The sequence below is a fragment of the Pogoniulus pusillus genome, chromosome Z, assembly GCF_015220805.1.
Source record: "Pogoniulus pusillus isolate bPogPus1 chromosome Z, bPogPus1.pri, whole genome shotgun sequence".
Classification (NCBI taxonomy): Eukaryota; Metazoa; Chordata; class Aves; order Piciformes; family Lybiidae; genus Pogoniulus; species Pogoniulus pusillus.
In genome coordinates this window covers 109,992,181-110,063,023 of record NC_087309.1, presented here as the reverse complement: position 1 = coordinate 110,063,023, position 70,843 = coordinate 109,992,181, and the positions used below count along the sequence as shown (strand labels likewise).

General features: G+C 47.7%; 2 protein-coding genes across 2 annotated transcripts; one reads left to right on the top strand and one right to left on the bottom strand.

Annotated features, from left to right (window-relative positions):
- Positions 1–20,553: 20,553 nt before the first annotated feature.
- CHRNA6 (cholinergic receptor nicotinic alpha 6 subunit) lies at positions 20,554–37,513 on the top strand. The gene is given in 7 exon segments (XM_064176475.1): positions 20,554–20,747; positions 20,749–20,855; positions 26,121–26,260; positions 29,588–29,632; positions 31,369–31,478; positions 32,305–33,292; positions 37,391–37,513. Coding segments are annotated over 7 exon segments (1,707 nt in total).
- Positions 37,514–40,761: 3,248 nt separating this feature from the next.
- Positions 40,762–70,550, bottom strand: CHRNB3 (cholinergic receptor nicotinic beta 3 subunit). The gene is made up of 6 exons (XM_064140253.1): positions 70,401–70,550; positions 63,890–64,041; positions 60,449–60,493; positions 48,478–48,587; positions 47,419–48,301; positions 40,762–42,434 (listed from the first exon to the last, which is right to left on the bottom strand). Exons 1-6 carry the CDS (start codon positions 70,477–70,479, stop codon positions 42,300–42,302), a joined length of 1,404 nt encoding a protein of 467 aa, XP_063996323.1. The 5' UTR covers positions 70,480–70,550; the 3' UTR covers positions 40,762–42,299.
- Positions 70,551–70,843: the final 293 nt, after the last annotated feature.

Sequence of the window (70,843 nt, the reverse complement as noted above, 5' to 3'; positions counted from 1 at the left end):
CAACCAACAAACAAAAATACCCCACTAATTCATCTGGAAAGATCAGAAGGGTTATACTTTGAGTCTTTGAAAAGCTTTTGTTGTCTCATTTTGTTTAAACAAGTCAATCCAACTGTATTTGATTAAAGCTGTGTCTCTGTTACAAAGTTATTTGCCACTTAGACACTAACTACAGCTTTGATTTCCATGATAGACCTCCTGTGGCCACAATATGAGTTTATGAGGCAACTTACTAGAAGCTCTTCTAGTTAGGAACTGTGTCAGAAACAGAGAACATTACCATGCTGGAGAAGCTGGTGGCTCAGGGCTTAGACAGGTATAGTCTTTTTAATGAGTTAAAAGCTGTCTGGATGGCTGAGCCCAGAGAATTGTAGTAAGCAGAATTAATTCCAGTTAGCAGCTGGTCACAAGTGGTATTCCCTAGGGCTCAGTTCTGAGTGCAGTCAGTAATTTAGGTGAGAGGATTGGGTGTACCCTCATTAAGTCTGCAGATGGCATGACAGAATCACACAGAATTGAATAGGTTGGAAAAGACCTTTTTGATCATCAAGTCCAACCTATCACCTAACCCTTCTAATCCACTAAACCATGGCACTTAAGTGCCTTATCCAGTCTCCTTTGAAACACCTCCAGAGATGGGGACTCTACCACATCCCCGGGCTGCCCATTCCAATGCCAATCAATATTGCTCTGAAGAATTTCCTTCTAACATCCAGTCTGAACTTGGCCTGGCACAGCTTGAGGCAGTGTCCTCTTGTTCTGTCCCTGCTTGCCTGGCAGAAGAGACCAACCCCACCTGGGTACAACCTCCCTTCAGTTAGATAAAGAGAGCAATGAGGTCTGCCCTGAGCCTCCTCTTCTCCAGGCTGCACAACCCCAGCTCCCTCAGCCTCTCCTCACAGGGCTGTACTCCAGCCCCCTCACCAGCCTTGGTGCCCTTCTCTGGACATGTTCAAGCACCTCAACATCATTCTTAAACTGCAGGGCCCAGAGCTGGACACAGGACTCAAGGTGTGGCCTAACCAGCACTGAGTGTTACATAGGGGTGTTGATCTGCTTAAGGGTAAGAAGGCTCTATAGACTGATCTGGATAGGTTAAATCAGTAGACCGCCCTCAGTTGCATGAGATTTAATAAGGACAAGTTCCAGGTCCTGAACTTCAGCCACAACAACCCCATGAAGTGCTACAGGCTTAGGGACAAGTGGCTGGAAAGCTGCATGGCAGAAAAAGATCTGAGAGTATTAGTTAACAGCCATCTGAACACGAGCCAGCAATGTACCCAGGTGGCTGGGAAGGTCAACACCATCCTGGTCTGCATTGGAAACGTCATGTCCAGCAGCAGTAAGGATATGATCATGCCCCTGTACTCTGCACTGGTGAGACTGCTCCTCAAGTACTGTATTCTGGTTTTGGGCACCACAGTGTAAGAAAGCCACTGAAGTGCTGGAGCAGATACAGAGAAGGGCAACAAAGCTGATGAGGGGTTTGGAGAGTGTGTCTTATGAGAGGCTGAGGCAGCTGGGATAGTTTAGGCTGAGGAAGCTGGGATAGTTTAGCCTGAGGAAGAGGAGACTGAGAGAAGACCTCATTGCTGTCTACAGCTACCAGAAAGGAGATTGCAATGAAGCTGGTATTGGCCTCTTTTACCAAGTAACAAATGACAGGAGAAGGTGTAATTGCCTCACACTGCATCAGGCAAAGTTTAGACTGGATATTAGGAAGAATTTCTTCACTGAAAGAGTGCTGAGGCATTGGAACAGACTACCCAGGGAAGTGGTGGTGTCGCTATCCCTGGATGTGTTCAAAACCAAGTAGATGTGGCACTTCAGGTTATGGTCTTGGGGTTCATGTAAGTGTTGTATAGAAGATTGGACTTGGTGATCTTAGAAGTCTCTTTCAACCTTAATGATTCTATGATTCTATGATATTCTCTCAGCACTGTGCTTATGAAGCAAGTAAGAGCCACTGTGCCTTTCAAGACAAGGAATAAAGACATTTTCCTCTGCCATATTGTAATTTTAGCTGTGGGTTTGCATTGCTCATAGTTATTCAAGGAACCAAAGCTCAGAAATAAATGTTCTGTCTTACATTCTATCATTGCTACAGCAAACCTGTGGTTGATATCTAATCCCTTTTATATCTGTCTTGTGTAAGCCCTAATTAATGTTTAATTCCTAACTGAAGTCTTCCATTAGCGGTTCACTTTATTTCTGGGAGGCATGGGACCATCAGAACTAACATGTATCATTTGTTTGACAGTTTTATGGTTCAGTTGGACCAATTTGCAGAGCTGTCCATCAGTACCTTCCCTGCAGCTTTGAAGCTTTTCTATTTTGGTCATGAGCTTCAGAACAGAGCAAAGTAACAGGCCACTAAGTGATACTTAGGAACTGATGGAACAAAGTTCAGAAAATCCACTGGAAATACTTTGCCTTATGATTTATTAATTTGTTTTACTTTGTTTTCCAGAGGCTTAGTGCATCAGAAGAGGGGCTGGACTTTGGAGACATCTCCTCAGCAGTTAAGGATCTGCAATACATTCATGTTATGGTATTACACAGCTCTCTCCATCACGTGGCAGTGCTAGCTGTCACTTCTGTGAAGCTGGGTCAAGGATAACACACACTTGTGCTGTCTTAGCACAGGCTTGACAGTGTGCTGTGAAAGGGTGATAAAAGCATTTTTATACCCTTTTAGTGTTTGGCCATCATATGGTAGTGCAACAGCAACCTGCCCAGATCCTCCTTTCTGCAGAGGGCATGGAGTCCAAGGACTTCTGCTAGGAGCAGGTGTTGATCTGTTGGAAGGTAGGAGAGCCCTGCAGAGGGACCTGGACAGGCTGGATGGGTGGGCAGAGGCCAATGGGATGAGATTGAACAAGGCCAAGTGCAGGGTTCTGCACTTTGGCCACAACAACCCCAAGCAGCAAAGCAGGCTGGGGACTGAGTGGCTGGAGAGCAGCCAGGAAGAAAGGGACCTGGGGGTACTGATAGATAGTAGCTGAAGATGAGACAGCAGTGTGGCCAGGTGGCAAAGAGAGCCAATGGCCTGTATGAGGAACAGTGTGGCCAGTAGGACAAGGGAGGTTATTCTGCCCCTGTACTCAGCGCTGGTCAGGTCACACCTTGAGTGCTGTGTCCAGTTCTGGGCTCCTCAATTCAAGAGAGATGTTGAGGTGCTGGAACATGTCCAGAGAAGGGCAACAAAGCTGGTGAAGGGCCTGGAACATAAACCCTATGAGGAGAGACTGAGAGGGCTAGGGGTTGTTTAGCCTGGAGCAGAGGATGCTCAGGGGTGACCTCATTGCTGTCTACAACTACCTGAACGGACATTGTAGCCAGGTGGGAGTTGGTCTCTTCTCCCAGGCAACCAGCAACAGAACAAGGGGACACAGTCTCAAGTTGTGCTGGGAATGTATAGGCTGGATGTTAGGAGGAAGTTGTTGGCAGAGAGAGTGATTGGAATTGGAATGGGCTGCCCAGGGAGGTGGTGGAGGCACCGTCCCTGGGGGTGTTGAAGAAAAGCCTGGCTGAGGCACTCAGTGCCATGGTCTAGCAGACTGGCTAGGGCTGGGTGCTAGGTTGGAGTGGATGATCTTGAAGGTCTCTTCCAACCTGGTTGATTTTATGATTCTATGATTCAAGACAGAAGGGAAGAGGTGTCAACAACCTCAGATGCTGGACAGCTCTGCAGCTCCTGCAAGTCTGGGCAATCTTCATCTGCTGTGAAATGGCTGTGCCCCTCCGTGCTCACCAAAGGTTCTGTAAGGTACTTGCATACAATTCTCAGGCATTTCCCCTCCTTGGCACTGCCTGACTTAGACTCATAGCAGGCCTTGTGTCTTGGCAGATTTACCTCTGATAAATGCTTTTAGAAATGTGCTCCTGGACGCTCTGCCAAAATGCGAGTCACAGTAATTGTTTACAGCTCTTTGCTGCCCAACTGTATTGCTAATAATAATCATGTATTTTGCACCATCGTTTGGTTCATTAGATATGCACATAGATGAGTCATGAGAGCAAATACAATATATGCACAGTGTTACAACTCTAATGCTTCAAGGTATATAGCATAGAAAGCTGACATGCAGACCTGCTGCACAGCCTTTGTAGGCATGCAGAGGAATTGATAGGTTTTTCCTCTCTTCTGTCACCCTGTTTTCTCCCTCAAGAGAAGCAATCAGTCCTTGTTGTCCATGTAAATCTGCTGTAATTATACTTATCTGAGCATCTTCCTGTTACTACCTACTTTGCAGATTTTAGGGGGGGTGTAGCTGCGGTGCAAAGATACAGCAAACGGAGAGCCTTTGACAGTCTCAGAGCCTAGAAGAGGTTTAAGAGCTGAGACATTGTTACACTGTTGTGTCAGGGAGAAAAAAAGGTTGGGTCAATCTCTACAGCAGCCAAATTTCCACTGAGATAAAGGACTGAAATGGCACTTCATTTGTGGATAGCTAGAGCTAAATGGAATTAACTCCCCTTTAAGCAGATTATCTACTTCTGCCTGAAGCAAAGAGGGATTTCTCAACTCTGCCTAAACCTAAAGCTGCATCACAAAGACTGTGGGATGGCAACTGTTCACGAAATGTTCCTGTCTAAGCCCGAACCTATGCAATAATGTAGAAGCCTGTCCCTTTAAGATACTGCCTTTCTCATAGTTTATAGGCAGTGGCAATACTTGTCTAACCAAAGCAGATGGTGCTCTTAATTAATTCGTCCCCTTCCTCCCTCTCTCAGTCACAACGCTCATTACAAGCTTGCTGTTATTCTCCTTTCTTCCTTCCAAATACTCTCCCAGAGTACAACAGAAAGAATAGGTTTTGACCATAATGACATCAAGCTTTCTCCTTACACTTTTTGGCCAGAGGCACAGAGGTATTGATGGCTCAACCTGTCCTAGAAATGTCTGGATTAATAAAATTCACAAAACCACACATTAAATGAAGTGTACATATCTCTATAACTGTCTGACAGTCATCTGTCTCACACACACACGAAAAGAGGGGGAAGGGAACCCAAAAGTGCTGCTGCATGAAGAAAGTCAGTTAAACACAAAGTCATCCACATGAGAAATTGACTAGTCCACCAATCCACTGAAATCAATATCTTGATGCCTCACTGCTGTGGTCCCCTCTGTCTTTTCTGTTGCAGGACTACTGTTTTCTTTGTGGGATTGCTCCTCCCGTAGCAGATAGATTTCCTTCCTTCCTTCCTTCCTTCCTTCCTTCCTTCCTTCCTTCCTTCCTTCCTTCCTTCCTTCCTTCCGAATTCCTTCCGAATTCCTTCCTTCCTTCCGAATTCCTTCCTTCCGAATTCCTTCCTTCCGAATTCCTTCCTTCCTTCCGAATTCCTTCCGAATTCCTTCCGAATTCCTTCCTTCCTTCCTTCCTTCTGAATTCCTTCCTTCTGAATTCTTCCTGAACTCCTTCATTCCTTCCTTCCGAATTCCTTCCAAATTCCTTCCTTTCTTCCAAATCCCTTCCTTCTTTCCAAATTCCTTCCTTCCAAATCCCATCCTCTTTCTTTCTTTCTTTCTTTCTTTCTTTCTTTCTTTCTTTCTTTCTTTCTTTCTTTCTTTCTTTCTCTCTTTCTCTCTTTCTCTCTTTCTCTCTTTCTCTCTTTCTCTCTTTCTCTCTTTCTCTCTTTCTCTCTTTCTCTCTTTCTTTCTTTCTTTCTTTCTTTCTTTCTTTCTTTCTCTCTCTTTCTTTCTTTCTTTCTCTCTCTCTTTCTCCCTTCCTTCCTTCCTTCCTTCCTTCCTTCCTTCCTTCCTTCCTTCCTTCCTTCCTTCCTTCCTTCCTTCCTTCCTTCTGAATTCCTTCCTTCTGAATTCTTCCTGAACTCCTTCATTCCTTCCTTCCGAATTCCTTCCAAATTCCTTCCTTTCTTCCAAATCCCTTCCTTCTTTCCAAATTCCTTCCTTCCAAATCCCATCCTCTTTCTTTCTTTCTTTCTTTCTTTCTTTCTTTCTTTCTTTCTTTCTTTCTTTCTTTCTTTCTTTCTTTCTTTCTTTCTTTCTCTCTTTCTCTCTTTCTCTCTTTCTCTCTTTCTCTCTTTCTCTCTTTCTCTCTTTCTCTCTTTCTCTCTCTCTTCCTTCCTTCCTTCCTTCCTTCCTTCCTTCCTTCCTTCCTTCCTAATTCCTTCCTTCCGAATTCCTTCCTTCCGAATTCCTTCCTTCCTTCCGAATTCCTTCCTTCCTTCCTTCTGAATTCCTTCCAAATTCCTTCCTTCTGAATTCCTCCTGAACTCCTTCATTCCTTCCTTCCGAATTCCTTCCAAATTCCTTCCTTTCTTCCAAATCCCTTCCTTCTTTCCAAATTCCTTCCTTCCAAATCCCATCCTCTCTTTCTTTCTTTCTTTCTTTCTTTCTTTCTTTCTTTCTTTCTTTCTTTCTTTCTTTCTTTCTTTCTTTCTTTCTTTCTTTCTCTCTTTCTCTCTTTCTCTCTTTCTCTCTTTCTCTCTCTCTTTCTCTCTCTCTTTCTCTCTCTCTTTCTCTCTCTCTTTCTCTCTTTCTTTCTTTCTTTCTTTCTCTTTCTTTCTTTCTTTCTTTCTTTCTTTCTTTCTTTCTTTCTTTCTTTCTTTCTTTCTTTCTTTCTTTCTTTCTTTCTCTCTCTCTTTCTCTCTTTCTCTCTTTCTCCCTTCCTCCCTTCCTCCCTTCCTCCCTTCCTCCCTTCCTCCCTTCCTCCCTTCCTCCCTTCCTCCCTTCCTCCCTTCCTCCCTTCCTCCCTTCCTCCCTTCCTCCCTTCCTCCCTTCCTCCCTTCCTTCCTTCCTTCCTTCCTTCCTTCCTTCCTTCCTTCCTTCCTTCCTTCCTTCCTCTCCTTCCTCTCCTTTCTCTCCTTCCTTCCAAATTCTTTCTTTCCTTCTGATTTCCTTCCTTCCTTCCTTCCTTCCTTCCTTCCTTCCTTCCTTCCTTCCTTCCTTCCTTCCTTCCTTCCTAATTCCTTCTTTCTGAGTTCCTTCCTTCCCAGATTTAGTTCTTTCTTTTCATCTGTTTAAATGGCAATGTGCAGCTAGTCTCATCTGGCAAAAACAAAGTGCTCTCCTTCCACACACAGACTTAAACCATCTCCAAAAGGTCATAAAATAGTACTTTGGGTATCCTAAAGCAATATATTTCAGGACCACTGAAGCTTTGGTCACTTCCACTGCAGTGCCTTTGTTCTTTTTGCCTCTGCTTAAGTTCTAGCAGTCCCTTGGCTATCTTTCTCCGTGCACTTGTTTGAAAGCCATGAAATAAGTAATGAATAAAGTAGATTTAAAATACATACAGCTGAAATCTGGATTTCTGGCTAAGTGGTTTTGCTTGCAGAAGGACAGCACCATTTCCTAAGCATAAAATTATCTTCACTGTGCCCTTCATGTATAAAAACTGAAAATTGAAATATTTCATACTGGTGGCATGTCATGATGAAATTTCATGGAGATGTCACTTGTCAGCTCTACTGAGGCTGCTCTATGTTACTGCAGTCACACCATGTACCTCCTTTCCAGGACTGCAGAGTCTTGCACCTGGGAAAGAACAACCCCGGGGATCAGTATAGGATGGGGACTGACCTGTTGGAGAGCAGTGAAGAGTAAAAGGACCTGAGGGTCCTGGTTGATGGAAGGTGGACCATGAGCCAGCAATGTACTCTTGTGGCCAGGAGGGGCAATGCCAATCTGGAGTGGGTTAAAAGGGCTTTGGTTTGTAGGTTGAGAGGATCTCCTCTTCCTCTACTCTGCCCTGGTGAGACTGCATCTGGAGTACTGTGGCCAGTTCTGGGGGCCCCAGTTCAAGAAGGACATAGAACTGCTTGAGACAGTCAAACACAGAGCCACAAAGATGATGAAGGGAATGGAACATATCTCTTAAAAGAAGAGCCTGGTGAAGCTAGGCCTGTGCTGCCTGGAGAGGAGCAGATTGAGAGGTGACAGGCTCCGCTGGGTGATGCCCACTGACAGGACAAGGAGCAATGGGTGGAAGCTGAGGCATAGGAAGTTCCATGGAAACATGAGAAAGAATTTTTTACCTGGGAGACTGACAAAAAACTGTTACAGGCTGCCCAGGGAGGTTGTGGAGTCTCCCTCTCTGGAGATATTCAAACCCTGCCTGGATGTGTTCCTGTGTGATCTGCTCCAGGTGGTCCTGCTCTGCAGAGAGGGTTGGTCTGGATGAGCTTTTGAGGTCCTTTCCAGCCCCTGACATTCTGTGATTGTGTGATTATAGGATCTCTGTCATGAATTTAGCTTTGGCCAAATATTTCTATTTGCCTTGTTATTTCCCCCCACCCCCCATATTTTTTATCTAAAAGAAATTAAAATGTCTTCTAAAAGTGTGCACGGTGTTCTGACAAACTGTTTCTGCACTGAGATAAGAATTTTCTCTTTCACACACACTTTGTAAATCACCCAGACCAGACTCAGCAGCACTGGAAATTGAATGAAGCTTTATATTTACAGCTCAGCACAATATACAAGCAGATAGTTACAATATATACAGAAATACACAAATTAAAAGGTAATACAGAAACACAACAGCCCTCCCAGAAACCTGAGTCCCCAGGAAGGGCTCTCAACCACCCCTGCACCTTCCTCCCACCCCTCTACCTTACCACAGATCTTGCCTTATGTTTAAGGTAGTTTTGAAGGTCGGACAGGGTAGATAGGAAGCAGGTGGATCAGACACACAAACAGCAGGTTAAGTTAGAGAGAGGAATTTAGCCCAAAGCCCAGAGAGAGAGCAAGCCTGTTATCTATGAATCATAGAATCATAGAATCAACCAGGTTGGAAGAGACCTCCAAGATCATCCACTCCAACCTAGCACCCAGCCCTAGCCAGTCAACCAGACCATGGCACTAAGTGCCTCATCCAGGCTTTTCTTCAACACCTCCAGGGACGGTGCCTCCACCACCTCCCTGGGCAGCCCATTCCAATGCCAATCACTCTCTCTGTGAAGAACTTCTCCCTAACATCCAGCCTGTACTTTCCCCAGCACAACTTGAGACTGTGTCCCCTTGTTCTGTTGCTGATTGCCTGGGAGAAGAGGCCACCCCCCCACCTGGCTACTGCCTCCCTTCAGCCTCCTCTTCTTCAGGCTGCACACCCCCAGCTCCCTCAGCCTCTCCTCATAGGGTTTGTGTTCCAGGCTCCTCACCAGCTTTGTTGCCCTTCTCTGGACACCTTCCAGCACCTCAACATCTCTCTTGAATTGAGGAGCCCAGAACTGGACACAGCACTCAAGGTGTGTCCTGACCAGTGCTGAGTACAGGGGAAGAATAACCTCCCTTGTCCTACTGGCCACACTGTTCCTGATGCAGGCCAGGATGCCATTGGCTCTCTTGGCCACCTGGGCACACTGCTGCCTCATCTTCAGCTACTATCTACCAGTAGCCTCAGGTCCCTTTCCTCCTGGCTGCTTTCCAGCCACTCAGTCCCCAGCACTGCTTGGGGTTGTTGTGGCCAAAGTGCAGAACCCTGCACTTGGCCTTGTTCAGTCTCATCTCATTGGCCTCTGCCCACCCATCCAGCCTGTCCAGGTCCCTCTGCAGGGCTCTCCTACCTTCCAACAGATCCACACCTGCTCCTAGCTTGGTGTCATCTGTAAACTTACTGATGCTTTTTTGTGTTCTTGTTCTTATACATCTCAGCAAACCTACAAGTGAAGTAGACATCACTGTTTCCTTTGCACAGCCTAATTCTTCTCACCAAAACATTCTAGCTATCTTCAAACTAGCACAGAAGCCAAAAGAAAAAATTATATGCAACTTTACAGTTCTGCATGGGATTTTAACAGGACTGTTGAGGTCTGACTGATGAAATTACTGCTGGCTTCTGTCACTGGATTTGCTCCAAAAAAATTTCAAGGCTTGCTTTAATTTTTGCCAGAAAGTCTTCTGCTAAGTAATTTCTAGTGAAATCTGATGAAAAGATAAAATTGGGACCAAGTTTCAGGTGAAATTATGATGATGAATGTTGCTTGATTGTCCAAGAACTATCCCTTTTGGTTAGCACCCTGAAGACCATGTTTTCCTCTCCAATTTTTTTTTATTCTCATGACTGCTGAGTGGCTTTGGCTGTTTTGGGTGTTCCTGTGGCTGTTCAGATTTCTTCCCCTCTTTGGCTTGTCTCCTATGCCTGTTTACATATTGACTCCCCTGAAGCTGAATTATCTCTCGGTGTGTTCATGCAATGCTCATGCAAAGTCAGTCTTTCTGACACTGCCACCCTTGCATTAGAGGAGGGTATTTTTGCTGCCCACTGGCTTTGAGAAACTCAAGACACTTTAAATCATAGAATCATAGAATTAACCAGCTGGAAGAGACCTTCAAGATCATCCAGTCCAACATATCTCCCAGCCCTATCTGATCAACTAGGCCATGGCACTAAGTGCCTCATCCAGTCTTTTTATGAACACCTTCAGGGATGGTGACTCCACCACCTCCCTGGGCAGCCCATTCCAATGGCAAATCACTCTCACCTTCACTGAAGTGTTGGGAAAACAGAAGGGAAAAGCATTGAGTTCTCTCAGAGCCAAGCATTTTTTTATTACTGCTTCTGTAATTCTGGAGTGGGTTGCACTGGAACAGGCTGCCCAGAAAGATTGTGGAGTTTCATCACCTGGAGACTTTCAAGACCAGACGGGATGTGTTCCTGTGTGACCTGAGCTAGATTATATGGTCCTGCTCTGGCAGGGGGTTTGGACTCACCCTTCCAACCCCTAGCATCCTGTGATCTGTGATCCTGTGATCTGTGAGCTAGCAGGTGGCAGGTCTGGGAGATAAGCCTTCCTGTAAAACATGTAGTAGTTCCATATGTAGCTTTCTGCAGGCAAGACCCAACTAAATGGTCCACTAATGGGGGGCTCAGCACAGCTGGATAGACAGAAAGGCATGGCTTTCAAACCATTCCCCCATTAAACACACTGCTTGAAAATCAAACTGATGAATAGGCACTAGCATCAAGAGCAGTGTGGCCAGCAGGACAAAGCAGGGGATTCTCCCCCTTTACTCTTTTCTCATCAGACCTCACCTGGAGTACTGTGTGCAGTTCTGGAGCCCCCAACACAAGAAGGACATGGAAGTGTTGGAGCCAGTCCAGAGGAGACCGTGAAGATACTCAGAGGGCTGCAGCAGCTCTGCTATGAGCACAGGCTACAAGAGCTAAGGCTTTTCATCCTAGAGAAGCCTTGCAGGAGACCTTGCAGTATCTGAAGGGGACCTACAGCAAGTCTCGAGAGGGACTATGTACAAGGTCTTGGATAAGGAGTTTGAACTGGCAGAGGGGAGACTGAAACTGGACTTTAGAAAGAAGATCTTTGCAGTGAGGGTGGTAAGACACTGGCACAGGTTGCCCAAGGAGGTTGTGGCTGCTCCCTGCCTGGAGGTGTTGAAGGCCAGGTTGGATGAGGCCTTGAGTGACCTGTTCTAGTGGGAGGTGTCCCTGTCTATGGTGGAGGGTTGGAACTGGATGATCTTTGAGGTTCCTTCCAACCTCAACTATTCTATGACTCTATGATCAGTTGTTTTGCCCAATGTATTCAAAGGTTCATGCCTCGTGTGACTACATGGACATGTTGAAGGGCTACAGAAGACACCTGACACGTGCTGCTGGCTGCTAGCCCTCAGGGTGGCTTTGATGAAGCCAAACTGTGTTGTTTCATCTGTTCTTCAACTTAACTCCTAGACCTCCACCCACTGGAGAAGGGGAGCAGTGGCCAAAACTAGTCCAGCAGGATTTCTGCCCTGCCAGGACACTAGTCCAAAGTGAGGGTCAAAATAGTGCAATTTGCCCCTTTATCACAGAATCACAGAAACATCCAGGTTGGAAAAGACCCTGAGGATCACCAAGTCCAACCTATAACCCTGCTCTACAAGATTCACCTTTGTGTACAATGGAAGGAGCTTTGTGAATGTTGCCATCATTGATGCTTTACCTTATGAAAGATGGATCTTTGTGTTGTACTCCGTGTACTGCAGCTACATAGCAGGCAGCATCATGGCAACAGGCATCTTCATTAAGGTGCTTGACTGCCCTGTGTAATGACTGCCCAATTTACCAGATTTCACAGCTGGGGTAGCAGAGAGAGCCTGACAGAAGAACTGTGATTTAGTCTCTTTCAAAACAAAATATGGAGGACAGGGCTGTGCCTCAGAGGAAGCTACTGAAAGGAAGAAATTCTATGCTCATGTGTGGAAATGCCCCGACCAATGCAAGCTGCAAGCCTTCTTCCCACTCATCATTTCAAATCTGACTAACAACAACAAAAAGTTTTAGTATAAATGACCATGAATCACGAGCACAAAACTCTGCACATTCCTACACAGTAGCTGTTAAATTTCCATCCTTGCTCATGCTTCATATCTCCAGCACACTAAAAGCCACTGGCCAGTGCCTAGTGAATCAGAGAGCAAAAGCTGTTGGTACATGAGGTCCTAGAGCAGGGGAAAGGCCAAAGCCTAGGATTTGCACATGGGTGAGATCCAGGCCCTGCTGCAGGGAGTGCAGAAGATGAACCAGCTGTGCAAGTGTTCTGCTCAGGGTGTGAGGCTTGAGGAGCTGGATTGTGCTAACACTTAAGCAAAGGGTGATGACCTGGAAGTCTTTCTGTGGTAGTTGAGTGTCTGCCAACGAGGCAGTGAAAACTGGATTCCTGATATTTTTCTGATGCTTCATTATGCCTGGTTTACTGTAGTGATATCCAGCAGTCACACAAGATGAAGGATCCTAACTGCACTCTGTGCTAACACAGGTTAATAGAAACCTTCTGCCCTGCTAAGACTGTAATCAGCACAGACAAGGCAGGTACAGCATGTGAAAAGTCAAACAGCAATCTGATGTTTTATTCTTCAGTGTCCCAGGAAAAGCTATGTTTCTCCACTTCCCCACATCTCTCACTGCACACAATAAAAAGAGAAAAAAAGGAGAGGGAAACAGAAAACAAAATTAAAAGGAATGGAGAACAGCCAGACAACTGTGTGCTGGGCTGCAGCAAGAGCAGCTTGGCCAGCAGGGCAAGAGAGGGGATTTTCCCCCTTTACTCTGCTCTCCTGAGTACTGTGTGCAGTTCTGCAGCCTCTAACATAAAAAAGGACATGAAACTATTGGAGCCAGTCTAGAAGAGGCCACCAAGATGCTCAGAGGACTGCAGCAGGTCTGCTATGAGGACAGGCTGAGAGAGTTGGGTTTCTTCAGCCTGGAGAAGGGGAAGCCTTGAGGAGACCTTGCAGTGGCCTTCCAGTATCTGAAGGGGGCCTACAGGAAGGCTGGTGAGGGACTATTTGTAGCATCTTGTAATGACAGTACAAGGAATAATATGTTTGGACTGGCAGAGGGGAGATTCAAACTAGATGTTATGAAAGAGTTCTTTGTAGTGAGGGTGGTGAGACACTGGCACAGGTTGCCCAGGGAGGTTGTGGCTGCTCCCTGCCTGGAGGTGCTCAAGGACAGGCTGGATGAGGGCTTGTTCTAGACAAAGATGTCCCTGCCTATGGATATTTGAGGTCCCTTCCAACCTAAACCATTCTATGATTCTAAATGCTGCTATTGGTATTGCTTCTCTACACAGCTGCAGGAAACTACACTGTGTCTTTGCAGAATACAGTGTTTGGCAGGCTGGTGTCACCAGCTGGATTTCCATGTTGAGCATTCATGAGAAAGTTACACCAGGTCTCCCTCCTACAGATGAAAAGTGTGTGGCTCTGCACATGTATGCACATACAGGAGAGACAACAGCATAATGTATTCAAAGCTGATTGAGAGTGCTTGTTCAGTGTGAACATAGGAGGTGCTGCATCGGCACCTGTGAATGTCTGTGAGTTGTGCTGTGCATTACAGTGCTGGAACTCTAAGCTGCGGCAGGCACAGCAGACTTCAGAGGATGAAACACTAAATGGAGGAAGAGAAAGGAGAGCAAAGAGAGAGAGAGAAACAAGGGGTAAAGAGGAAAAGCAAGGAAGCTTAGAAAGACAGGAGTTGTAGCAGATATAGTGGAAAAAAAGAGTAAGAACAAGTAAGAGGGGCAAAAAGGAATAAGAAAAAAGGAAGAAATATTATCACTCTTCCTTTCCTGCCTTTCTCACCATGTGCATTGTCCACAGAGGAAAAGATGGGTTGATAGAGAAGAGAGGAGGAAAAGAGTGAGAGAGGAGAAAAAATTACACAAGGAAACAGGTTTGGAGGAGAGCAGCAGGCTGGGAGTGGATAACTTTGTGATAACCAGAGTCTTCTCAATGTGGTCAGATGCAAGATGAAGGGGAGAAAAAGGAAAAGAAAGTGGGTGTGAGGGGACAGGCAAAAGCTTGGTCAGTTAGGGATGACGTAGGGGATTAGGACAATGCCATGATGAAGTGGCAGAAGGATAGTATGACAAGGAGAACACTAAAAGGACATAAAGATGGGGAAGTTGAAAGATGGAAATGGACAATCGTTTGCCACCTGAGCTGTGGGAAAGGAACTATGGCTGAGGGAATACCGTTCAGAAACAAAGTGCAGGAGTAGCCAAGAAAAACAGCTGAGGCAAAACATCTACTGGTTGGTATCAAAAGGGAGTGTAGGAAGCAATGATCTGCTCTGCCTTAGTAATAAGTGAATACTAGTTAGGGAAGGATAGCTCTGGCATCAAAAATAGATTCTGAAGTTTTGCCTCCAGAAGTCATTGCCATATGCCACCAGTGGGGCAGGGTGGGGAGAGTGACTCAGATCCACAAATGCCATTGGTGTGGATAACACTCAGCATCCCTACATAAACACCAGCCTGAATGGGAGATTTCTGCAGAACAGATGTTCTGTAAGTGTTGGCACTCTCACAACTGCGTTATCTAAGCTATGTAGCCTTATAGGAAACCAACAGATTTGAGAGAAGAGATAGAGCGATAAGGAGAAAGAGATAGAGAATCATAGAATCATAGAATCAACCATGTTGGAAGAGACCTTCAAGATCATCTACTCCAACCTGGCACTCAGCCCTAGCCAGTCAACCAGACCATGGCACTGAGTGCCTCAGCCAGGCTTTTCTTCAACACCTCCAGGGACGGTGCCTCCACCACCTCCCTGGGCAGCCCATTCCAATGCCAATCACTCTCTCTGCCAACAACTTCCTCCTAACATCCAGCCTATACTTTCCCCAGCATAACTTGAGACTGTGTCCCCTTGTTCTATTGCTGGTTGCCTGGCAGAAGAGACCAACCCCCACCTGGCTACAATGTCCGTTCAGATAGTTGTAGACAGCAATGAGGTCACCCCTGAGCCTCCTCTTCTCCAGGCTGCACACCCCCAGCTCCCTCAGCCTCTCCTCATAGGGTTTGTGTTCCAGGCCTCTCACCAGCTTTGTCACCCTTCTCTGGACACCTTCCAGCACCTCAACATCTCTCTTTAATTGAGGGGCCCAGAACTGGACGCAGTACTCAAGGTGTGAGACACAGTACTCAAGGTGAGGTAGAGAAGGTGAAGAGATCACCAGTCTCGAACCTGGTGATGGGAGTCTCAAATACTCCAAGGCCCTGTTCAGCTCTGATGATCACAGGATCACAGAATGTTAGGGGTTGGAAGGGACCCTACCTGTGGGAATGCAGAATGCAGAAGAGTTGTGGGATACAGGTGCAGGAGAGCTGTGGGAACGGAGGGAGCAGAAGTGATAACAGGCAGACTCTTACAATAGCAGACATGGGTCTCACATGCAGCTGGCGACCTTACCTCAGAAGGGGTAGGTAATAGACCTTCGCTAACGAGAATAACAAGGTGTGTATGTATGCAGATGTGCTGGGTTGTCCCTGGCTAATTATGCTAATGTGTAGACATGTGCTCTACTGGCTGAGTGTATATATATTTTGGGATGCACATGAATAAATGGGCTTCTGCATAATTCATATTGAACCATCTGGAGTTCCATCGTGGCAACCTCTGACCACACTGGTTGATAGGTTTGTTTACCACAGTCCCGCCAGCAAGCAGAGGTAGCAGGCAGAGCAACCTGCAACACCTACCCACACTGTTAGATTCAACAACCATGATTTCAGGATATTATGTCATAGCATCCCTCTAAGTATTTCCATTTACAGCTTGATTTGAATTTTCCCTAACTATAAGATGCTAAATTTCTTAGAAGTAAAATGTCACAGGACCACAGGATGTTAGGAGTTGGAAGGGACCCAAAGAGATCATCGAGTCCAACCCCCCTGCCAGAGCAGGACCATACAATCTAGCTCAGATCACACAGGAACACACACAAACAGGTCTTGAATGTCTCCAGAGTTGGAGACTCCACAACCTCTCTGGGCAGCCTGTGCCATTACTCCATGACTCTTACAGTAAAGAAATTCCCCTTGTGTTGAGCTGGAACCTCCTGTGCTGTAGTTCATAACCATTACCTCTTGTTCTAGCACAGGGTGCAACTTAGAAGAGTTTGTCCCCTCCTTCTTGACCATCCACTCTCAGATATTTATAAACATTGATCAGATCTCTTTGCCAGACCAAACAGCCCCAGGTCTCTCAGCCTCTCCTCATCAGAATCATAGAATCATAGAATCATAGAATCATAGAATCAACCAGGTTGGAAGAGACCTCCAAGATCATCCAGTCCAACCTAGCACCCAGCCCTATCCAATCAACTAGACCATGGCACTAAGTGCCTCATCCAGTCTTTTCTTGAAGACCCCCAGGGATGGTGCCTCCCTGGGCAGCCCATTCCAATGGGAAATCACTCTCTCTGTGAAGAACTTCTTCCTAACATCCAGCCTATACCTACCCTGGCACAACTTGAGACCGTGTCAGGCAGTGCTCCAGCCCCTTGATCTGAAGGTATCACATTGAAAACAAAGAGAAGAGAATAAACAGCTAATCAGGCAACTTATAATAGCAAAGGTAATAGCTAGGCTAATTAATATTAACAAAAGTATTGCTAGAGTTTCAACTAACAAATCATCTTCCACTCTGCCCTGGTGAGGCTGCATCTGGAGTACTGTTTCCATGTCATGGAGGGGTATTCTGCCTCCTACTTCTGGATTTGGCAGAGGGGAGAAATGAATTGGGGTGAGATAATGTTATATAAAAATATATATTTATTAAACTCAATATTATGAACTCTCACCACCCCCACCCACTGTATATTAATATTAATATTAAAGGATTATTTACATGGTTATGAAAACATTCTAGGTTATAATATGTACAGGGACTTATTAATTAACCAGCAAACATTCAAACTATGAACAGAGAGAGGAGTTTTCCCCACGCAAATACCGTTTGGGGTCTATATGCTCTCTATCTCTTTCTCCTTATCGCTCTATCAAAGCTGAGCTGAAACTGCTGTCTGCTTTATGGCAGAGGTAATAGAAATTACAGAGGCATCTACTCACGATTCTTAGCAATTATTAATCACCCTCTGGGGCTGAGTCAGCCTATTGCAAGTGTCCAATTCTTCAGGGTCTCTGCCTGTGGACCTTTAGGCTGGAATCCTCTGGCATCAGGGGAAATGGCAGTCTCTGGCCTTACTGCTGCTGGATTCTGCTGGCTGCTCTCTGCAGGGGTACGCAGGCAGGATCTCCAGGTGCAGAGGCAGGATTTGTGCAGTCTGAGCATGGGTCCAATGCTTGCTCCTCAGGCCGATCGAATGCAGACAAGTGGGTCTGCTCCCAGCAACCCACAGCAGTGTGCACACCAGGCACTCATACAAAGGCAGGCATAAAGCTGCAAGGAAGGAGGCAGGCAGGCAAGCATGTGGCAGAGCTGCAAGCAATGTGGGGAAGGCCTTGCACGTGGCCTGTGCATCTCTGTGGGCAGAGAGTTAATGGTCTCATTGGCCACTCGAATGACCAATCAGGCTGGCAGTCAGCCCAACCCTACCACACTGGGTAAAACCCACAGGCCTGGACTCCAGGTATGGGAATCACATGGGCCCTGCACCAGGCAGGCCCGAGCTGGGCGTGTGGGGACTTACACAATCAGGTGTCCCTTTGTTCTCCTTTACCCCTGGTGCAGGCAGAGACATGTCATAGAATCATAAAACCATAGAATCAATCAGTTGGAAGAGACCTCCAAGATCATCCAGTCCAACCTAGCGCCCAGCCCTGTTCAATCAGCTAGACCATGGCACTAAGTGCCTCATGCAGGCTTTGCTTGAACACCTCCAGGGATGGTGACTCCATGTCCAGGCAGAGCAGGCATAAATAAGCCTGCTTTTGGGCCTACAGGCCCTCCACTACAGTGTAACATTGCAAGAGGTCACTCAGGGAGGTAGTTGAGGCCCAATCCCTGGAGGTATTCAAGGTCAGGCTCAACAAGGCTCTGAGCTACCTGATCGAGTGGAGGATGTCCATGCTGACTGCAGGGGGTTGGATGAGCTGACCTTTGAAGGTCCCTTCCAACCCAAAGCACTTTGTGATTCTGTAACAAGGTTATGGATGTAGACTGTTAACAGCAGCTCGAGAAAACCACACGCAAGGCAGAAGGGATTGGTGGCTTTGTGTGGGTTTTACTTCACCTCCCCCTCCCTTGAAATCTGTTGGCAAAGTGGATATTTGCAAGAAGCATCACTATGTTGGAGTCCACATTTTCATCTCAGTAGCATTTGTAAGGGGAACATACACCTACCTTCAGCTTGGAGGTACCTCATAGCTGCGACCTGTGGTGTCCACTGACAACCACACTTAGGCTGCTGCTGCTGCTGCTTTTGGGGGTGTGAGGTGACTCTCAGCTGCTGGTTTTCTCATCTCTCTGTTCAAGGCTCCCTGACTCCAGTGAGCTCTGGAGCAGGCCTTCTGCTGAATAATCATCCAAGATTGACATTTTCTCTCTCAACACTTGCTGTGGGCAACTTTATCAACTTCTCTGTGTCGAACAACTCCTTGCAAAGCCTGTTTCTTCCTGAGAGACCTCTTTCCTTCCACTCATATTGTAACAATCTCTGTAGAAGATAAGTCACTTTCTTATCCTGAGCTGCTGCATTACTTCTGTTCTGCATTGTGAAGGGCATCCTTCTTCTGTTTGTGGCTTTTCTCTTCTCTCCACACTTACCCAGGGAGGTGGTGGAGGCACCATCCCCTGAGGTCTTCAAGAAAAGACTGGATGAGGCACTTGGTGCCATGGTCTGGTTGACTGGGTGGGGCTGGGTGCTAGGTTGGACTGGATGATCTTGGAGGTCTCTTCCAACCTGCTTGATTCTATGATTCTATGTTTCTACACAGCAGTGTAGCTGCCTGAAAGTCAGCAGCATTTCTGTTTCAATCGAATCGTCCATCAAATCACTCAGACTTGTTCATGCTGAATTGAGCTCACATAAAGGAGATTCCCTGTCTAAGCTGCTTTCTGGGAGACTGAATGACACCAAATGGCTTGTTCTGCCCTCCAGCCATTTGCATTTAAACAGGACCCTCAATGCACAGGGTCACAGGATGTTAGGGGCTGGAAGTGACACAAAGAAATCATCCAGTCCAATCCCCCTGCCACAGCAGGACCATACAATCTAGCTCAGGTCACACAGCAGCACATCCAGACAGGCCTTGAAAGGCTCCAGAGAAGGAGACTCCACAACCTCTCTGGGGACCCTGTATCAATGTTCTGGGACCCTTACGGGAAAGAAGTTCCCCCTTGTGTTGAGCTGGAACCTCCTGTGCAGCAGCTTCCATCCATTGCTTCTTGTCCTATTCCAAGGAGCAAGTGAGCAGAGCCTGTCCTCCTGCTCCTGACCCCCAGCTCTCAGATATGTATAGACATTGATTAGATCCCCTCTAAGCCTTCTCTTCTGCAGATTAAACAGCCCCAGCTCCCTCAGCCTCTCCTCATCAGGCAGTGCTCCAGTGCCCTCATCATCCTTGTAGTTTCTCAGACTCTTTGCCTGTGTACTCTTTTGGGTCATTTGTGGTGTAAGATCTTGCATACTGCACACTTGAGGAGTGAACAAGTATTAATCCCTACAGGACCATGATCTCTTTTTCTTAAACTTCTATAGCTTAGAGTTAAACTCTGTCCCAGTGAACTTGGCCTGTCAGGTACTTCTACAGTAGCCCTTATTATTTTCCCTTTATTTTACTGCTCCATTTCCAGACTAGGAAGCTACTGGCATAGATATCTCCATACACACATAAAAACTACAGGGAAATGTGATTGTAAGCTGACTTGTGTGCTAGGAAAGAACTTAGCATGCTTAGTTGTTCTTGCCAGATGGTAGTAATAAATCTACTTGCCTAAGGTTTGTTCATTTGCAGAACTGTTAGGAAATTCTGTCATATGATGTTGTGCTTGTTTCAAAGCTTGGATGGTCTCTGGTAGAGGTTTTTTTACCAGCCAAGCACTCATTTGTCCTGCTGCAGAGTTAGTCCTGAGCCGCCAAGAAACGATGTCTCTCTGCATGTTCTGATGGACTTATTCAGGTGAGCACCAGCGAATAGCTAAAGCAGCTGAGTTTGGATGAGCCTTCTTTAACCAGCGAGTGGAGGGCTGAGTGAGTTCCTCCCCCCTGCTCCACGGTGGCTGCCCTGTGATTTGCCTTCCCTCTCTCTGTCTCTCTCTCTCCTGCACTCTTCCACATTCCCCCAGAGGCAAGGGTGCGGGTGACTGGAAATGTGAAAAGTCACCTGATAGGATGCTGTCTGACTCCCTTCGTTCTGCAGAGGAAAAGCTCTCCTTGCCTGGTGAGAGTGGAAATAATCCTGCAAGGCTTCTGCAGACTGCAGTCTGCTGCTAATGCAAAACTGAAATCCATCTTGGTACCAGCTGCTCACCATCCAAGGGCTCGTCTATCTTCTTGCCTCCTGTTCCTTTCACCAGGCATCTTCTGGAAAGGAAGCTCTACTCTGCTGCTAGCAATGCATCCCGAGAGGTGGCTATGTTGCCGTTGCCCTGCTTTCTGTGTGTGGGCATTCTTGTTCACATCCTTCATTAAAGGTAGGCTCTCTTTGATGCTAGTACCTAAAAATATTTTCCAGTCGCTGTCTCTGCTTCTGTTTTGCTGGAATTAACTCAGTGCAAACCTCCTCCCAGCCATTTCTAACCTGAAATCTGTAGCATTTTGACAGCATTTGAGGAAGAGCTAAAGCAATACCACTTTGCACAAGTGAAACTCTACCTTTTGGTTCAATGACTTACCAAGGAACTTTTTTCCACCAAAGGATGACAATTAAATTGGAGTTCTACTAATTTCAATTTGTGCCTCAATTTTGTGATTGCTTTTGTTTGAGGAAGAGGAGGCTGAGGGCAGATCTCATTGCTGTCTACAACTACCTGAAGGGACATTGTGGAGAGGCTGCTGCTGGTATCTTCTGATAGGTAATTGGAGACAAAAAAGGGGGAATGACCTCAAGCTGAGGCTGGGGAGGTTAGAACGGACTTAAGGAAAAGGTTTTTCACAGAGAGAGTGGTCAGGGACTGGAATGAGCTGTCCAAGGAGGTGGAGTCACCCACCCTGGATGTGTTTAAGGGTCCTTTGGATGTGATGCTGTCATGGTTTGAGGTGTTCCAGGTTATCCCAGGATATGGTTTAAGGTGAATCTTGTAGAGCAGGAATCTAGGTTGGACTTGATGATCCTGAGGGTCTTTTCCAACCTGGATGTTCCTGTGATTCTGTGAAATAATGCAGGCTGAAGATGTGCACATCCAGTACTTACACCTTCAAAAGGAAGAACTGGATACACTGTCATTCACTGTTGTTTGTGACCTATGGTTAAATATGCTGGGAGTGATTTCCATGTACAAGTTTCACTGGGGTTCAGCAGGATGTTTTGATTTCAAGACACTAAGTATCTTTTGAAAGCTTCATTTCTGCTGATGACCAGGACATGTGTGAGTTACAGGGCTTGTGTTAGCAAGCAATAAGGTCTTAGGGCAGCACTAATGTGATGAGGATCTGTACTTTCATACTTGAGTACTGCTGTCTTAAGGCAGCACTAATGTGATGAGAATCTGTACTTGCATACTTAAGTACTGCATTCAGTTTTGGGCTCCCCAGTTGAAGAGGGACAGGGATCTGCTGGAGAGAGTCTAAGGGAGGGCTATGAATATGATTAGGGGACTGGAGCACTGCCTGATAAGAAGAGGCTGAGGGACCTGGGGCTGTTTAGTCTGCAGAAGAGAAATTGAGAGGGGATCTAATAAATGTTTATAAATGTCTGAGGGCTGGGGGTCAGGAGGACAGGACAGGCTCTGCTCACTTGCTCCCTGAGATAGGACAAGGAGCAATGGATGGAAGCTGCAGCACAGGAGGTTCCAGCTCAACACAAGGGGGAACTTCTTTACTGTAAGGGTCCCAGAGCACTGGAACAGGGTCCCCAGAGAAGTTGTGGAATCTCCTTCTCTGGAGACCCTCAAAGCCTGTCTGGATGTGTTGCTGTGTGACCTGAGCTTGGTTGTAAGGTCCTGTGGTGACAGAGGGTTTTGGACTTTGAGTCCCTTCTAACCCCTAACATCTGTGATCCTGTGATAAAGGTGAAAGGCCTAAATACTCCTCTGCTACTGATTTTAAGCCATGTGTGTATTAGGAACCATTAGGAGCGTTTCACATCAGACACAATTTCAGACTCACCAGCATTTGTCAGGAGCCTTTGGCAAGAAACTCCCCTGGTAGGGTACTTCTAGCCACAGTGCAGTGAATGAGGGTAGTGAAATCCAAAAAAAAGGAAATGGCAATTTCCTCTCTGAATGGAATGGCACAGCTGCTGCACAAACAGGCACAAACTATAAAGACACTCCTGTTCCTTCTTTGGATGCTGCTAGAAGGATGAAACAAAGCATCAAGCTGTGGAAGTTCAACTAGAATTTTCTTCCCGTGCATGTAAGTCATCAATGACATTTCAGCTTCCAATTGTGATGACTCCCTGAATCTGATCATTCTTTGTATCACCTTAGAGGCAGAAAAACTTCCTTTTTAATTTCTTTTTCTATTTTCTTCATTTAATTTTAATCAGGGTGAGGATGGCCTAAGCATGAAAACGAAAGCAGTATGCTGAGACCAAGCATCTCTCTGTAGGACATCTGTGCAACCCCAGGCCCTTGTGCTCACTGAAGTAAATGTAAATTGCAAATCTATGTCCTGTGCTTTGCTAGAGACTGCATTACCTGACATGAACCCTTCCTGTGTCTAACATTTGCAGTCATAAAATGCTTATCATGATTGCTTTCCTAATGTCCTCTGCTGCAGTCTGAAAACAAGACAAAAAACTTATCACTGTGTATCTGAATAACTAATTTTTCTTCAGTTTTATCAGCATTTTCTTTGCCATTGTCATCTAACTCTGATAACAGAGCTGTACACAATATGAGGAGCAAAACCTAACTCTTTGCCTTGTAAAGTATTCTGAATTTAAGTGCTGAATTATAATAGTGCATTCCATCTGAGGAGGAATAACAACAGGCACCAGGACAGGTTGTAGCTGCCCTGCTGGAAAGCAGCTCCGTGGAGAAAGACCTTGGAGTGCTGGTGGGCAGCAAGTTCTGCACGGGCCAGGAATGTGCCCTTGTGGCCAAGAGAGCCAATGGCATCAGGAAAAGTGTGGACAGCAGGGCTGGGGAGGTTCTTCTGCCTTTCTACTTTGCCCTGGTGAGACCTCACCTAGAATACTGTGTCCAGTTTTGGGCTCCCCAGTGCAGGAGAGACAGGGACCTGATGGAAAGAGTCCAGCAGAAAGCCAAGAGGGTGACTGGGGAACTTGAGCATCTCCTCTAAGAAGAGAGACTGAGAGCCCTGGGGCTGTTTAGTCTGGAGAAGAGAAGGCTGAGAGGAGATCTGATCAATGTGTAGAAATATCTGAGGAGTGGGGGCCAAGTGCCTGGGGCAAATCTCCTTTTGATGGTCAGCAGCAATAAGCCAAGTAGCAACAGCTACAAACTGGAACAGAGAAGGTTTCAGATCAAAACGAGAAAGTTCTTTACAGTGAGCATGACAGAGCCCTGGAGTAGGCTGCTCAGAGAGGCTGTGAAGTCTCCTCTGAAGACTTTCCAAGCCCTGCCTGGATGTATTCCTGTGTTCACTACCCTGGGCGATGCTGCCTTGGCAGGGGGGTTGAGTTGGATGATCTCTGGAGGTCCCTTCCAACCTCTAAGTTTCTGTGATTCTGTGAAATAGCAAAGTTGATCAAGAAAAGTATTTTTTTTTTTCTGATCTCAACTCCACATGATTTAGCCTCTCACAGAGAAATCATTCTGCAGATTTCAGCACTGTGAAAACAACTATTTCAAATTTGGGCTGTATGTAATAGATTCTTGACTGCATTGAGGCAACTCTTCCTGCTGAGCCTTTCAGTCTGTCCTGCATTGACTGGAGGTTATAGCTGTGATCTGCTTGCTCCCAAAGAAGAGCTCTGTATTGCATGCTGTTCTATTTCTTTCTCATAAAACTTAATAGATTAACTTATTTCAAAGCAAAATTTGTGCTCCTTAAAGAGACAAAGCAGCAAGCATCAGGATAAAATGTTGCCATAGTTTTTAAGGTTGGAGGGCATCATTTTTATCACCTAATCAAGAGTTTCTGACATAGATTTTGATCCAGTAGTTGCAGGCTTGATCTTTTCATTTCTTTTCATAAACTCTCAGTCCTACCAAAAGAAAAAATCCCCAAAGCTGAAATCCACAAAAATTGTACTTCTACTGTGTCACACCACCTTATTCTACTTCATTCTGGTATCAGAGTGGTCCAAATGGAGACCCATAGGCTAGATCTACCTCAGGAGACATTTCACAGGCTCACAGGATGTTAGGGATTGGAAGGGACCCAAACAGATCATCCAGTCCAACCCCCTGCCACAGCAGGACCATACAATCTAGCTCAGGTCACACAGCAACACATCCAGACAGGCCTTGAAAGCCTCCAGAGAAAGAGACTCCACAACCTCTCTGGGGAGCCTGTGCCAGTGCTCTGTGACCCTTACAGTCCAGAAGATTCCCCTCGTGTTGAGTTGGAAACTCCTGTTCTGAAGATTCCATCCATTGCTCCTTGTCCTATCCCAGGGAGCAGTGAGCAGAGCCTGTCCCCACCTCATGACCCCCAGCCCTCAGATATTTATAGATATTTATTAAATCCCCTCTCAGTCTTCTCTTCTGCAGACTAAACACCCCCAGCTCCCTCAGCCTCTCCTCATCAGGCAGTGCTGCAGTTCTCTAATCATGTTTGTAGCCCTCTGCTGGACTCTCTCCAGCAGATCCTTGCCCCTTCCAAACCAAGGAGGCCAAAACTGAATGCAGTACTCAGAATGAAATCTCACCAGTGCAGAGCAGAGAGGGAGGAGAACCTCCCTGGATCTGCTGCCCACACACCTCTGAATGTCCTCCAGGATCCCATTGGCCTTCTTGGCCACAAGGGCACATTGCTGCCCCATGGAGAGCTTCTTGTCCACCAGCACTCCCAGGTTCCTCTCCACAGGGCTGCTCTCCAGCAGATCACCTCCTGGCCTGTACTGCTGCAGTTTATTGTTCCTCCCCGGGTGCAGGACTCTGCACTTGTCCCTGTTGAACCTCATTTGGTTCCTCTGTGCCCAGCTCTGTCTCTCCAGGTCTCAGCCTTCAGCTGTATCAGCCAAGCCTCCCAGTCTCCCATTTTCGAGGAGCCATGTAGCAGTGGGCAGCATCCTGTAGGAGAAGGCTTTCCACCGACAGCATCTGCCAGCCCTGTACTCTCTCTGCTCCTGTGTTGTGATACAGGGTTACAAGCACAGGATGCAGAAATACAACATGGAATAGTTTGCTATCCAGCAACTTCTTTCCTTCAACATCTCTCTTATAAGGAGAGCCAGAGCGAGCTGCTGCTCTTTAGCTTGGAGAAGAAAAAACTGAGAGGTGATCTCACAGATGTTTATCAATATGTGCAGGGTGAGTGGCAGGAGGCTGGAGCCAGGCTCTGCTGGGTGATGCCCAGTGACAGGACAAGGGGCAATGGGTGGAAGCTGAGGCATAGGAAGTTCCATGGAACCTAAGGAAGATTTTTTTCCCTGTGAGGGTGACAGAAAACTGGAAGAGGCTGCCCAGGGAAGCTGTGGAATATCTCTCTCCGGAGATACTCAAACCCTGCCTGGATGTGTTCCTGTGTGATCTGCTCTGGGTGACCCTGTTCTGCAGAGGGGTTGGTCTGGATGAGCTTTGGAGGTCCCTTCCAGCCCCTGAGCATTCTGTGATTCCATGATTCCTTACATCTCACATCACTGTTCTTTGTCCCCACCCACACAGACGCTGCCGGCTGCGAATCCGAGGAGCGGTTGTTTCACAAACTCTTCTCCCAGTACAACCAGTTCATCAGGCCGGTGGAAAATGTGTCTGATCCTGTTACAGTGTATTTTGAACTCGCCATCACCCAGCTGACGAACGTGGTAAGTCTCATCGCAGAAAGCTGGCTGAGGCTTGGGGATGGTGGCAGGCACACACGACTTGCTAACGCAGCTTTACATCACTGCTCCTGCAGCTCTCACAGCTGACCCTGTGGTGTGTGCATATCACAGTATCACAGTATCACAGTATCATTAGGGTTGGAAGAGACCTCACAGATCATCAAGTCCAACCCTTTACCACAGAGCTCAAGGCTAGACCATGGCACCAAGTACCACGTCCAATCCTGCCTTGAACAGCCCCAGGGACAATGACTCCACCACCTCCCCAGGCAGCCCATTCCAGTGTCCAATGACTCTCTCAGTGAAGAACTTTCTCCTCACCTCCAGCCTAAATTTCCCCTGGCACAGCCTGAGGCTGTGTCCTCTCGTTCTGGTGCTGGCCACCTGAGAGAAGAGAGCAACCTCCTCCTGGCCACAACCTCCCTTCAGGTAGTTGTAGACAGCAATAAGGTCACCCCTGAGCCTCCTCTTCTCCAGGCTAACCAATCCCAGCTCCCTCAGCCTCTCCTCGTAGGGCTGTGCTCAAGGCCTCTCCCCAGCCTCGTCGCCCTTCTCTGGACACGCTCAAGCATCTCAATGTCCCTCCTAAACTGGGGGGCCCAGAACTGAACACAGCACTCAAGGTGTGGTCTAACCAGTGCAGAGTACAGGGGCAGAATGCGAACGTAATGAGACCTTTGCTGCTCTCTCTGCCGGATGCTCAAACAAGCAGGTTGAACTACACAAAAACTCGTTTGTTTGACTCTGTAGCATCAAATCTCTGTGCTCCAGGCAGCAGCCTCAGGCACCCAGCGCAGCAGTATTACTGCTCTTTCACTCTTCACAGGGCTGGCCCAAGTTCACAGTCTCACAGGACGTCAGAGGTTGGAAGAGATCCAAAGTGATCATCACATCCAACCCCTCCATGCCATAGCAGGACCATACACTCTAGCTCAGGTCACACAGCAACACATCCAGACACACAGGCTCATGTCAAAACAGTGTAGCTCCTCGTGTGTCTCACAGTTAGAACCATACAATCATAGAACAGTTTACTTTGGAAGTGACCTCAAAGATCATCCAGTTTCAACCCCTTGCTACAGGTGGGAAACATTTGGCAGCTGTCACTAGTGGTGTTCCCCAAGGATCAGTACTGGGCCAGTCCTGTTCAACATCTTTATTGATGATCTTGACCAGGGGATTGAGTCCAGCATCAAAAAGTTTGCAGATGACACCAAGCTAGGAGCAGCTCTTGATCTGTTGGAGGGTAGGAGAACCCTGCAGAGGAACCTGGACAGGCTGGGTGGGTGGGCAGAGGCCAATGGGATGAGATTTAACAAGGCCAAGTGCAGGGTTCTGCACTTTGATCACAACAACCCAAAGCAACACTACAGGCTGGGGAAAGAGTGGCTGGAGAGCAGCCAGGAGGAAAGGTACCTGGGGCTACTGGTAGAGAGTAGCTGAAGATGAGACAGCAGTGTGCCCAGGTGGCCAAGAGAGCCAGTGGCATCCTGGCCTGGATCAGGAACAGTGTGGCCAGTAGGACAAGGGAGGTTATTCTGCCCCTGTACTCAGTACTGGTCAGGCCACACCTTGAGTGCTGTGTCCAGTTCTGGGCCCCTCAATTCAAGAGAGATGTTGAGGTGCTGGAAGGTGTCCAGAGAAGGGCAACAAAGCTGGTGAGTGGCCTGGAACACAAACCCCATGGGGAGAGGCTGAGGGAGCTGGGGGTGTGCAGCCTGGAGAAGAGGAGACTCAGGGAAGACCACATTGCTCTCTACAACTACCTGAAGGGAGGCTGTAGCCAGGTGGGGTTGGTCTCTCCTGCCAGACAACCAGCAACAGAACAAGAGGACACAGTCTCAAGTTGTGCCGAGGGAGGTCTAGGCTGGATGCTAGGAGGAAGTTGTTGGCAGAGAGAGTGATTGGCATTGGAATGGGCTGCCCAGGGAGGTGGTGGAGTCACTGTCCCTGGAGGGGTTCAAGCAAAGCCTGGATGAGGCACTTAGTGTCATGGTCTGGTTGATTGGCTAGGGCTGGGGGATAGGTTGAAGTGGATGATCCTGGAGGTCTCTTCCAACCTGCTTGATTCTATGATTCTAATATGATCAGGAAAATCTTCACAAGGATGCTTATGGACAATTCATTAATTTAGGAGAATCAGAAAATTGCAAGAGGTTTAGCCACAGAATGACTCTCCCCCACTTATAAACAGGGAGCTTGGAGCCCTAGAGAGTCTGTTGTACTCACAACAGTGGAGTAGACTTCAGAGAGAGTCCCTGGCTCCTTTGCAGCAGTGTTAGAACTGCTCAGCATCTTGATAGCAGTTGAGAGGCTTCTAGAAGGGTGCTGGGAAAGAGGCAGATGATCTCTGACATGATCCTGGTTCCTCTTGGCATGGAGGTTTGCAAAGGTGCAGGCCAGATCTCTTGCAAACCTGCAGAGAGCACCATATTGGTGGCACTTCTCACTGTATTATGAGGCACTTAACGCCTTCCCCTGGTAAACTTGAGGCACTTAAGTCTCCAGGTAGTCCAAGCCCAAAACATCAGAGCTAAACTGGTCTGAAGCATGAGGCAGAGCAGAGCACACTGCCTGAGCAGAGCAGAACACAGAGAAGGGTAGCACAGAGTGAGCCAGAGGCAGCAGAACTGCTTGCAGTTTAGCTCCATTTACATTCTTTGCTCAAGTGCAATGGCTCCATTGGCCACAGAGATTCACCAATCAGAATGGCATTTGCCAAACTGAACACATCAGGTGAAGCCAGGGCTTGCTTACCCTTATTTGGGCAAGACACTTATGCAAGTGCATAGATATCTGGGGGTACCTATTTATCAATTTGGGAGGGGGCATAGTGGCCCAAGCCTTTGTTTTCTTCCCACCCTTGCTTCTCCCATCAGCAGAAGGGTGGGGCAAGCCAAGATATCTAATAGGCCTATTAGAATTGACCAGGTTGGAAGAGACCTCCAAGATCATCCAGTCCAACCTAGCACCCAGCCCTGTCCAGTCAACTAGACCATGGCTCTAAGTGCCTCATCCAGGCTTTTCTTGAACACCCCCAGGGATGGCAACTCCACCACCTCCCTGGGCAGCCCATTCCAGGACAGGGGCATGGGTTTCCAGTAGAGCTTTACAGAATTTTCAGTAGTGCTGGACGTGCCTATGCACAATATGGAAGCTCCTGAAATCAGTCAGAGAAGACTCTGTTATCAGTTAATGTGGAATTCCAGCTTCCAAGTTTCCATTTTTATCAGAATAGTTTGGTGGTCATCTCAGGATCCTGTAACAGATTTATGGAGCTAAGGTGTGCATGCCTATGTTTTTTTCTAGGATGAAGTCAATCAGATTATGGAAACAAATCTGTGGCTCAGACACGTAAGTGACTGCATTTGAATTTATTCTGCATTTTGCATTGATGTGGTGACATGTAGGTCATCTTCTCAGCTATAATCAACAGAACAAGCACTTCTTCTGCAGTGAAGGTTTTTAAGATGTGAATAAGGAGAACCTCCACTATTCCACAGTCACAGATGAAAAAGTAGCTTCTTTATTCTTAACTGAGAAGAGTTTGTCCCTTCCCTCTTGACCCCCAGCCCTCAGATATTTATGAACATTGACTGCACCCCTTCTAAGGCTTCTCTTCACCACACCAAATAGCCCCAGGTCACTCAGCCTGTCCTCACAGGACAGTGCTCCAGCCCCTCCAGCGTCCTCATGGCCCTCCCTTGGACTCTCCCCAGCAAATCTCTGTCCCTCCTGAACTGGGGAGCCCAAAACTGAAGGCAATATTGCAGGTGAGGTCTCAGCAGGGCAGAGTAGAGTCCTCAATCTGCTGCCCACACTCCTCTGAATGCTGCCCAGGATCCCATTGGCCTTCTTGGCCACAAGAGCACATTGCTGTCTCATGGAGAACTTCTTGCTCACCAGCACTGCCAGGTCCTTCTCCACAGGGCTGCTCTCCAGCAGATCACCTGCCCATCTGTTCTGGTGCAGTTTATTGTTCCTTCCCAGGTGCAGGACTCTGCATTCCTCCTTGTTGAACCTCTTTAGGTTCCCTTCTGCCCAGCTCTGTCTGTCCAAGTATCACTGCACAGCCTCCAGGTGTCTCAGCCAAACCTCCCAGTTTGATATCATCAGCAAACTTGCTGAGCAGACTCTGTCTGTCTGTGCCCTCATCAGTGTCATTGATGAAGATGTTGAACAGCACCGAACCCAGCAGTGATCCTTGGGGGACTCCACTAGTTACAGCTCTGCAGCTGGACTTGGCACCATTGGTCACCACTCTGTACTCTAGTGTGTAACCAGTTCCTAACCCATCTCACTGCCTGCTCTTCCATGCCACACTTCCTGAGCTTGCTCATGAGGATGTTATAGGAGACAGTGTCCAAAGCCTTGCTAAGGTCAAGGCAGACTACATACACTGCTCTGCAAGCATTTACCCATTGAGTTACAGCATCACAGAGTGCCATCAGGTTAATCAAGCCTGATTTCTCTTGGTAAATCCATGCTGACTGCTCCTGATAACCTTCTTTCCTTCCAAGTGCCTAGAGATAGCCTCCAGAATGAGCTGCTCTATCATTTTTCCAGGGATGGAGGTGAGGCTGACTGGTCTCTCTTCCCTTTTTTTGAAGACTGGAGTGCCATTGGCTCTCCTCCAGTCCTCAGACACCTCTCCTGTTTGACATGATGCAGCAAAAATGATGGAGAGTGGCAGACCAACAACATCAGGCAGTCCTCTCAACACTCTTGGGTGCATCTCAACAGGGCCCAGGGACCTGTGAATATTCAATTTGTGTAACTGATCCCTAACCCAGCAAATAACCTTGCACTGGGGGAGGGTCTATACTGACATAGCAGGACAGAGGAGGGATCTCATCATGTCAGCAATGGATAGAAATTGCCATCCCACCCCTTCACAGAGGACGAAGCAGCAAATCAATGCTGGAGATAGTAACGCACGCCCAGCATTTCTCTAGGTCATGGCTTTATCTTTTTGACAGTTGTCCCCTTCTACACCTACTGCCCTTTCAGGATTCATCATAAAGGCATGAGAAGCAGCTTATTCCCTGATAACACGAGGGTTTTTAAACCCATGTCCATTCTTCTTTCAGATCTGGAACGACTACAAATTGCGGTGGGATCCCAGAGAATACAACGGCATCGAATTTGTTCGAGTACCAGCAGACAAAATTTGGAAGCCAGATATTGTCTTGTACAATAAGTATGATGAACACTGTTCTTTTTTTTTTACCCTTTTTCTCAAAAGTATCCTCTTGCAATGCTGTGGTAGTTTGGGAGTTTACTCACACTCCCCGAAATTCACCAGACTAACTCAGATGGCTGGAAGCTAAGGAATGAAGCTATCCTTACAGCATGGCACAAATTTACAAGCCTATATACACAACATATTCAGGTATTTACAGCTACATGCAACTATATGCAAGTTAAAAGTAATACAGAAATTCAAAATCCATCCTGAACAGCCATACTGCCCAAGAAGGCTCCTGACCAACCCCCCGTCCTTCTTCTCACACCCCCTTCCCTTATCTCAGGATCCCACTTACATGCAGTGGTGAGATGCAAAAGGTTGACAAGAGGAATGATTAGTTCAGGTTACACAGATCCAGGCAGAGGAGTTAATGAGGCAAGCAGCAGCAGCCAGGAACTGACTGACTTCTGTCTATGTTTCTTGGTTTTATATCTCTCAGCAGAACCAATGAGTGATGTAGACATCACTGATATTTTCTTCTCACAGAATCATAGAATATCAGGGGCTGGAAGAGACATGAAAGATGCACCTGGTCCAATCACTCTGCCAGAGCAGGATCACACTGGAATGCATCCAGATGATTCTTTAATATCTCCAGAGAAGGAGACTCCACAATCTCCCTAGGCAGTCTGTTTCTGTGCTCTGGGATGATCACAGCCAATGATCTAATCCATCTCATTAAAATATTCCAATTAGCCTCAAACCAGCACAAATGTCTATGAAGGGCACTTCACTTTTGCTGGTGACTTAATTTTCTTTGCCTTGTTTGTGTTTCTAGTGCTGTGGGAGACTTCCAAGTTGAAGGCAAGACCAAAGCCCTCCTTCGCTACGATGGAATGATCACTTGGACCCCACCAGCTATTTTTAAGAGCTCCTGTCCTATGGATATTACCTTCTTCCCATTTGATCATCAGAACTGCTCACTGAAATTTGGCTCATGGACCTATGACAAAGCCAAAATTGATCTTTTGATCATTGGATCCAAAGTAGATATGAATGAGTTCTGGGAGAACAGCGAATGGGAAATAGTTGATGCTTCTGGCTATAAACATGACATCAAATATAACTGCTGCGAGGAGATCTACACAGACATAACATATTCCTTCTATATCCGAAGGCTGCCAATGTTTTACACCATAAACCTAATCATCCCCTGCCTCTTCATCTCTTTCCTAACTGTATTAGTTTTTTACCTGCCCTCTGACTGTGGTGAGAAAGTGACTCTTTGCATCTCTGTGCTCCTGTCTTTGACTGTGTTTTTACTGGTGATCACAGAAACGATCCCATCTACCTCTTTAGTAATTCCCCTCGTAGGAGAATACTTACTCTTCACTATGATATTTGTGACTCTGTCCATTGTCATCACGGTGTTTGTCCTGAATATACATTACAGGACTCCAACAACACACACAATGCCCAGATGGGTCAAAACCATCTTTCTTGGGCTGCTGCCCAAAGTTCTGTTGATGCAGAGGCCACTAGAGCAGCAGAAAAAAAACACCTCCAGAAAAGACAAAAAAGGATCAGCGAATACATCAGGCAAGCCAAAGCACAACAAACGCAAAGATACCAAATTACACAAGGAGAAGCAATGCAGTCGCTGTGACAAAGCAGCTGAAGTCACTACCATCAAAAGAAGGAGACTGAGCTATCAGTCACTGAAATGGATGTCAGAGCACATGGAGTACTCCCCAGAAGTGAGGGATGTGATTAGTAACGTTCAGTTCATCGCGGAGAACATGAGGTCGCAAAATGAGACCAAAGAGGTAAGTGATGCGATCACCCAGCTGGGTATGGAGCCACACTTCCACCAAAACTGGGACCCCCAGTTCAAGGAGGACATAGAGCTAGCTGCTTGAGACAGTCCAGCACAGAGACACAAAGATGATGAAGGGAATGGATGGTCCTTTTCAAATGTTTGATTTCAATGTGAAAATACAGATAGATTCTTCTCACCAGTGACTGGAAATGTCTGGATAGAGGAGATGTTAGGAAGAACTGTTCAGCCTAGAAAAGAGTCCAGGAGAACCTTAAAGCTGCCTTCCAATATCTGAGGAGATCCTACAGGAAGGTTGCAGAGGGACTTATCCTGAGGTCTAGGGAACTTTTCCTAGACATCCCTGAGGAAGAGTAGATTTAAGTTGGGTCTTAGGCAGAAGTTCTTGAGTACAAGACTTTGGAACTCTGGAACAGGTTGCCCAGGGAGGCTGTGGATGCCTCCTCCCTGGAGGTGTTCCAGGCCAGGTTCATTGAGGTCTTAGACTACCAAGTCTAGTCGAGAGGTGTCCCTGCCCATGGCAGGGGGTTAGAGTAGATGATCTCTGAGGTCACTTCCAACCTGAGCCATTCTGTGATTGTGTGTTACAAGGAGAGCCTGAAGGAGCTGGGGCTGTGCTGCTTAGATGAGGAGACTGAGAGGTGACCTCATCAATGATTATCAATGTGTGCAGGGTGAGTGGCAGGAGGCTGGAGCCAGGCTCTGCTGGGTGATGCCCAGTGACAGAACAAGGGGCAATGGGTGGAAGCTGAGGCATAGGAAGTGCCATGGAAACCTGAGGAGGATTTTTTTGCCTGTGAGGGTGACAGAGCACTGGAGCAGGCTGCCCAGGGTGGTTGTGGATTCTCCCTCTCTGGAGACATTCAAACCCTGCCTGGATGTGTTCCTGTGTGATCTGGTCTGGGTGACCCTGCTCTGCAGAGGGGTTGGTCTGGATGAGCCTTGGAGGTCCCTTCCAGCCCCTGACATTCTGTGAATCTGTGAAATGATGCAGGAGGGCAGCTCAGAGAAACTGGGGTTGCTGAGTCTAGATAAGAAAATGTACCTATGAATGAATCCAAGTTGCCTACAGAAAGGAAGTAAGTGACCCACTGGGGATGGAACAAGAAAAGTGATCTCAATCTGTTCCTGAGGCTTTGCATGAAGCCTCCCATGATTGTACAGCTCCTTAAGTCTTCCATTCTCAGTTGGTGTCTTTCAAAACATGCTGTGTTTTCATGTCTTGAAAGCAGAGTTTTTAATTTCAGAGGAATCCTCTCTTTGAAGGAAAAACAAAAGGGGGGGGAGCTGTTTGCAGGCAAGCAGTGAGGAAATGATTCTGAGGACTGTTTCTGCCCTAGCTAGAAATGCAGAGGCATATGGGTGGTGCCATCCACTTGTCCTGTACAGGTAAGAGCTGTCTAAAAACTGCAGCAGCCTTTACAGCATCTGTAATTCCTGCAGCACTTTCTTTCACAAGAGGTACAGCAGCAGCCTCTGGGAGAATAATACCAAGAAATTGGAAAAATCAGTGGAAGATCCTTCTGCAGAGAGCTCTTTACCAGTCAATAGTTTTATATGAGTGAATGCCTTATCAGGAGAGGCTGAGGGACCTGGGGCTGTGTAGTCTGCAAAAGAGAAGACTGAGAGGACATCTAATAAATGTTTATACATATCTGAGAGCTGAGGGTCAGGAGTGGGGGGACAGGCTCTGCACGCATGCTCCCTTGGATAGGACAAGGAGCAATGAAGGGAAGCTGCAGGACAGGAGGTTCCAGCTCAACACAAGGGGGAACTTCTTTCCTGTAAGGATCACAGAGCATTGATACAGAGTCCCCAGAGAGGTTGTGGAGTCTCCTTCTCTGTAGACTTTCAAGGCCTGTCTGAATGTGTTCTTGTGTGACCTGAGCTAGATTGTATGGTCCTGCTGTGGCAGGGTGGTTTGACTTGATGATCTCCTTGGGTTCCTTCCAACCTCTGACATCCTGTGATTCTGTGAATGATCCCCAAACCCAGAACAACTGAAATGAGGAAGCCTCTCATGATGCAGTCTGAACTTCTGGCCTCGTGTTACTTTGCTCCAGCCAGAGTTTTCATTTTGAAAATGGCATGAGGCAGAATGGTTTTGCATAAGAGTAGCATATTTCAGCTCAACTCATTCATGCACTGGTGCCTGAATGTAGGTATGGTTCAAAAGGCAGCATCTTCGTTGCATGTGGTTCCGAGGTTTATGGCTCAGAGAGCCAGTGGCATCCTGGTGTGTGTCAGGAATAGTGTGGCCAGCAGGACCAGGGAAGTCCAGTCCTTCTGCCCTGTACTCAGCACTGGTTAGGCCAAACCTTGAGTCCTGTGTTAAATTCTGGGCCCTGAAATCTAAGAAAGATGTTGAGGTGCTTGAATGTGTCCATAGAAGGGCACCAAGGCTGGTGAGGGGCCTGGAGCACAGCCCTGTGAGGAGAGGCTGAGGGAGCTTGGGGTGTGCAGCCTGGAGAAGAGGAGGCTCAGGGCAGAGCTCATTGCTGTCTACAGCTACCTGAAGGGAGGCTGCAGCCAGGTGGGGTTGGTCTCTTCTGCCAAGCACCCAGGGACAGAACAAGAGGGGACAGCCTCAAGCTATGTCAAGGCAGGTTCAGGCTGGAGGTTAGGATGTATTCTTCACAGTAAGAGTGATTGGCACTGGAATGGGCTTCCTGGGGAGGTGGTGGAGTCCCCATGCCTGGACCTCTTTAAAAGGAGTCTGGATGAGGCACTTAGTGTCATGCTTTAGTGAATTAGAAGGTGTTAGGTGATAGGTTGGACTCGAGGATCTTAGAGGTCTTTTACAACCTGGTTAATTCTGTGATTCAGACATAAAAAAATCTACTCCAGCCTGCGTACCTCATGACACTGTGGTTTGCTCAGGGCTGCTGCTTTGCTGTGATCCCTGTGTCCAGTGATCCAGTTAGCTAAAATCAGTGGGTCTTTATTGGAGTGGCAGTGTTGCAAATTGGGCCAGAGGAGCAAACTTTCTCTTGCGTGGGCTGTCAGGACGAGTCCTTTGGCAGGGACTAGCAATGTGCAGCTACAGTGGATCTGCCTGCTGTTAAAACACTACACTCTGCACCCACTACATAGAATCACAGAAGGGTTTAGGTTGGAAGGAACCTCAAAGCTCATCCAGTTCCAACCTCCTACCATAGGCCGGGACACCTTCCACTAGAACAGGTCACTCAAGGCCTCATCCAACCTGGCCTTGAACACCTCCAGCGAGAGAGTAGCCACAGCCTCCCTGGGCAACCTGTGCCAGTGTCTCACCACCCTCACTGCAAACAACTTCCTAACATCCAGTTTCAGTCCCCCCTCTGCCAGTTTAAACCCATTACTCCTCATCCTGTCATTACAAGACCTTGCAAATAGTCCCTCCCCAGCTCTCCTATAGTCCCTCTTCAGATCCTGGAAGGCCACTACAAGGTCTCCCCAAAGCCTTCTCTTCTCTAGACTGCGCAGTGCCCACTCTTGCAGCCTGTCCTCACAGCAGAGCTGCTGCAGCCCTCTGATCATCTTCATGACTCTCCTCTGGACTGGCTCCAACAGTTCCATGTCTTTCTTGTGTTGAGGGCTCCAGAGCTGCACACAGGACTGCAGGTGGGGTCTGAGGAGAGCAGAGCCAAGGGGCAGAATCCCCTCCCTTGCCCTGCTGGCCACACTGCTCTTGCTGCACAGGGTTGCTGTCTGGGCTGCACCCACACTGCTGGGTCATGTTTAGCTTTTCATCACCCCAGACCCCCTGGTCCTTTTATAAGGTGAGATGATGACATCCTATGAATTAATGTCCATGCCACAGCTGAATCTTGCCATCAGACTTGAGTGTTCAGGAGGCCATCATCAAACTAGGACAGGATTGAATGTCCAAAGCAATACTGATAAAAAAACCCAACCCACTCTAGAAACACTCAAGAACTGCAGCCACTGTAAGCACAAGCAACATTCCTGCCAGCATGTGTGATCTTCCTCACACTCAAAAGCACAAGGAGCATTTCTACTGTGTAATGTCAAGTAACAACTGCATGTTGTGTTATGTGTAGTTTATCCTTTCCTCTTTTTTTCTATTGTTGTTTCTCTTTTGCAGGTGGAAGATGATTGGAAATATGTAGCTATGGTGATAGACAGAGTATTTCTCTGGGTGTTTATAATCCTTTGTGTGTTTGGAACTGCAGGGCTCTTTATCCAGCCACTAATAGCAGACACATAACTTAATTTTCTGTTCAGAGCTGTCCCCTCTATTTCTCTCCTAATACATAACACCTCCCCTCACCACCTTCTCAGCACCAAGCCAGAGAAGAAAAGAGAAAGAGAGGAAAGTGCCCCCTGGAACAGCAAACAACTCAAAGCAGAATGAGAAGACTGAAATTGGGAGAGGAGTGTGTATTTCTGCAGCAGAATGGCTTGGAATTCTGGACTGTCTGTCTTCTCCCTCAGCAAGATCAGCAACAACAACCACACTGGAGATCACAGGAGCAGTGGAATTTCCTGAGCTTTCCCCTTGATTTCAGTATAGGAAGCTGTTAGGACAGTGCAGACACTTCTGAGAGTGCTGCCCAAAGACTCTACCTGGCCTCATTTTACTCTCCTAAGTCTTTCTCAGCTTTGAGTTAGTCAGGTTTCCTCTGTTTCTCTCATTGTACAACAGCTCATTTTTGGAATGACTCTTAGGTGAGATACCATAGTCCTATTGGCTAGATGAACACTTTTTATTGTGTTCTTATATCAAGGCAGCCAATATTCAAAATGAAAGTACAACTAAGCCTTGACCATTTAACATTTCCAGTGCAATCTAAAACAGTGGGGCCCTGTCTCCTGCAATTTGCTGGCCATCTGCTGGCTCCTCATGGGTCAGTGCTGCAATATGCAAACCCATAATTGTAGAGACATATCCTTTGGGGCTGAGGTGGCTGCTATATAACCAAGGTGTCATGGTTTAAACGTGGCCAGCAGCCAAATGCCACATGTTTAATCCTAAAACACCTTGCAGATGTTCACCTGACCTGGACTGCTTGCCCTCAGGTCCCTTGTCTGTTTAGATTTATGTTGTTTGTTTGTGCTGACAGATTCCTCTCTAGAAGGCACTGGGCCAGTCAAAGCCACTGGCTTCAATAGTAAAGAGGCCTCTTCATTATAGGAGGCTCTAAATGTAACTGTATGGTGTCAATGCAGTGTTTCCAGTGTCAGCCATGCATCAGCCTCTGCTGTGAACATCACAAGGCATAATTATCTGTTCCTTAAGTCTCTGTCTGGCCTTTTACTCTTTTTTTTTTTCTTCTATAAATAAATAAATAGATAAATAAATGCATATGACAGAGATGAAGGTGGAGCTGCAAGAACATCACTCTCTTAATCTGGTGGTTGAGACAGGCAGCTGTGATTTTAGAGAAGAAAAATGTCCTTTCTGTAATCCCCCTGAACTCTGTGCCGAGGTGCAGCAGCCAACAGACAGATGCATGAACAAGCATGGTTTGTTTTGTCAACCAATCAATTAAATATCACTCCTGGGATACACCTTCTTGGAGAGCTTGCATTTTAAACAAACAAATGAGAACAAAAACCTCCCTGCTGTACCATGTGGTTAGAGATGCTACTTAATGGCCCGTGCGACGCCGACTCTTTAATCAGAAAGGAGGAAAGGGGAAAGGGAAGGAGTTTGAAATGGAGAGCCACACTCTGAGCCCCAAAGCTTCATTTGTACAGGTGAGACATCTGCTCACTATTACAGTCCATGACCACATGAGCAATGAAAAGCTGTGGCTGGAGGTGCACAGCACTGGCGTCTCAGGCATGACAGCTACCACCCCACAGTCAGTCAACTGAGCTTAACAAAATCCCTGGCTTTTCCTCAAGGCATTTGCAGTTGTGCAGTTTCTCATCTCCAGTGAGGAGGCCTCTGTGTCCCAGCACAAGCTCCTTGTCTTTGTTATTTACAGTACCACACATGTCTTGCCCCTGGACCTCAGACAACAGGGTTTGGGCAGGTTAGCCCATCAGCCTGGTGTTCTAATAAAGATTTAAAGTCGATTTGCCCTCTCCTCCCTCCACACAGTAAATTTTGGATCCTCCTTTTGCCATTTTCAGTTGTGCTTGACACAGACTGGGAGCCTGGTGTGCTCAGACTGGGAGCCTGGTGTGCTCCCATCAGCTTTTGTGAAAGTCCTTGGCTGTTCTAGTTTTCTGCAACGTAACAGCAAAACCTCAATGCTCCCTCCTCAAACTCACTGTCCTGGAAGGGATAAATCCTGAGGGGCTAATTTTGGCCACTGCTCTCCTCCTTCTGTGTTCTAGGATCACAGAATCATAGAATGGTTTAGGTTGGAAGGGATCTTAAGGATCATCCAGTTCCAACCCCCCACCATAGGCAGGGACACCTCCCACTAGAACAGGTCGCTCAAAGCCTCATCCAACCTGGCCTTGAACACCTCCAGCGAGGGAGCAGCCACAACCTCCCTGGGCAACCTGTGCCAGTGTCTCACCACCCTCACTGCAAACAACTTCTTCCTAATATCCAGTTTCAGTCCCCCCTCTGCCAGTTTAAACCCATTACTCCTCATCCTGTCATTACAAGATCTTGTAAATAGTCTCTCCCCAGCCTTCCTGTAGCCCACTCCAGATGCTAGAAGGCCACTCCAACATCTCCTCAAAGCCTTCTCTTCTTCAGACTGCACAACCCCAACTCTTGCAGCCTGTCTCCATAGAATCATTGAATCATAGAATCAACCTGGCTGGAAGAGACCTCCAAGATTATCCAGGCCAACCTATCCAACCTATCCATCCAGTGCAACCTACCCAACCAAGATCATCCACTGCAACCTATCCCCCAGCCCTAGCCAGTCATCTAGACCATGGCATTAAATGCCTCATCCAGTTTTTTCTTGAACACCTCCAGGGACAGTGACTCCACCACCTCCCTGGGCAGCCCATTCCAATGCCAATCACTTTGTCTGGCAAGAACTTCCTCCTAACATCCAGCCTAGACCTACCCTGGCACAACTTGAGACTGCATCCCCTTTTTGTGTTGCTGGATGCCTGGGAGAAGAGACCAACCCCTATCTGAATACTATCTCCCTTCAGGTAGTTGTAGAGAGCAATGTGGTCTTCCCTGAGCCTCCTCTTCTCCAGGCTGCACACCCCCAGCTCCCTCATCCTCTCCTCACAGGACTGTGCTCCAGACCACTCATCAGACTTACTGCCATTCTCTGGACACATTCCAGTATCTCTCTTGAATTGAGTAGCCCAGAATTGGGCACAGCACTCAAGGTGTGGCCTGACTAGTGCTGAGTACAAGGGAAGCATAACCTCCCTTGTCCTACTGGCCACACTGTTCCAGCAGAGCTGCTCCAGCCCTCTGAGCATCTTCAAGGCCTCCTCTGGTTCTATGGCCTTCTAGTGCTGGGAGCTCCAGAACTGCACACAAAACAACAAGGCCCCGCAGGAGCACTCTCACCCCAGGAATTGTTTACTAAATACACCTTTATTAATAATGAGTGTACAGGTGAACAGAACTTTCTTCAGTGACTCAAGAGGATAGGGTGATATTAACTCATAGAGGTCAGGTATGCAGGTATAAGCCAAGCACAAGAATATCTCCATGCATTTTTAGTGCCTTCCAACCTAGGGAGAAAGTTGCAAGCTCTAACACCAGATGCACATTAAGACTGTGGAAAATAAAGTCTCCAAATTCCTTGCTAGCCTTGAAAACACTTGCAAGTGATGAATGGGATTATCTGCATACAGACAAAGCAAACCCTGCCCCAGCAAAAGTAGTGAGAGCTTTATCTATGTGTTTTCTGTCAGGTCTCACTTACACTTGCAAGAAGTGTTTATAATCATGCAGAGGGAGTCCATTCAAACAAATCAGAGGAATCAAAATCCTGAGCTGCTTGAGAAATACCAACGACACCACCCAAAAAATTCATCTCCCCAGCAGCCAGCCCATCCCACAGCTCTCAGGAGGAACTTTGCTTCTTTACCAACCACAAGTTTCATTTCCCAAAAACTATGTCTTCAGCTTTCCTCCACCTGAACTGGTAGGGGGAAAAGAACAACCCCAAAACAGGTAGGGGGGAAAAAAAACAACCCCAAGCTGTTGCTTTCTGAAGTAGCACAGACATCTTTCTCCATGCTTCAGATGATCTTCCACTGCTCTTGTGAACAAGCAGGTGTAGGAATCATGATTTCTAAATGTGAAGCATGGGGATAAGTCCTTACTTCTTCAGCCTTCAGATCAGCAGGCAAAGTTGCAAGTGATAAGGAAAATTGGGTCACACCTTGTAGCTGGCTAATAGGAGAGATGGGATGTGCACGCTAAAAGGTCTGGTAGCAGGTGGGCAGAGCAGCAAAATCTGCCACTTTTGGGCTGATCCAAGCAGTGGGGTCAGGCAACAGAGGCAAGGTATGGAGTATCTCATCTAGCCCTCCACGACAAGGGTGTTTGTACTTTTCCTGGTGCACATGCTACGTGACTATCAGCTCTGACACAGGCACAAAGCAATGCACCGATCAGCTGGGTACCGATTTCTCTTCCTATTGTCACCTCCTGTAAAAAGCATCCTTTTAACTGGCAGATCTACCTCTTAAGTATAATCCTTGTGCCAGAATTACCACTTCACATTTTAACTAGAAATCTTGGTGCTTATTGTCATATAACCCAGTTGATGCTAAAATACTTACAAACCTAGTTGTGCAACTCTAATTACCCCAGGGCCACAGGATGTTAGTGGTTGAAAGGGACCTCCATAGATCATTGACTCCAACCCTCTCTCTCTCAGTTAATTTTAGGACTCAGCTGCACACAAAGCTCTTCTCTGATCTCAGCCAAATCCCTAACTGGTAGAGTTGTATGGAGACAGAAAACACTAACCAATGTCCACTGTTACCACCACCTTCTCTCATTCTCTGTGTTGCTTCGCTTCCCATGCCATAGAGACCAAGCTCCAAGGGACTCCCCAACCCTTGTCATGACACAGGTTGTGCTACTGTGTGAGCATTTTCTACAAAGCACTGTTCAGCCACATTTGCAATGCAGGAGTAAAGATGAGAGCTGAGCCTGTCACTGACACCACAAGGAACAACCAAAGAAAGATCCGATCCAGGACTTGAGCTACAAACTTCCAGTCTTGGACAACCTGGGGAGGAAAGAGGGAGAACAAACAGAAATAGTGATGAGCCCAGGAGTTTGTTGGTAGTGCTACACATCTGCAGTCTTCAAAATCCTATCTTAAAAATGAGAAGGTTCTGGTATGCTGTGTGCTAACGCTGACACAGAACACCTTTTTCAGTGCAGGCTGGGAGGTGATCTGCTGGAGAGAAGCCCTGTGGAGAGGGACCTGGGAGTGCTGGTGGATAACATCCATGGCATAATGTGCTAGCCTGAAGCTAGCTGGAATGTTTCAGTGAGAAGAACTTGATTACAGGCTGTGAAAGGGAAACAATGGTGATGTCTACTGCACTGTGCTAGTTTGAAGCTAGATAGCATGTTTTGGTGAGAAGAACTAGATTACAGGCTGTGAAAGGGAAGCACTGGTGATGTCTGCTTCACTCATAGGCTTGCTGAGATGTGTAAGAGCAAGAATTCAAACTTAGATAAGAGAGTCACTCTCGGTCCGAGTTGTGAGATGCATTTTTCTCTCTCACCTAACCTGATTAATCCACCTACTTCCTAGCACCCCTGGCCAACCCTCCATTCTTCCTTGGGCACAAGGCAACATCTAGGGTAAGGCAGAGGGGTGGGAGAAGGTGGAAGGGCAGTTGGGAGCCCCTTCTGGAGACTCAGGTTTCTGGGAGGGGAGTTGTGTTTCTGTATTACCTTTTACCTTGTCTATTTCTGTGTATAACTGTATATACTGTAAATATCTGCTTGTATATTGTGCTAAGCTGTAAATATTAAGCTTCATTCAATTTCCAGAGCCTCTGAGTCTAGTCTGGGTGATTTCCAAAGTGTGTGTGGGGAGGTAACACATAAATCTTCACATCATCACAAGAGGAGGCTCAGGGGTGACCTCATTGCTGCCTACAACTACCTGAAGGGAGAATGTAGCCAGGTGGGGATTGGCCTCTTCTCCCAGGCAACCAGCAACAGAACAAGGGGTCACAGTCTCAAATTGTGTTGGGCGAAGTATAGGCTGGGTGTTAGGAGGAAGTTGTTGCCAGAGAGAGTGATTGGCATTGGAATGGGCTGCCCAGGGAGGTGGTGGAGGCACCATCCCTGGAGGTGTTCAAGAAAAGCCTGGATGAGGCACTTAGTGCCATGGTTTAGTTGAGTGGATAGGGCTGGGGGATGGGTTGGATTGGATGATCTTGGAGGTCTTTTCCAACCTGGTTGATTCTATCCTTTATTTTGGCACTCAACATGGGACAAATTAATTTTGAGTGATTGTTAATTAACTCCGGGAATCAGAATGAAGCTAATGAAGATATTTTACTTAGTGGGGGCTATTGTGTGGCCTATTTTCTGCTTTCTGGTCTATAATTGGATTAAAGCTCAAATTGGTTAGCTTTTGTTTAATCTAATTTTGAAGAAGATTAAATCCAAGATTACACCATTTTTTTTGAAATTTTGGGGGTTACATCCTTGGATATGTTTGATTTAATATTACAGGGTCTTTTACCAGTAACATTACAGGAAATGATACTGCTTTGTCCACAGCTTTAATGAGAGTAATTTTGCCTAAGGCCCAGGTACATAACCCTCGCTCTGAATTTTATTCACGTGAGACTGTGGCATTTCTGTTGAGTGTGATCTTAGGTCTTGTAATTTTAATTTTCATGTTAATTTTGGCATTATGTAAGAGAAATTCTGGTGGGGGGGGGGGGGGGGGGGAACACCCAAACCATCACACATAGCAATGTACCCTTGTGGCTAAGAGCGACGGTGGGATCCTGGGGTGCATTAGGAGCAATGTGGGGAGCAGATCCAGGGAGGTTCTTCTCCCTCTCTACTCTGCCTTGGTGAGACCTCATCTTGACTACTGCATTCAGTTTTGGGCTCCCCAGTTTAAGAGGGACAGGGACCTGATGGAGAAGTCCAAGGGAGGGCCATTAGAATGATTAGGGCACTGGAACACTGCTGATGAGGAGAGGCTGAGGGACCTGGGGCTGTTTAATCTGGAGAAGAGAAGACTGAGAGGGCATCTAATAAATGTTTATAAATATCTGAGGGCTGGGGGTCAGGAGGGGGGGGGACAGGCTCTGCTCACTTGCTCCCTGGGATAGGACAAGGAGCAATGGACGGAAGCTGCAGCACAGGGGGAACTTCCTCAACACAAGGGGGAACTTCTGGACTGTAAAGGTCACAGAGCACTGGCACAGGCTGCCCAGAGAAGTTGTGAAGTCTCCTTCTCTGGAGCCTTTCAAGGCCTGTCTGGATGTGTTGCTGTGTGACCTGAGCTAGATTGTATGGTCCTGCTGTGGCAGGGAGGTTGGACTTGGTGATTTGTCTGGGTCCCTTCCAACCCCTAACATCCTGTGATCCTGTGATCCCATAGCTGCAAGTCACCCAAAACAATCCCATAATTTTATATGCATGGTAGTCAGACCTCTTTCAGCTTGTGCAAAAGCTTTCAGCTAAGTGCATATGTCAACATTTTACAGACTCGAGCTTCCAGATGGCTTTAATGAACTGTGTGCTTCTTTTCACAGAACTGCATTCCCCCTTCAAGCACCAGGAACTGGCTCCAACACAATGCTTCAAGGCAGATACTGCTTCCAGTACTAGTGGCCCCAGGGGGTTGTGTTTGCTGAAGTGCTCTGCTGGCTCAGATTCTGTGCATTCGGGGGTGAGGCTTTTTGTTGTGAGGTTTATCAAAACCCTACTCTCAGCTATTTGTAAGCCAATTCCAGGGATTTCTTTTATTAAGAATTATTTAAGCTTCAAGGAGAAGGCTTCAGTCAGGAACACTATCTGCTCACATACTCTGTGTCTGGTGTACTGCTCATCTTTCTGCTGAGGTCTTCTCAGCACAGTTAGGGAAAAATCCTGTTTGCTAGGAGGCTGCTAACTGCAATTTCTCTTTTTCCATGGGCTGCTAAGTGCACTATCCTATTGTATCACCCCTACATGAGATGCATTTTTATGCACACAGTAACCTGCCTTTTCAATAGCTCAGTGGATGGTTGGAAGAAGAATGAAGATGATACTTAAGGACTAATATGAATTGATGTTAACAAAAATCTAAAGGACCTCTACTCAGAACAGGGCAGCTGCATGGAGCATAGTTGCCAAGGGACCAGGGCTGAGACCTGGCAACTGCTGCAGAGCCTTCCTGCAAGTGCTGTGGAAGATAGACTCTTCAGAGCATGTGATGGTTCAGAGGTTTTCCAAGTTCGGGTCAGTCCCCAAATTAACTAGGATAAAGTTAGGCAAATAATCCCAAAGCAGAAATTCTTCTAGGAGTAGCTGGTGCCTGTGAAGAGCAGGGACTCCCACAGCTCCCAACCACAGAATCACAAAATGTTAGAGGTTGGAAAGGACCTCTAGAGATAATCCAACTCAACCCTCCCTGACAAGGCAACATCGCCCAGGGTAGTCAGCACAGGAATGCATCCAGACAAGTTTGAAAGTCTCCAGAGAAGGAAGCTCCACAACCTCTCTGGGCAGCCTGCTCCAGGGTTCTGTCACCCTCACTGTAAAGAAGTTTCTCCTTATATCAACCTGAAACCTTCCACGACCCAATTTGTAGCCATTGCTTCATGTCTTATTGCTGCTGACCACGATACAGTACTCCTTGAAGCAGAGAGTTTTTCATGTCTTATTTATCTGTCAGGGGCATCTCCCTGGACATGTCTTAGATGAGAGCAGGAGGAATAATAGAATCATGAAATGTCAGGAGCTGGAAGAGAGTCTGAAAGATCATCTGGTCCAGCCTTCTTGCCAAAGCAGGATCACCTATACCAGATCACACAGGAACACCTCCAGACGGTGTTGAATATCTCCAGAGAGGGAGAATCCACAACCACCCTGGGCAGCTTGCTCCAGTGCTCTGTCACCCTCACAGGAAAAAAATTCTTCTTCAGCTTCACATGGAACTTCCTATGCCTCAGCTTCCACCCATTGCCCCTTGTCCTGTCACTGGGCATCACCCAGCAGAGCCTGGCTCCAGCCTCCTGCCACTCACCCTGCACATATTGATAACCATTGATGAAATTAAGGTAAAACACCTCCACTGCTCTTCCATCATCTATGAAGATGAAAAAGGAAAGGCATGCAGAGGGACCTGGACAGGCTGGATGGGTGGGCAGAGGCCAATGGGATGAGATTGAACAAGGCCAAGTGCAGGGTTCTACACTTTGGCCACAACAACCCCAAGCAGCACTATAGGCTGGGGACAGAGTGGCTGAGAGCAGCCAGGAGGAAAGGAACCTGGGGGTACTGGTAGACAGTAGCTGAAGATGAGCCAGCAGTGTGCCCAGGTGGCCAAGAGAGCCAATGGCATCCTGGCCTGGATCAGGAACAGTGTGGCCAGTAGGACAAGGGAGGTTATTCTGCCCCTGTACTCAGCACTGGTCAGGCCACACCTTGAGTACTGTGTCCAGTTCTGGGCCCCTCAATTCAAGAAAGATGTTGAGGTACTGGAACATGTCCAGAGAAGGGCAACGAAGCTGGTGAGGGGCCTGGAACACAAATCCTATGAGGAGAGGTTGAGGGAGCTGGGCCTGTTTAGCCTGGAGAAGAGGAGGCTCAGGGGTGATCTTATTACTGTCTACAACTACCTGAAGGGACATTGTAGCCAGGTGGGGGTTGGCCTCTTCTCCCAGGTAACCAGCAATAGAACAAGGGGACACAGTCTCAAGTTGTGCCAGGGTAGGTATAGGCTGGATATTAGGAAGAAGTTTTTCACAGAGAGAGTGATTTCCCATTGGAATGGGCTGCCCAGGGAGGTGGTGGAGGCACCGTCCCTGGGGGTCTTCAAGAAAAGCCTGGATGAGGCACTCAGTGCCATGGTCTAGTTGACTGGCTAGGGCTGGGTGATAGGTTGGACTGGATGATCTTGGAGGTCTCTTCCAACCTCGTTGATTCTATGATTCTATGATTCTATGATTCTATGATTCTAAAAAGTTAACAGCTTGGAAGCCATTGCTGTTGAGGAAACCACGATCCCTCCTTTCACCTACCTGTCTGATGAAATGCTCTTTCTTGACGTGCCTGGAAATGTATCGAATGGAGTCAGCTGCCTTCTCCAGGAAGGCAATAACGATTCTGTCTCCGTCTTTTGTCTGCTTGTGCTTCTGCTTCCCCAGGAGCTTTGGTTTCAAGGTGGTCTCCTTTTCTTCAGTCTCTGAGAAGGAGTAGCGATCCACGTGGCCTTTCATGCACAGCAGCCGAGGCAGCTTCTGTAGGAAGAGCCTTTTGACCCAGGGAGCCATGGGGTGGTAAGTGGCGGAGGAGCGGTGGTGGACGTTGATAACGAACACAGTCACGATGATAGAGAGGGTCACAAAGATCATGATGAACAGCAGGTACTCACCAATCAGAGGGATGACTTTGGAAGAGGAAGGGATTATTTCCTCAATCACTAAGAGGAACACAGTGAGGGAAACCAGAACCGATGTAGAGAGGGAAAGCTTCTCTCCTTCATCTGAAGGCAGGTAAAACACCAGGACAGTTAGGAATGACAACCCCAGGCAAGGGATTATTAAGAAGAGAGTGTAAAATAGTGGGAGGCGTCTCAACACGAAGGAGTAAGTGACAAAGGGGTAAGAGTACAGACCATCCTTCCTGTTGCCCTTCATACCTTTGGCATTCAAGATCTCCCACTCCCCGTTATCAAAGAAGTCTTTCCTGTCTACATTCTCATCTACTAAAATTAAGTCCACCATGCTGCCATCATACGTCCACGACCCAAACTTCATGGAGCAGTTCTGCCTGTCGAAGGGGAAGAAAGTCACATCCATTGTGCAGGAGCTCTTGTAACTGGCTGGTGGTGTCCAGGTCACTGCTCCATTGTACTTCACTATGGCCTTGGTCATCAGGGATCCTTCAAAGCGCCCGTCGGCACTGTCAGGTGGACAGCAAGGAACAGCAGTGAGTTTAGAACTGTGTTTACCCCAGCCCCTCACAAGAGAAGCCAGCATTTCTACTGCCTGCAGGCACAGTCTTTCCATGGCTTTCATAGGCATGCCTCACTCAAGCTCTGGGAGCTCAAGCAGGGAGCAAGGAGCCGTGCTGCTTACTTTTCAAACAGAACGATGTCAGGAAGCCACAAGGACTCGGAGGGGACACGGATGGCAGTGATCCCACCATATTCCTCTGGGTTCCAGGAGAGCTTGTGGTCCATCCATTCCTGTAACGAGCCAGTAAAGTCCTCCACACTCCACTCACAACAGTCTCATTCCTCTTCCCACTAGCAGCCTCAAAGGGACTGTATTGCACAGCACGATGAGCAGAGCTTGGCATAAGACTGCTCAGCTGCAGAGAGAATGCCAGGCAGACATGGCTGGGAGACATCTATCCCCACAAGCACTGCCCCTCTAACTACAGCTGGGCCCCAGCAACTTATCCCTTTGTAGGCAGCCTCAACTCCAGGAGGGCACTGGACTCTTACTTCACCCACTACCTGGACCACCTCATCTGAGGACAATACAGAGGAAGGAGCCTCTTCTCTTGAATATGGCATCTCTTCTGTACCCTTCAGTTTAGGGAAGATATAGAGATACTTGAACATGTTCAGAGAAGGGCACCAAGGCTGGTGAGGGGGCTGGAGCACAGCCCTGTGAGGAGAGGCTGAGGGAGCTGGGGGTGTGCAACCTGGAGAAGATGAGGCTCAGGGCAGACTTCATTGCTCTCTACAACTACCTGAAGGGAGGTTGTAGCCAGGTAGGGTTGGTCTCTTCTGTTCGGCAAGCAGGGACAGAACAAGAGGGCACAGCCTCAAGCCCTCACAGCAGATTGCTGGCTAAGCTGTCAGCCCATGGCTTGGATGGCAACACTCTGTGCTGGGTTAGGAACTGGCTGGAGGGCCGGACCCAGAGAGTGGTGGTGAATGGTGCCACATCCAGCTGGCAGCTGTCACTAGTGGTGTCCCTCAGGGATCAGTGCTGGGCCCCATCCTCTTTAACATCTTCATAGATGATCTGGATGAGGGCATGGAGTCAGTCATCAGCAAGTTTGCAGATGACACCAAGCTGGGGGCAGATGTGGCTGGGTTGGAGGGCAGAAGGGCTCTGCAGCGGGACCTTGACCGCCTGGACAGATGGGCAGTGTCCAATGGGATGGCATTCAATAGCACCAAGTGCAGGGTGCTGCACTTTGGCCACAACAACCCCATGCAGAGATACAGGCTGGGGTTGGAGTGGCTGGAGAGCAGCCAGACAGAGAGGGATCTGGGGGTGCTGATTGATACCCACCTGAACATGAGCCAGCAGTGTGCCCAAATGGCCAAGAGAGCCAGTGGCATCCTGGCCTGCATCAGGAATGGTGTGGTCAGCAGGAGCAGGGAGGTCATTCTGCCCCTGTACTCTGCACTGCTTAGACCACACCTTGAGTGCTGTGTTCAGTTCTGGGCCTCCCAGTTTAGGAGGGACATTGAGATGCTTGAGTGTGTCCAGAGAAGGGCGATGAGGCTGGGGAGAGGCCTTGAGCACAGCCCTACGAGGAGAGGCTGAGGGAGCTGGGATTGGTTAGCCTGGAGAAGAGGAGGCTCAGGGGTGACCTTATTGCTGTCTACAACTACCTGAGGGGTGGTTGTGACCAGGAGGAGGTTGCTCTCTTCTCTCAGGTGGCCAGCACCAGAACGAGAGGACACAGCTACACCAGGGGAGATTTAGGCTTGAGGTGAGGAGAAAGTTCTTCACTGAGAGAGTCATTGGACACTGGAATGGGCTGCCCGGGGAGGTGGTGGAGTCGCCGTCCCTGGGGCTGTTCAAGGCAGGATTGGACGTGGCACTTGGTGCCATGGTCTGGCCTTGAGCTCTGTGGTAAAGGGTTGGACTTGATGATCTGTGAGGTCTCTTCCACCCCCGGTGATACTGTGATACTGTGAAGCTGCACCATGGCAAGTTCAGGCTGGATATTAGGAAGCAGTTCTTTACAGCAAGAGTGACTGGCACTTGAATGGAGGTGGTGGAGTCCCCATCCCTAGAGATGTTCAGAAGAAGGCTGGATGAGGCATTTAGTGTCATGGTTTAGTGAATTAGAAGGTGTTAGGTGAGAAGCTGGACTCAATGATCTCAAAGGTCTTTTCCAATCTGGTTGATTCTGTGACTCTGTGATTCTTCCCTGTGAGAACCAACTCATGCTGGCTTCAGCTGGCAATGACCTCACAGAAAATCCAGCTGGCATAGGTACAACTACCCATGTGACAGAGAGGTGGTCTTCAATTATTTCTCAGTGGAAACCTGCCCTTTTTTTTTTTTCCAGTGGACAGAGTACAACACCTATTACCTGAACACTACCCCTGCAAAACAGATCACTGTTCTTTCATCAGGGAGACCAGCACACTATTGCAGGGAAAATAATCCAGCACTACTGTAGAGCACTTGGTTACAGTCCTAAAGAGGTCACACTAAAAAGGCAAAAGCTGAATCACAGAGTTAACCAGGTTGGAAAAGACCTCTAGGATCATTGACTCCAACCTACCACCCAACCCTTCTAATTCACTAATACACGGCACTAAATGCCATATCCAGCCTGCTGGTGAAGTCCTGTCCACTGTCCTCAGGTGGGTAGCAAAGCAGCTCTAGCAGCTTGGAGATTTTCATGGACATGCAGTGCAAAAGCAAAGCAGCTGTCTGACCTCTGTTCATTACTGATGGGGGAGTTCACTTGCTCACAGAAATAGCAGTGAGAGGAAGCAAGAGCTGTAGTCTGTGGTCAATACCAAGAAGTTAAAGATGAACCACTTTCCATTAAGCTCCAGCACTAAGAGCTCTCCAGGGATGCTGGAGGCCCCAGTCTTCTCTGGACATTTTCCTCCATGACTTAAGAAAGAACCAAAAATAAACCTTTCTCTGCTTCTTCTCCCACTGTATCATTCCTTTCTTACTACTTTGATTCCACATATACAACTGGAGAAACCATGAAAAACTTGTTGTTGCAGCCCTTTACCATGAAGCAGCAACCCAGAACCTCAGTAGAGACCTGAACAGAGTGAGAATAAGCATCCTCTTCCTCCAGGAGCCAGGAAGGTGTGGGATTAAAGGGCATGGGTAGGTGTCTGGTGGGCCTCTCCTAAAATCTGGCCTAAGGCACAAGCCAAGAAGGCAGTTGGCCAGGGTGGTGCCGTGGCAGGATTAATGGCTCCAATACATGCACCAGAAGAGGTATGGACCCCCTCTCTGATCATAGCATCATAGAATCATAGAATCAACCAGGTTGGAAGAGACCTCCAAGGTCATCCACTCCAACCCATCCCCCAGCCCTATCCAATCAACCAGACCATGGCACTAAGTGCCTCATCCAGGCTTTGCTTGAACATCTCCAGGGACGGTGCCCCCACCACCTCCCTGGGCAGCCCATTCCAATGCCAATCACTCTCTCTGCCAACAACTTCCTCCTAACATCCAGCCTGTACTTCTCCCAGCACAACTTGAGACTGTGTCCCCTTGTTCTATTGCTGGTTGCCTGGGAGAAGAGGCCACCCCCCACCTGGCTACAACCTCCCTTCAGGTAGTTGTAGGCAGCAATGAGGTCACCCCTGAGCCTTCTCTTCTCCAGGCTGCACACCCCCAGCTTCCTCAGCCTCTCCTCATAGGGTTTGTGTTCCAGGCCCCTCACCAGCTTTCTTGCCCTTCTCTGGACAAGTTCCAGCACCTCAACATCTCTCTTGAATTGAGGAGCCCAGAACTGGACACAGCACTCAAGGTGTGGCCTGACCAGTGCTGAGTACAGGGGAAGAATAACCTCCCTTGTCCTACTGGCCACACTGTTCCTGATCCAGGCCAGGATGCCACTGGCTCTCTTGGCCACCTGGGCACACTGCTGCCTCATCTTCAGCTACTCTCTACCAGTACCCCCAGGTCCCTTTCCTCCTGGCTGCTCTCCAGCCACTCTGTCCCCAGCCTGTAGTGCTGCTTGGGGTTGTTGTGGCCAAAGTGCAGAACCCTGCACTTGGCCTTGTTCAATCTCACCCCATTGGCCTCTGCCCACCCATCCAGCCTGTCCAGGTCCCTCTGCAGGGCTCTCCTACCTTCCAACAGATCCACACCTGCTCCTAGCTTGGTGTCATCTGCAAACTTACTGATGCTGGACTCAATTCCGTCATCCAGATCATCAATAAAGATATTGAACAGGACTGGGCCCAGCACTGATCCTTGGGGAACACCACTAGTGACAGCTGCCAACTGGATGTGGCACCATTCACCACCACGCTCTGGGCTCTGCCATCCAGCCAGTTCTTGACCCAGCACAGAGTGAATCTGTCCAAACCATGAGCTGCCAGCTTGGCTAGGAGCTTCTTGTGGCAGACAGTGTCAAAGGCTTTGCTGCAGTCCAGGTAGACTACATCCACAGCCTGCCCCACATTCACCAGGCAGGTAACCTGATCATAAAAGGAGATCAGGTTGGTGAGGCAGGACCTGCCCTTCTTAAACCCATGCTGGGCATCAGCCGTCAGGCACAGCCCTCTACTCCTGTGTAGTGGTTAAAGGGTTGTTGGAACATTATCGTAAGAGAAGTTAGATCATTGTTTGTGAAAGAAAAATCATGATAATGTCTGTATCATTCATTGGTTTGCTAAAAAGGACAAAAACCCAAAGTATAAACAGCTCTTTTTCTTTACTCTTGGGCACTGGATCTGTTCACTGCTTCTTCCCTCTGCTCTAATTTCTTCCACTACCCTTGGCTGACCAGATAATGGGTGAGCTTTGCTGGTGGTTTTCTGTCTGGGACAGAGAGGGTGGCACTAAGTCCCTTCTGGACTTTATGTTTACCCAGAGGGGAAGATCAAATTTCTGTCTCATTTCTAAATGGTATGCAATTGTAGAGACCTGTAAATACATTATGTACATATCTTTGTAAATTTAGCTCTTTGGAGATGTATCTTACTTCCAGGCTCTCTGAGCTGGTCTGCAAAATTTTAACTGGGGGGTGGGGATGCTCCCAACCCATCACATCCTGGCACCTCCTGCTGCTGAAGCAGGATGGTGTGGTCAGCAGGAGCAGGGAGGTCATTCTGCCCCTCTACTCTGCACTGCTTAGACCACACCTTGAGTGCTGTGTTCAGTTCTGGGCTCCCCGTTTAGGAGGGACATTGAGATGCTTGAGTGTGTCCAGAGAAGGGCGACGAGGCTGGTGAGAGGCCTTGAGCACAGCCCTACGAGGAGAGGCTGAGGGAGCTGGGATTGGTTAGCCTGGAGAAGAGGAGGCTGAGGGGTGACCTTATTGCTGTCTACAACTACCTGAGGGGTGGTTGTGGCCAGGAGGAGGTTGCTCTCTTCTCTCAGGTGGCCAGCACCAGAACAAGAGGACACAGCCTCAGGCTACGCCAGGGGAAATTTAGGCTCGAGGTGAGGAGAAAGTTCTTCCCTGAGAGAGTCATTGGACACTGGAATGGGCTGCCCGGGGAGGTGGTGGAGTCGCCGTCCCTGGAGCTGTTCAAGGCAGGATTGGACGTGGCACTTGGTGCCATGGTCTAGCCTTGGGCTCTGTGGTAAAGGGTTGGACTTGATGATCTATGAGGTCTCTTCCAACCTTGGTGATACTGTGATACTGTGAAAGGGAAGAGTGGTTGGTGCTGCTCTTAGCCTCAGCAGCAGAGACAGAGCACAGAACATTTAGCAGGAACTTTGTGAATCAGTACCCAGCAGGTGTTTCCAACAGTCAGGGCACTTAGGTGGACACAGACTCACACATGTGCTGAACATCCTCTGTAGGTCTAGGCTGGAAACATGCCTCTTATGAAAGGGAATAGTCAGGGTTGTGCAAGAGGCTAAATCTTGTCTCTCTTGTACGTGTAAATCAACAAAGATAGAAGTCATCTTAGCTCCCTCCCAGACAACAGCTGCTCAGGTGGTTTGCCTGCATTCTCAGGGATGTGCATTAAAGTGAAGGGCAAGGGGCAAAAGCCACTGCTGGCACTGGACCCCTGCAAGACACAAGGACTCCTGGACTGTACAACTATTGATGTAAAGGACCTGCCTGCTGGGTCAGCTCTGCCCACTGCTAGCACACCTGGCACCTGCTTATGCATTACTGTAACTAGGTTGGCCAGGAGGAGCTGTGAAAAACTGAATAGAAGACACTGGGCCTATCCCAGAGTGAATGTGTGGGAGAAGATATCACCATCAGACTGAAAACAGCAGCCCAGGAACCCTCTCTCCACAAACACCATCATCCATGATGCACCCTAAGTTTTGCCTGCTGTAGGAAGAAAGTAACTCCTGGAAAAGAGAGAACTCCACTGAAGACATCACTCACTGAAAACTTCCCTGGGCAACACAAATGAAAAAGACTTAGACTTTGGAAAGCCTTTCTCTGCCCCTCTCTGGCCAACAGTAATACAATCCCATTCCTACTCTTCTCCTTTCTTCTCTCTCTCTGTTTTCCCCTCTCTCTCCCCTTCTCTCTATTTCTCTTTTCTGCTCTTTATCCTTTAATAAATAGTCTCACTTTTGATATTTGGTCTCACTTGTACCTTAATTCCAGAACATGGGAATATATAAGAACAAATCTCTTTTCTCTGGACTGAGATATTTTTAGTCCCTCTCCTCCAGATCTAGGCACACTGGCAGCACAGCCAACACAGTCAGCTCATAGCCTGCATTAACACAACAGAAGCAAATACCCTGCGAGCCACTTAGAGATAAAACCATCCCTCTGGAGATGAACTGGAGCAGCCCCTTGGCCTGGGTTATTTGCTGCATCTACAACATCCCTCCCCGACATCCTCCACCCCTGCATTGATTTATCTCCCAGCTAAAGTGCTCTTTCATATCTGCAAGGCAAATGGTTGTGTGTCTTCTTACTAGAGCAGAAAACAGATTGTGTGCAGACTTTGAGGTTGAGCAGTTTAAAATGGGAATCTGCTTATGGGCTATGCTGACAACTGTAGCAGTTTGCTCTAAGCTGCTGCAGACCCTCCTATTGCTCTGCACTTCCTCATGTTCTGCCAAATTCCCATCTCTGGGCTGTCATCCAAGTGCTTAACCCACAGCAAGTGGACCAGATTCAGATTCTTGACCCTCCCTAGCAGATTCTGTAGCTTGCCCAAAGCCAGGTGCTTTCCCAGCAACTACTAAAAGCACCTTTGCACCTTGTGCATCTGTCTGCATGCTTATCATCCACTCCTACCAATGTGAGCATCTGGATACATGAGGTAGAAGGGAAAACAAAGAAAAAGGGGAAAAAGGGAGGGGGGGGAAGAGGGAAAAGGGGAAAAGAGAAAAAGGGGGAAAAGGAAAAAGGGGGAAAGGGAAAGGGAAAAGGAAAGACTAAGGAAAAGGGAAAAAAAAGAAAAGAAAAAGGAAAGTTAAAAATGAAAAGGAAAAGGAAATGGAAGAAGGAAAAATGAAAAGGAAAAGGAAATGGAAAAAAAAAGGAAAAGAAGAAAGAAAAATAAGAAAAATAAGAAAAGGAAAAAGGAAAAAGAAAAAGAAGAAGAAAAAGAGGAAGAAAAAGAGGAAGAAAAAGAGGAAGAAAAAGAGGAAGAAAAAGAGGAAGAAAAAGAGGAAGAAAAAGAGGAAGAAAAAGAGGAAGAAAAAGAGGAAGAAAAAGAGGAAGAAAAAGAAGGAGAAAAAGAAGGAGAAAAAGAGGGAGAAAAAGAGGGAGAAAAAGATGGAGAAAAAGAGGGAGAAAAAGAGTGAGAAAGAGGAAGAAAAAGAGGAAGAAAAAGAGGAAGAAAAAGAGGTAGAAAAAGAAGGAGAAAAAGAGGGAGAAAAAGAAGGAGAAAAAGAAGGAGAAAAAGGAAAAGGAAAAGGAAAAGGAAAAGGAAAAGGAAAAGGAAAATGAAAAGGAAAAGGAAAAGGAAAAGGAAAAGGAAAAGGAAAAGGAAAAGGAAAAGGAAAAGGAAGAGGAAGAGAAAGAGAAAGAGAAAGAGAAAGAGAAAGAGAAAGAGAAAGAGAAAGAGAGAAGAAAAAAGGTAAAGAGACAAAAGGAAAAGAAAAAAATAAAAATATTTAAAAATTAAAAAGAGGAGAGAAAAAAGAGGAGAGAAAAAAAGGAAGAGGAAAAGGAAAAATTAAAAGAGAAAGAAAAAAAATGGGGGGAAAAAATTCATTTGATTTAAACTTTGTTACCTAAGAAAAGCCAGAGTCCTGCAAAGAAGTGACTGTCCCTCAACCTCACACACCCAAAGTGAGGACCAAACTCCTCTGATCCTCCCAGCAGCTGAAGAAGGACAGAGTCTGTGTAAATAGCGTTCTGGTTTCTGACTGTGGTTTTCCCTTACAAAGAAGGAAGTTGCTTTAATTCTGCTTGATTTTATGGGCTTTCTTCTGGCTGTTCTGCCTCTGCCCCCCTAGGCACTGAACTGCATGAGGGAACAGTTCACACTAAGCCTGTGGGAAGGCATGACTCCCAAAGCAGGGCACCTGGGTGAGGTAGGCTATGGTTATTTTAGTGCTTAGCCTGAGCTCCTGAAGATATCCGCATATGTGAAAAGCAGAGCCTGTGGCTCACATTTTCTGCTCTCTTTGCATTTCATCCAGGTCCCAGTGCTCTCAAGTCCCTCGGGTGGAGAAGGCATGCTAGGAATGGTAACAACCAGCAAGACCTCAGCTCAGAAATTCTCACAGTCACAGTGCTGAGCTAGCCTGGGGAGCTGCACTGGCTAAAGACTGAACGCAGCTTCCAAAGCCCTCCAGAGAAGTTAGCATGTTTACAGTGCATGTTCCTGCACAGACCCTGCTTTTGGTCACTGCATGAGGCAGAAGAATCAGATAAAGTAGCTACCCCCCTCCTCCTCTCCTACACCTGAAAGGCCAAAGTGGACAGTGGCATGTCCCTACCTCCTGCAGCACGTTTGGCAGAAATCTGCAGCACATTTGGCCAGCAGAAGATGATTTCCCATAGCCAGAGTGGTGGAAAAATAGCCAAGGGACAATGACTCTGGGCAGGTTGATGACGCAGGGTGCCCAGCTTGGATGGGCTAACCTGAACTGTCCATGCACAAGTTCATGCATCAATGGAGAATCAGGTGTCTTTCTGTGTTAGCATCTCAGCCCTGATGCCCTGAGGCAGCTTGGACTTGCATTTGGCCTCCTAATAGGATTGAACACTTCAGGTCCCTCTCTTATGCAGACCTTGTATTCTGACTGGAAATAACACACAGACAGAAGGATGAAGGCTGTCCCAAAGCACAGGAACACTTTGCTGTCCCTGTGAAGAACGAGAAGGTCAGATCAAGGAATACTATGTCAAAGGCTGCAAAGGACTTGCAGTGAGTTAAGGAATTTCCACCCCACTACTGGAATTTGCCAGACCAGCTCAGGTGGGTTAGAAGTAAAACAAAGCTCTATTTACAGCAGAGCTAAGTTTACAACCATACATACACAATATATTTACAGGTATTTACAATTATAAGCTATTTAGAAATCATACAGAAATCCAAACTCCTCTCTAGACAAAGGGACTCAAAGTCACTCTCTATTTCTGCCTCTCTCTAAGACAGAAAACAAACCAATCATCAAAGCTTACTTGTTATCTGTTAGTGGAAGACAGTAGAGCAGAGCAAAGGAGAAGTGAAGAGATACAATGCTTAGGAGCAAAGAAGGCAAAAGAGGGACAAATTGTTTACATATTGACATTTTATCATAGAATCAGCCAGGTTGGAAGAGATCTCCAAGATCATCCAGTCCAACCTAGCACCCAGCCCTAGCCAGTCAACCAGACCATGGCACTGAGTGCCTCATCCAGGCTTTGCTTGAACACCTCCAGGGATGGCAACTCCACCACCTCCCTGGGCAGCCCATTCCAATGCCAATCACTCTCTCTGCGAAGAACTTCCTCCTAACATCCAGCCTAGACCTCCCCTGGCACAATCTGAGACCGTGTCCCCTTGTTCTATTGCTGGTTGTCTGGCAGAAGAGACCAACTCCCTCCTGGCTACAGCCTCAGGTAGTTGTAGTTCATTGTTTTTAACAAACCAGTGAATGATACAGACTTTATCATTATTTTATTTTTACAACCAGCAATCTAATTTCTCTCATTAGAATGCTCCAATTACCCTCAGAGAAGCATGAGACTTCAATTTTTTTTTCTGGGGACACTTGTTGGAACAGAGAGAACGAGGAGTGTAAAACAGGTTGGTTACAGACCTGCAGACCGTGCAGGGGGAGGCAGGTGCTGCAGTAATCATAGAATCACAGAAGGGTTTATGTTGGAAGGGACCTCAAAGATCATCCAACCACCCAAACAGAGGCAGGGACACCTCCCACTAGAACAGGTCACTCAGTGCCTCATCCAACCTGGCCTTGAACACCTCCAGCAAGGGAGCAGCCACAACCTCCCTGGGCAACCTGTGCCAGTGTCTCACCACCCTCACTGCAAACAACTTCTTCCTAACACCCAGTTTCAATCTCCCCTCTGCCAGTTTAAACCCATTCCTCCTCATCCTGTCATTACAAGACCTTGCAAATAGTCCCTCCCCAGCCTTCCTGTAGTACCTCTTCAGATACTGGAAGGCCACTATGAGAGAGGGCAGGAATGGGGAGAGGACAGGAGAGTGAGGGCTTACCTTTGCAGCAAGACTGCCCAAGTGTCTACTGAGGAAAATGAGGAAACCAGGATCTGGCCCCCTGCACGTGAGGGATTCTGCTATGGCAGCTGACAACAGGGAACATGTAACATCACAACTCTTTTCAAGCTAGGCTCTCAGCATCTGGATCCAAATCAGCAGCAAATTTCCTCAGCAAGAAAGTGGATTCTCACCCTCCCTGCAGTGAGGGAAGATCTAGGCTTCTCTCTCTTCAAGAGGAGGACCACCTGTGCACACAATGTCCACATGGGCTTTTGAAGTGCTTGAATGTGTCCAGAGAAGGGCACCAAGGCTGCTGAGGGGCTGGAGCACAGCCCTGCGAGGAGAGGCTGAGGGAGCTGGGGGTGTGCAGCCTGGAGAAGAGGAGGCTCAGGGCAGACCTCATTGCTGTCTACAACCACCTGAAGGGAGGCTGTAGTCAAGTGGGATTGGTCTCTTCTGCCAGGCAAGCAGGGACAGAACAAGAAGACACAGCCTCAAGCTGTGCCAGGGCAGATTTAAGCTGGATGTTAGGAAGTTCTTCACAGCAAGAGTGATTGGCATGGAATGGGCTGCCTGGGGAGGTGGTGGAGTCCCCATTCCTGGAGGTGTTTAAGAGACTGGATGAGGCACTTAGTGCCATGGATTAGTGAATTAGAAGGGGTTAGGTGATAGGATGGAGTCAATGACCCTAGAGGTCTTTTCCAACCCAGTTAATTCTGTGAATCTGTCATTCCACTCAAAAGTCTACCCTCACTACAGCACTACGAGTACCAGACTTGAGAACTAACAAGAGTGAGGCACGTTCTTCACCAACACAGTGACTTCTGGGAACCATTTTCCACAGCATCACCACAAGTACAGCTTGTGATTTTGTGTCCTCTGTCTGAGATCAGCTGACATGCTCACATGGCTGAGAGACTTGGGAAAAAAGAATCATCCCAAGGTCAGCAAACTGGTGCAATGTAATACAAACCAAATGCAGTGTTCTCCAGGAGAGAGAAGAGAGGAGACCTAACAATTCTGTCTGCAACTTTCCCCTGATTGCATAAATTATAGTCACCTCCAGAAGCAATTATGTCAGAGGCACCTGATTAATTTGCCACAGGCTTTAATTTGGAGGGTGGCAATAAGCTGGTGTCTTGTCTTCCTTCTTATTTGTGCTGAGGAGATCTGTGTCACCACTCTTAGCCTGAGCAAGAGAGACAGCACTTCGGTGACCTCTAAGTCTGAGAGAGGATAGTCCCTCAGGGCTGTGCTATCCACACAGCATCCCAGAGACTCCTATCAGGAGGGGTTGCTAGCTGGAGCACACAACTCTAGCACAGGTCAGGACAAGAGGGGACCCTGCTTCCTGAAGTCCCACCTGCCTGCCTTTCTATTCCTTCATGAATTTGGTGGAGTGAGAGGAGCTAAGCAAAGAAGATTCAGGCAAGATGGCACAGTGCTGCTTCCTCTGGCCACTGAAAATCACAAAAGGGGATGGATGGTAGCTTGGGCAGCAGCCCTACATCGAATGGAAGAGTCTCATTTACCTGCTTCAGCCACACGTTGGTTGTCATCAGCTGATTCTTCTCATCCTAGAGGGACACAAGGTAAAGTGAATGGCAGTACCAAAACAGCCAGCAGAAACAGATCCTGTTCATAGAATCAGTCAGGATTGAAAGGGACAACAAGGATCACCTTGTTCCAAACCCTCTGCCATGGGCAGGGACACCTCACACTACATCAGGCTGTCCAGAGCCACAGCCAGCCTGGCCTTAAACACCTCCAGGCATGAGTCTTTCACCACCTTCCTGGGCAACCCCTGCCAGGCTCTCACCACCTTCATGGGGAAGAACTTCTTGCTAAAATCCAGTCTGAATCTGGCCATTCCTAACTTTGTTCCATTCTCACCAGTCCTATTACTACCTGACAGCCACCCCAGGTTTCTTGTAGCCCCTCTAAGATATTGAAAAGTCACAAGAAGGTCACCTGGGAGCCTTCTCCTCTCCAGATGGAACAGCCCAAACTCCCTCAGTCTCTCCTCGTAGCAGAGCAGCTCCAACCCCCTGTTCATCCCTGTGGCCCTTCTTTGCACACCTTCCAGCACCTCCATATCTCTCTTGTAACAGGGGCTCCAGATCTGGATGCAGTACTGCAGGTGGGGTCTCCTCAGTGTGGAGTAGACTGAGCCCAGCCCCAGCAGAGTTTAACATACAGTCTTGTTTCCTTCTCCATGGCTCTGGGCTCCTCAGTCACTGTTAGGGGATGTGATACTATGGAGTCTCCTTCCCTGGAGACCTTCCAGCCCTGTCTGCATGTGTTCCTATGCCACCTGAGCTAGATTCTATGGTCCTGCTCTGGGAGTTGGACTCGATCTCCGAAGGTCTCTTCCAACCCCTAACATCCTGTGATTGAGTGAACAGACTTTCTAGCTCCCTGCTCTCATCTGGAGCTTCCAAGGCTGTCAAGATGAGGTCTAGCATTTCACAGAAGCCCAAATGAATCAGATGCCAAAGAGCAGGGAAGCAGCAGGGCTCAGTCAGTAAGTGAGGTCAGGACATAACATGTTTGTAGACTCAAAGGATTGCTCATCTCCCCACACTGTTCAGCATGCAGTGAGCTTGGGAAGACATAAACCAAAACATTGTCCTGAAATGAGTCAGAGAGTTGCTGTCAATGGGATGGAGTCTAGCTGGAGGTCTGCAACTAATGGAGTCCTTCAGGGGTCAGGACTGGGACCAGTTCTGTTCAATATATTCATCAACGACCTGGGTGAGAGCAGAGTGCACTGTCAGCAAGTTTGCTGATGACACCAAGCTGGGTGCAGTGGCTGCCCCACCAGAAGGCTGTGCTGCCATTCAGTGAGACTTGGACAGGCTGGAGGGATAGGCAGGGAGAAATGGAATGAAATGTAACAAGGGCAAGTGCAGAGTCTTGCACCTGGGAAAGAACAACCCCAGGGATCAGTATAGCTTGGGGACTGACCTGCTGGTGAGCAGTGATGGGGAAAAGGACCTGAGGGTCCTGGTGTCTGGGAGGTTGACCATGAGCCAGCAATGTGCTCTGGTGGCCAGGAAGGCCAATGCCATTCTAGGGTGTATTAGAAAGGGCTGTGATTAGTAGGTTGAGAGAGGTTCTCCTGCCCTTCTGCTGTGCCCTTGGTGAGGCTGCTTCTGGAGCTCTGCCTGTCCCAGGTTAGGGTGGATCCCTCCCTCGGTAGAATAAACTCACAACAACATGGATTTTTGGAAAGTCAGGGGGAAATTAAATTGTATTTCTTACAGTTTAGATATAACAGTATAAGGAAAATAAACTACTACAGAAATATAATAACCTTAACAAAGATGAGGAAGGTGCCAAGCAGCAGCAAAGCAGCAAAAGCAGCAGCAGCCAAAACAGCAGTGGGGGGAAATAGCAGCAGACACAGCAGAAGCAGCAAGGGGGAGGTACAAGCTGTGCTTCCAGACATAAAGCTCTTGATGCTCCAATGGAATTATATTAACTTATCCATTGTTGCCATTACATGGCCTATCCCTAGAATGTTCACCTCTCCACTCAGAGCTTCTACTTCTAAGTTTCTCTGTTCTGGATATTTTTAGGTCTGAGTTAGAAATGTATTTCAAACAGCCACACTGTGTCCAGATCTGGATCCTCCAGCTCAAGGACAGAACTGCTGCAGGGGGTTCAGCACAGAGTCACAAAGATGATGAAGGGAATGGAACATCTCTGTTATGAGGATAGCCTGAGGGAGCTGGGGCTGTGCTGCTTGGAGAGGAGGAGACTGAGAGGTGACCTCATCAATGCTTATCAATGTGTGCAGGGTGAGTGCCAGGAGGCTGGAGCCAGGCTCTGCTGGGTGATGCCCAGTGACAGGACATGGGGCAATGGTGGAAGCTGAGGCATAGGAAGTGCCATGGAAACAGGGAGGATTTTTTTTTTCCCTGTGAGGGTAATAGAAATCTGGAACAGGCTGCCCAGGGGGGTTGTGGAGTATCTCTCTCTGGAGATATTCAAGAGCTGTGTGAATGTGTTCTTGTGTGATCTGGTCTGGGTGACCCTGCTCTGCAGAGGGGGTGGTCTGGATGAGCTTTGGAGGTCACTTCCAGCCCCTGACATTCTGTGAATCTGTGAACAAAGCACTAAATAAGACTCTGCCTTCCCTGGCACAAGTGGGCACTGCCAGTGGGTGTAAGCAGCACGCTTTTGTGTGAGTACCTCTGAGCTATGTCCAAATTCCTCTCTTTGTTGCAGTGACAGAGGGGAAACAGAAGGGAAAACTTCCACGCGGACAAAAACATGGGATTGTCTGTTTTGGTGCCTACTGTTGTCTTATTTGATGGCCCCCTGGGTCAAGATACAAGCTGCCCCTGGCCTCGCTTCTATGAGACTTTATTCTGAGAGCAGTGGGCAGAAAAGGACCTTCAGGTTTGCTGCAAAACTGAAAAGTCTCTGGCGTGTGCTCTGTGTGAGGCAGGAGGTCATACCACTAGCACCACGCTATGCTCAGTAGTGTTCAGTTTGCATTTCATGTTGTCAGGTGGCAAAATTCCTGTCACAGGGATAAGAAAGATAATTTGATTAATCTGTTGTTTTTTTTTTTTTTTTCCAATGGTGTTTTCCTGTCTTCCTCTGGAGTCAGAAAGCAGCTCCAGCCTTGATGGGCCTGGAGAAGTAGCAAAGGTATTTTTACTTTCCCCAGTGGTGTTTTCCTGGCTTCCTTTGGAGTCAGAAAGCAGCTCCAGCCCTGGTGGGCCTGGGCTGCTCAGGCTGTGCTGACCTCCTGCTCTCTGCCTCACCAGGAGGAGGACATGAAGGAAAGGGAGTTGTCCTCCAAACTCTGATGTGGAAAGGCCCAGTCCACCCAACCCAAGGAGCCCATGGGCTAAGAGATTGTGGCGTGCCAGGTGCCAACAGCACCACCAGCCCTGTAGATGAAAGCATGACTGTCCCTGGAGAAACAGGTGTTTCACCAACCCAAACACAAGACTTACCACATCCACAAGCTGTGATATCTTCAGTCCAAAGAGGACTTTGATGGTGTCATTGGAGTTTTCCACAGGGCGGACCCATTTCTGGTAGCTTTGAAACAAGTGCCTGAGAAGAGCATCCTCATTTTCGGCAATAGAGCTGAAGGCAGCCACATCTGGAAGAGAGTAACAGAGTGTGGGACTGTGCTGGCAAGCAGATGTGGAGCAGGGCAAGACCTGAAGAGGGGAGAGAGAGCGATGATGTGAGACAAGTCTGCCCTTGGGCAGCTCCTGCCAGTAAAATCTGTAGGAATTGGAGGCTGGATCAGGTACTTAGTGCCATGGTTTAGTTAATTAGAAAGGTTAGGAGATAGGTTGGACTTGATGATCTCAGAGGTCTTTTCCAACCTGGTTACCTCTGTGATTCGGTGAATTCAGATGTATAGACGCTCAGCAAAGTCAATGCAGGGGATCAGGAAGGCAAGACAGCCCACGTGCCCCTCAGACAAACAAAGAAGGTCACCACAGCACAGCAGCAATGCCTCTGGTACTAGGTTTCTGCTTCATGTAGCCTTTTTTGCCTTGAGTTGATATACTTGCCTGATCTTTCTTACTGTGCAGGGTCAACCCTCCTGGGGGAGTGATCTTGAACCTGACCCCAGGTGGTCTTGACCCCTCCCCAGGGGTGGGTCTGAACACTACCAGGTGATGGTGGTTAGCCCACTCCCCCTTCCTCTCTAAGATCCATAAAAGCAGGGGGGCTTTCTGTTTGTCATTCTCTCTCTGCATCCCAGCTCAACAGCAACCTGCATCCTGTTCCTGGTCCTCTGTTTCACCACATGGCCATCACCCATGAGGCAGACAAAAAAAACCCATTGCTGTCAAATCTGGTTGTATATTTACATATTTTGTATCTTATTTTCCCCTCCCTATTCCTTTGTAACTTCCCTACCTCTTTTACCTTGTGTTTATTGTTAATCTTTTCTTCTTTTAACTCCAAATTGCAGTGAGATAAATATATTTGGGTGTGCTTTACCTTTTCCTCTCTCTACATCTAATTCCTTCTCTTTGGGAAAGAAAGGGGAAGAGGGAAGGGCATCCTATAAATTGTTATTGGTTCCATCAACTACATTTGAGTCTCTGGGAAATCTAAACTAGAACCAAGACACTTAACTATTCATCAGAAGATCCACAGGGTCAGCATCAGGTGCTCTTTTTCACTCTTGAGTAGTAAATACCCAGACTGATAAATGCCACTGTGTTCTCCTAGTAAGATCAGTGAGAGGTCTGAAATACAGTCCACACAGGTGATATATTTCTATTCTGTATCTCCGGAACTGAAATATTCCACTTTCAATGGGGAAACATCACTAAGGCCTTTTACTTTGCAACATCACTGCCCAGCTTAGAAGGAAAGTGTCAGCTGAAATAACCTGTGAGTCTGTTCAGAATAACTTAACTCTTTGCTTGGATGGTATTGAGCTTGAAGAGCAGGCTGCTGAAGCAGAGGAGACCTCAAGAAAATCATAGAAAATGGGAAGATATTAAAAGAAGAAAACTACATCAACCCAACATGTAGGCAGATCAGGAAAACCATGCAAGAATTGTCAGTTTGAAATGCAAAGTCCAATGATGTAAGTCATAGAATCAACCAGGTTGGAAGAGACCTCCAGGATCATCCAGTCCAACCTAGCACCCAGCCCTGTCCAATCAACCAGACCATGGCACTAATTGCCTCATCTAGGCTTTGCTTGAACACCTCCAGGCACAGCAACTCCATCACCTCCCTGGGCAGACCATTCCAGTGTCAATCACTCTCTGCCAACAACTTCCTCCTAACATCCAGCCTAGACCTTCCCCAACACAGTTTCAGACTGTGTCCCCTTCTTCTGTTGCTGGTTGCCTGGCAGAAGAGACCAACCCCACCTGGCTACAGCCTCCCTTCAGGTAGTTGTAGACAGCAATGAGGTCACCCCTGAGCCTCCTCTTCTCCAGGCTAAACAACCCCAGCTTCCTCAGCCTCTCCTCACAGGGTTTGTGCTCCAGGCCCCTCACCAGCTTCGTTGCCCTTCTCTGGACATGTTCCAGCACCTCAACATCTCTCTTGAATTGAGGGGCCCAGAACTGGACACAGCACTCTAGGTGTAACACAGCTTAAAAACACAGGTATTGCAAATGTGTGGGTGCATGCTTGTTCTTTATGTTACTTACCACAAACTGCTCTATTTTTCAGAGGGTCTGGCAGCTTGGTAAACAGGACTGTGGGCTGCAGGAGCATGTACACTCACCTACGTTTGCACACCATTATGAATGGTAATTCATTGGCTCTGCAGCAAACTGATCACAGCAAATTATATTGTATAATCCGTAGCCCTCATGGTATACACTAAAAATGCTTCATTTGAACTGGAGAAAGAGTTCTGGGGTTTCTTTCAGGCACTTGTGGTGTAGCACAGAGAGATGCAGGCACAGGGGAAATGCAGTCACTGTGAGCCACTGGTGAGCCTGGCTTGCAGCCAGAAAGAGCAGGGAAACACACTGAACATCTCAGGGCACAGTGACATCAGCTGCACTTGGTTTATTTCTATGGGCCTCTCTGAGACAGGTGCTGCACAATGATCAGGGTGAAGGGATTCCCTTGCTGGAAGCTATAGGGCTGGTAAGCCAGATCTAAGGAAGCCTCATGCAGGAGTTGGAAATGAATCCTCTTTCTGGGATTATCAAGGAGATGTTGTGGTGATGGGTATGAACTACAGCACAAGAAGTTCCACCTCAACATGAGGAAGAACTTCTTTACTCTCAGGCTCTCAGGGTCACAGAGCACTGGCACAGGCTGCCCAGAGAGACTGTGGAGCCTCCTTCTCTGGCCTGCATCAGGAACAGTGTGGCCAGTAGGACAAGGGAGGTTATTCTGCCCCTGTACTCAGCACTGGTCAGGCCACACCTTGAGTCCTGTGTCCAGTTCTGGGCCCCTCAATTCAAGAGAGATGTTGAGGTGCTGGAACTTGTCCAGAGAAGGGCAACAAAGCTGGTGAGGGGCCTGGAACACAAACCCTATGAGGAGAGGATGAGAGAGCTGCAGGTGTTGTTTAGCCTGGAGAAGAGGAGGCTCAGGGGTGACCTCATTGCTGTCTACAACTACCTGAAGGGAGGCTGTAGCTAGGTGAGGTTGGTCTCTTCTGCCAGACAACCAGCAATAGAACAAGGGGACACAGTCTCAAGTTGTGTTGGGGCAAGTATAGGCTGGATGTTAGGAGGAAGTTGTTCCCAGAGAGAGTGATTGGCATTGGAATGGGCTGCCCAGGGAGGTGGTGGAGGCACTGTCCCTGAAAGTGTTGAAGCAAAGCCTGGATGAGGCACTTAGTGCCATGGTCTAGTTGACTGGATAGCGCTGGGTGCTAGGTTGGACTGGGTGATCTTGGAGGTCTCTTCCAACCTGGTTGATTCTATGATTCTATGACCTGTCTGGATGTGTTCCTGTGTGACCTGAGCTAGATTGTATGGTCCTGCTCTGGCAGGGGGTTTGGACTCGATCTCTGGAAGTCTCTTCCAACCCCTAACATTCTGTGATATAAATCCTTCAGAAAGGATAGACAAGGACGAAGAGGCTGTGGAGTGGCTCTGTGTGTTAGGGATTGTGTGTCTAAAGCTTAACGAAGTGACAACAGGGACAGGCATTTATGGGTAACAACCTGGGGAAAGGTCAACCAGGGCGATACACTGGTGGGAGTCTGCTACAGAATACCCAACCAGGGTCAAGAGGCAGAGGAAACACTGTGTCCATACATCTGCTGAAAACAAAATACATCAGAGAGGAAATGGTCTAGGAGGTTCTTGGAGTGTGTGGGATATAAATCCCTGACACAGCTGGTGAGCAGTCCAACTAGGGAAGGCTGCCTGTTGGACCTGTTGTTTGAAAACAGAGGAGGTCTTGTGGGTGATGTGAAGGCTGGAGGATGTCTTGGGCATAGTGATCATGAAATGGTAGAGTTTTCAAGTCTTGGGGAAGCAGAATCATAGAATCAGTCAGGGTTGGAAGGGACCACAAGGATCATCTGGTTCCAACCCCCCTGACATGGGCAGAGACACTCTACCTTAGATCAGGCTGGCCAGAGCCTCATCCAGCCTGGCCTTAAACACCTCCAGGGATGGGGCCTCAACCATCTCCCTGGGCAGCCCATTCCAGGCTCTCATCATTCTCATGCTGAACAACTTCCTCCTCACTTCCAGTCCAGTAAGGAGAAGGGACAGCAAAACTGACTTCTGCAGGGTGTATTTTGGCCTGCTCTACGCAACACCCAGGGATGCAGTCCCTGAGGAGACTGCCAGGAAAGCTGGACACTCTTCAAGCAGGAACTAAATGTGCAGGAGCAGACTGGCCCCATGCACCAAAATACAAGCCAGCAGGAAAGATGGGCCTGGCTGAAGTGAACTTTGGATGGAACTCAGGGGAAAAAAAACAAAGAGGGAAAAGAGAGAGAGAGAGAGAGAGAGAGAGTTTATGAGCTTCAGACAAAGTGACATGCAACTCAAGAAGGCCACAAAGGTTTTGTGAAGTGAGAAAATTAGGAAGGCCAAAGCCCATGCAACTCCATCTGGCTACTGCCATAAAAGACAACAAAAAGTGTACTTCTACAAATACATTAACAGCAATGGGAAGACCAAGGAGAATATCCATCCTGTATCAGATATGAGTGGAAACACAGCGACCAAGGATGAGGAAAAGGCTGAGTTCTTTTCATTCTGCCTTTGCCTGAGTCTTTAATACTAAGATGAGTTGTTCCCTGGGTGCCCAGCCTCCAGAGCTACAATCCAAGAAGAAACAGTAAGATACTATACCACTAGGATGCACACAAGCCTAAGTGCTGAGTGGCATTCACCTAAAGATTCTAAGACAGCTGACAGAAGTGCTCACAGAGTCACTTTCCATCATTTGCAGCAGCCTCTCTAACTGAGGGGGGGTCCCATTTGACTGAAGGTTAGCAGATGTGACACCCATCTACAAGGGCCAGAAGGATGATCCAGGGATTAGGAAGTTCCTAACCCACATTAGTCATCTGATCCTGGGCTGCATCAGGAGAAGTGTAGCCAGCAGGTCGAGGGAGGTGATTCTCCATCTCTACTCCACTCTGGTGAGACCTCACCTGGAGTACTGCATCCAGTTCTGGAGCCACCCTTACAAGTGGGATGTGGAGATGCAGGAGCATGTCCAGAGAAGGGCCACAAGGATGCTCAGAGGGCTGCAGCACTTCTTCTATGAGGACAGACAGAAAGAGTTGGGGCTGTTCCATTTGGAGAAGAGAAGGCTCCCAGGTGATCTTATTGTGGCCTTCCAGGATCTGAACGGGGCCTACAAAAAAAGCTGGGGAGGGACTTTTTAGGTTATCAGCCAGTGACAGGACTAGGGGGAATGGAGCAAAGCTGGAAATGGGCAGGTTCAGGCTGGACGTGAGGAGGAAGTTGTTCAGCATGAGAGTAGTGAGAGACTGGAGTGGGTTGCCCAGGGAGGTGGTTGAGGCCCCATTGCTGGAGGTGTTTAAGGCCAGGCTGGATGAGGCTGTGGGCAGCCTAATGTAGTGTAGGGTGTCCCTACCCACGGCAGGGGAGTTGGAATTGGATGATCTTTGTGTTCCCTTCCAACCCTGTCCGATTCTATTTCACATCCCACACTTCACAGGAAGCCTGAGGACTGTGATTTTCTGAGTGCAGAAAGGTGATAAAGCTGGGTTCAGGGGTGGCTGTGTTGATTATCAGCTGCTGGGAAAGCCTCTGAAGAGTTAAAAGGGCTTGAAAAGTATGGCAAAGGAGAAAGCCAGGAGAAATAAGATTGGTTCCCTTACGAGACAGTCTCAGCACTTGCAAGAAGGCAGTTTAAAAGAAGAAGTTCCAGGTGAGAAAGAACACACCGAGTGGGGAAAAAACAGCTCTTTGATCAAGCCTCATCTGGCAATTAAGCTAGAAAAAGCCATGAGGAGAAGCAGCACTGCCTCTGGAAAGAGACAAGAGCGGCTACAGGGCAGGTGTGTGGCTGAATTAACCACACCGTGCACAGAGAAGGCTAAAGTCAGGGAGCTCTCTGGCAGGTCGCTGCACACACAGGTACCCAAGCACCGTTTGCCATCTTCCCCTAGGAGTTCTGGGGCAGGGAGTCCGCTAAACAGAGGTGCAAAACACCCGGAGAAATGCGAAAGAGACGCTTAAGCTTTTCACCAGCTTCCCTAAGGCGTTTCAGTTTAGCTCCTGATGATGGTGGAGATTCTCCTGTAACTCCCTTTAGCGACCATTCTCCCCTCCATCCCACCCCCGGCTATTAAAACCTTGTTGTCAAACCAGCTGTGGTGACAATACAAAGGCAGACGATGATATAACCATGTTTTACTAGTCAGGACTACGCTGAGAACCAAGGGAAGGCAGAATTTACCCTGTCCCACCCAGCAGCATCTGAGTGGTCAGCCGAAACCGAAAAGAAAAAACAACAACAACAAAAAAAAACCCAAACCCTGAACATCTTGGAAGAAAAATAAATCACACTTACCTGAGCGACTCAGACACAGCACAAAAATCGCCAGGCGAAGCATGGGCACCGCCACGGCTTTCCCTTTACGTCTGATCATTTGTCTTCATAGGTAAATTGGTCTCATCCTAGAAAGGGACTGAAACAACCCAGTTAAAAATCGAGGCAGGCAATTGAGTCTGCAAGGCGAGGCAGCACTTTTCAAGCCTTATCTTGCCTCATTATGATGCTCTGTAAATCACACTTCATTGATTTCTCCCCCCACCCCCGCCTCCCGTCAGCTGTCACATCCCCGAAGCGTCAAACAGAGCTCTGGGTCCTAAACTCTGACCGATCCTTTATGTGGTGGTATTTGGGTGGCTGCAGCCACTGAGGATCTGGGAGTAGAAGGGAACCGAGGTTGTAAAGGAGATGAGACATCTTTTGCTGTGCTGACACTTAGAGCTAGGCTAAAAGCAAGGCTG

What these genes read in the sequence shown, in the direction of transcription:
- CHRNB3 (XM_064140253.1), bottom strand. Translation starts at nt 70,479, where the DNA reads ATGATCAGACGTAAAGGGAAAGCCGTGGCGGTGCCCATGCTTCGCCTG. An exon ending in CCAACGTGTGGCTGAAGCAG is followed by an intron (nt 48,588 to 60,448) that starts GTAAATGAGACT and finishes GGCTCGTTACAG; the next exon opens with GAATGGATGGACCACAAGCT. An exon ending in AAGAGCATTTCATCAGACAG is followed by an intron (nt 42,435 to 47,418) that starts GTAGGTGAAAGG and finishes TTTCCTCCCCAG; the next exon opens with GTTGTCCAAGACTGGAAGTT.